Source organism: Astatotilapia calliptera, chromosome 4, assembly GCF_900246225.1.
Source record: "Astatotilapia calliptera chromosome 4, fAstCal1.2, whole genome shotgun sequence".
NCBI lineage: Eukaryota > Metazoa > Chordata > Actinopteri > Cichliformes > Cichlidae > Astatotilapia > Astatotilapia calliptera.
The window spans coordinates 6,815,220-6,871,128 of record NC_039305.1 but is presented as its reverse complement, the minus strand read 5'-3'; the positions used below and the strand labels follow the sequence as shown (position 1 = coordinate 6,871,128).

The 55,909-nt window shown below is 39.9% G+C and overlaps 1 protein-coding gene across 2 annotated transcripts; it reads right to left on the bottom strand.

Annotated features, from left to right (window-relative positions):
• Window positions 1-34,339: 34,339 nt before the first annotated feature.
• kcnj19a (potassium inwardly rectifying channel subfamily J member 19a) lies at window positions 34,340-55,260 on the bottom strand. Of its 2 annotated transcripts, none has more exons than XM_026164257.1 (3): window positions 54,239-55,260; window positions 40,072-40,288; window positions 34,340-35,402 (listed from the first exon to the last, which is right to left on the bottom strand). In XM_026164257.1, exons 1-3 carry the CDS (start codon window positions 54,902-54,904, stop codon window positions 34,738-34,740), a joined length of 1,548 nt encoding a protein of 515 aa, XP_026020042.1. In that variant the 5' UTR covers window positions 54,905-55,260; the 3' UTR covers window positions 34,340-34,737. The 2 variants fall into 2 exon arrangements, with proteins under 2 accessions (XP_026020042.1, XP_026020043.1); XM_026164258.1 differs by lacking the exon at window positions 34,340-35,402 and adding an exon at window positions 37,536-39,498.
• Window positions 55,261-55,909: the final 649 nt, after the last annotated feature.

The window sequence follows — 55,909 nt, the reverse complement described above, 5'->3', positions numbered from 1 at the left end:
ATTTCAGTCTCTAGATGTGCAAAGCTGGTAGAGTAGCTGATAGTTGTGGAGCACTATTTCTTTTTCCCTTCTAATGCTATGCACATATCACCAAGTACAATGGATTTAATTGTTTAGTTTAAAATGTGGAATTAACGCCAGCAACAGCTGGGTCACATCATTACACTCCATATCTTTATTATGACTCCTGAGCTATAACAAAACTCACCTATAAACTCACCTTCATTTGAACTTCCGTCTTTAGTTTCCAAATCATTTGAAAATGGATTGTTGCCATCATTTTGGCAAGTTTTGAATCAATCAACCAGATTGCTGTGGCTGTAAATACGGCAGTGATGCTTGTGGTAATGCTTCATAATGGATGCACTGATGTTGCTGGAGAACTACTACTTCATGAGATTGATTCTTTATGGCTGAATGTGGGCGCATAGAGGGCCTGATATGAGGCTGATCCATGTGCACACATTTCCAGGAAGTAATTAATTGTGATTGGGAGAACTGAAAGATGTTTTAAAGTGTTAATCAGTAAGTTAAATATCAATAATGGGTACTAGGGTACTGTTTTCTTTTTAAGTCAGTAGCACTGACTCAAAGTGTGTCTCGTAAGCTTATTGGTGTCCTAGTTGGTTTCTAGCCAGTTGGCTTACAACTGTTTACAATCTAATTTTCACTGACCATAGTCAACAAGGGAAGCAGCTATTTTGCTGGTAGTGTTACACTACCAGTGATTTATGCAAAGAACACTGCATGCAGGTGTGCGCATGTTTTTTGATTTTTTTCTAATTTAATTATCAGGCTTATCTGTATGTGCACATACACTTTTATTATGTATCCTGTACTCTGTTATTAATTAAGGCCTTGAGTCCTTTCAGTGTACAGCAATATAGATCAGAAGTGCTCTCTTGAGTTTCTCCTTAGAATGAAAAAACACCTTTAAAAAAATCCATTAGCGCTAATATGAATTGATTTTTATTACTTTTTATATTAATGGCATTCAAATCTGATTGAGTAGGGACTTGTTAATGTGAGCTGTAGCACAGCTTTTGAAATATTCTTCTTCAGTTGAAGTTATTTCAACCATCAATCCTACCATAGTCCTAAAGCATAAAATGCCTCCTTGAATAACAACTATTTTCTTTCACATATACAGTTTTTCTTTCATTACCTTTAAGGACAAAATAGAAATCCTAATATATGTTAAAAAAAATGGACCTAAAGATATACATACCAACCTGCAGTTGGTATTAAGCTTTTTTCAAAACATTAAGGGTGTTTTTCAGTAAAAACTATCCTCCAAGCCAGAATGTAAGCAAACCAATTCTACTTTGCAAACTGGCAACTGGTGCAATGACTGCTTGGCTGTGTGTGTGATTAACAGAACAGCTTTATCGTCTCGGTTGCAGGATGTTGCAGAAGAGCTCTGGTCAGTGCTGTCTGATAGGAAAACTATCTCATACTTCTGACAGTGGTTGTTATTTGTTTGACGGGCGTCAGGGGAGAGAGAGAGATTACTTTTAAGAGTCCTCACATCCTGCCAGTAGCAGGAGTGCTGACAGCTGATCCCTCTGTAGGAGTGTGATGCTCCAAAAAGCAGAGGGTGCTAAGATGGCAGTTGTCAGAGAGGTTAGCGGTGGACCGACTTTCCCACCATACGATTATGTTGGTCCCTTTAGCCGTTATCCTTCCACAGCTTCTGTTACCTCAGAGATTAACTCCACCTGTTAATATCCATTCTGGACGATTAGTTCATAATCAAAAAATTGCTGCTGTTATTTCCATTTAAAGTGGACGATATGATAGACTGTTTACTATGGTGTGCACAATGACACAGGTATGTGTTATTACAGAACTAATTAGTGACATGTAAGGGCTGATTTGTTGAGTGGACCTGTGAATAAGACTTTAAAAAAGCCTCATAACCAATATGTAATAAATGAGTGATGTGTAACATCCAATCTATAATATTTAACTCAAAAAAAGTTTTCATTAGATTTAATTAGACATAAAGTCTTGCACTCAGGATAACAAAAATTGTGCCATTATATTTCCATGATAGAGTTAAGTTATATAACATTAATTTCTGATATGATGCCAAAAGTATTAAAGTCAAGATTAGATGAACTGTAGGATTTCACCTGTGATTTTCAGGTAATGTCCCAAACTCTTGGTCCCAGCAGTCATATCTTCAATAAAATTTCCTCAGATTAATGGCATTTTACAGCATTCAGAGCCCCCAATCCTCAAAAAGGAAAAAACAAACAAAAAAACTTCTGCTTTGAGTGTTTTTGTTTGTAGTAAAACTAAAAAAACAGACACTGCATCATTTTTTTATACATTGGACCATATCTTCCATGGATGGATTAGCAAAAATTATTTAAGCAAGTTAAAAAAAAATCAAAATGCAGATAAATGAGAGATCAAACTTATAGGATAAATAATGTGGAATCTGGAATGAAGAGTAGCTAGTAAGCAAAATCAGGAAAAAATTGTGTTTACTGATAAATAATAAGAATTTCCCCACTTGCATTATCAGATTTTATTGGGCGCTTTGGAAGTAGAATCAAGCTGTGAATACAGCATTTGCATATTTGACTTGATAGCAAATGACTGTGTTTAACACATCTAGCTGCTGTCGAACAGTATGGGCTTTTAGAGCTGCGCTGCTGCCCAACTGATGAATTTAAGTCTGTAGGCTTGGATGTCTACCTACACCGGAGGGACATGTCTGTGTACTAAATGGCTCACTCTGTTAAACAGCCAGTCACTAACTGTGCTGTTTGTTGCTGAGCAGGTAGTGTAAACAATGAGCTGAAGCTCTTTGGAAGGATCTGTAAAGCCTATGGGAGCCTAGGGCACACAACGACAGCAGGTGTGCACTGATTTCGGCTATACTATTTCCATATAAAATAATCATTTAGAGAGAAAGTTAGAAGTGTCGGAATTTCTTTCTTGTTTTTTTTTTTTAATCACACAGTAGACAACCTCTGTCTGGGTAACAGACCGTAATCACAACACAACGTATTTGCAGACAGCTCGTTCATGGGTCCAGCTGCTCTCCTCTCTGACACTCACTGAAAAGTGTAGACACACTTCTGCAGTAGGAAACCAATGTTTGCGCTCAAAGGACATTACAGGCAGCTGTGTGTAAAAAAAAAAAAATAAAATAAAATAACATTTAATACAGTTTGCCTGCAAATGTACTGTAGCATCATCACCCTAACCCATCTGTTTTTGTCCAAACTGACATGATATACCTGAATACAAAAATTTAAAGCCAAATATCTTTCCAACAAGAGAATATCTAAATATGAGCGACTGACCAGCTTTAGTGCATGTTTTTGGTTTGGGTTTTTCAGCATTTTAGCATTCTTGCAGCGAATCACAATCAGATTATTTACAAGTTTGAACCAAAAATGCAAGACACTATAATCACCTTTGCACATATACAGATGCGTCATGCAACATTGTGTCAGTCACCTGGGATAATGTCATTTTTTTTGTGTTATTTTCCTGTTCTATTGTTTCGCCAACAACACTGCTCCTTAACCAGCAGTTAGCAGAGTTTAAAAGGGTGATGGCCTTTCTGTTATTATTAGCTCTAAGGTCAGACTATGTCAGTTTGTGGCAGTCAATGGCAGGCTAGGACAGTTTGTGCCAGGATGTCTGGAGGCTAGAGAGTTCGACAGGAAGAGCCTAGAAGACTGTAAGAAGAGGACAGGTCATCACTGACTCCTACGCAAACACATCAAGAATAGCTGGCTACATTAACTCTGTCCATTAGTGGCTGTCTGTTTGCAGACAGGAAATGACTGATTTGGGCAGATGTGTGGGATTTATTTATATCCTGCCATGTTTGGCTGCTTTGGTTGCTGGTTGCTTGTCAAGCATCATGTCCAGGGTATCTGTGATAGACATGGATAAGCTGGGCGAAATTGTGAGTGCTGTGTAAATGCATTTGATTAACATGTAAATGTGGTTAGTTGCTGTTGTATGTGAGGGTGTGTGAACCAGAAAGACAAAGAGGAACAAAGGATCAGGAACTCATTTGGTTCAGGGCTCTGTTTTTACTGTTTTCCAGCATAAATAATCAACGGAGTGCAAAGCCATGATAGCATTAACAAAGGGACAAAGAGGGGAGATTTTTTCAGATCTAGAAAAAAAAAATCAGTTTCTAATACGCCCTCATAAAAACCAATTATTAGCAGGAGAAAATGAACAAAAACCTGCCACGACAGTTAATTACGTAAACTTAAGTCTTTATTGTGCAGTAACCCTACAATATAGCTCCCATTATTAAAGCTTGAAGTTGGTTTTATTAGAGGGCTGTGGCTGTGAAGATAAAGAGAATACAATGCAAACAAAGAGAACCAACTATTCCCTTTACCCAGACAGCAAAAGTCACAAGCCAAATGTATAAGGTGAAGACTAAAATTCTATTATATGCACTAAAATTGAAATATGCATGTATATTCTATTCATAAGATTAAGTGAGTATTCATGGTCTGGTTAATGGATTTTCATCATTATCGAACCTGCACTGCAGTCCTCATTTTCTAGGCATTACCCAACAGAGGCACATGTGAGAACACAAATGTCCCACTCATTCAGATCAGACTATAAATACAAAATCCACATGATGTTCGATTCTGGAGATTTGGACTCACACGTGAGTAGCAAAGGTTTGTTCAAAGAGAGGAGATTGACGCAATACTCAATGCCCAATACTCTATTCACCTGACAGCACCTTTAACATAGTGTTCCCGGTAGTGAGAACACATCTGACGCAGACCATCTCCTGCTGGGAGCTACACATGAGAGAGCAACTTTGCACAATCCCCTGTCTTGATGTTTTTAAGAGTTTTTATAACTGAAAACAAGTTTCAGTGGATCCATGTGCAGGCATGACAGGCATAAATCCTCTAATACATGTGCCTCATCTGCAGCTCACTTGAAGTGTCAGGGAAAGAAAGGGCAAATGTTATCCTTACATAAAGCAGTGGCTGTTTTTTAACCTTCATTCTCATTATAAACTGCAAACTCTTCTCTACAACAGAGTCTCGCATATCATCAGATAAGAAAAGGTAATCAGTGATTTAGTTCTTAGCGGTTTGTTATCATTACAGATTTTTAAAGTTCTTCTGACTAGGAATGGGTATCGTTTAGGTTTTATCCGATACCAGTGCCAAACCGGTACTTTTGAAACGGTCCCGGTGCTTAAACGGTGCTCGAACTGGTGCTTAAAGAATGGAGAACACAAACTTTGTCCAAAAACCTCTCACATTTAGCTTTTTTTTTTTTTTTGGTAAAAAGATAACAATGTTAGGCTTTTCTGCAGCTATAGGGCATTTATGGTATCCCTCTTGGCTGGAAGCAGTGCTTAAACAATGGAAAAAACACAAACTTTGTCCAAAAACCTCTCATGTTTAACTGTTTTACACTTTTTCTTTGGTCATTTTAGCCTTTTTGGCCAGGGTGAAGGGAGTATCTGCCATCAAACAAGAAGACGGCCGCATGTAACTACGACGGTGTTTGCTAGTTTACCTTACATGCACCCTCTACACCACAGACTTCAGCCACTGCACAGAGACCTGCCATCTTCAGAAGTTTTCTGATGACTCTGCGGTGGTTGGATGCATCAGCAGGGATGATGAGACAGAGTACCGGGCTGTGGTCGACTCCTTTGTCACGTGGTGTGAGCAGAATCATCTGCAGCTCAACGTGGCAAAGACCAAGGAACTGATCGTGGACTTCAGGAAGACCAGGAAACACTTGACCCCTGTTTCAATCCAGGGGGTCAGTGTTGACATTGTGGAGGACTATAAATACCTTGGAGTACACATTGACAATAAACTGGACTGGGCTAAAAACACCACAGCACTTTACAGGAAGGGCCAGAGTCGTCTCTATTTTTTGAGGCGACTGAGGTCCTTCAACATCTGCCAGAAAATGCTGAGGATTTTCTATGAGTCTGTGGTGGCCAGTGCGATCCTCTATGCTGTTGCATGCTGGGGGAGCAGGCTGAGGGTCGCAGATGCCAACAGACTTAATAAACTGATCCGTAAGGCCAGCAAAGTTGTGGGGATGGAGCTGGACTCCCTCAAGGTGGTGTCGGAGAGGCGGATGCTGTCCAAGATAAAGACAATGTTGGATAACACCTCCCACCCACTCCATGACATGTTGGTCAGTCACAGGAGCTCGTTCAGTGAGAGACTGAGATTACCGAAAAGCACCACTGAACGACACAGGAAATCATTCCTGCCTGTGGCCATCTCCCTGTACAACGCATCCACTTAACACACTGTTTGCTGCTACAACTACACATGTTTCTTTTCCAAATATTTATTTATAAGTGACTTATGTATGTATGTATGTATATATATGTATATATTGTACTATTCTTAGTTAGCGTATTGTCTGTCTTGTCTTAATGTTGGTTTAAAATGGAGCACTGCAACAAAAAATAATTTCCCCCAGGGATCAATAAAGTATTCTGATTCTGATTCTGATTAATTTAATAACGTGGTTAGCCTACTCAACGTAAATTACACACGAACAACATTAAGCCACTGACCCAGAGAAAAACGGCTGCTGCTGCCGCCATCATCATCCGTCATCATTTCTGCTACACTGGCAGGGCTATGGCTAAGACTCTCCTCTCTGGGTTCTTGGGGGATGTTGATAACTCCAGGTCCGATAACAGGCACCACACCCGCAGTAAATGTGCTCGGTGTGAGGTCTTGCAGCAAGCTATCAAATACGGTGCATTTCTTGGCTTTTAAAAAAACGCAATGCTTCGCCAGGTGTTACATCAGATTCGAGGTGTTACCTTCTTGTTGCAGGCTGCTGAGTTTGCATCTTTTGCTGTGAAGTACAGCCAGACTTTTGACTGCTTCGCCTTGGGCATTTTTAATTTGTAGCTCTGCTCTAAAAGAACGTACGTACCTGGGCCCACCTACTCTCCTTGGAAAGGTAAAATGATTGGCTAGAATCCAAAGTGTATGACATCACAGGAAAAAAGAAGCAACGAAATAAAGCACCGAAATGTGCGCTGCTTTTCGGTCTGGTTACTATCGTTTATGTCTGAACCGGTGCCCATCCCTACTTCTGACTAGTAGCTGAAGTACGCAGGGAAATGATGTTGAATATTCTCTTAAATGCAGCTTTGATCAGCGTAGAATAACATATTTATATTTGGTATTATTTTTATGCATGACACAGCCTCACCTCACCTAATTTATTTACAATCCAAGTGACAAACCCCACTGCAGCTGTCACAGTTATGACCCGTGTTTGTCATCCACATTAGTTCACTTAGGGAGGATGTTAGAGCGGATGATGGGTAAACGTTACATCTGATTTGGCACAGAATGAGACCATGGTGAGTAACTAATATTTATGATTTTAGTATAGACAATTTTACTCAATTTGGGATGTTTTCCTAACCCTTAGTGCGCTATTTTGTACTCATAGCATTTTAAGGATTATTTTGTGCTCAGGTCTTAAGATTGAGGTGGAAACTGCAAATAATGTTCAGTTCAGTGGAAAGATTATTAATCAAATGCATACATGAGTAGATTAAGATATATTTATTCATCCAACTTCAAAGCAGCACCAGATGATATATTGGCTAAGATTTTGTTAAAGAAAAATACATATACAAGATTAACGTTATCTTTAAAAACAAATATGTATTTCATTTATGTTCTGGTTTCAAAATATACTCTAGTGAAAGTTTCATCTGTTCTGCAAAAAAACCCTCAGCAATCATGATTGCATCACGAGTGTTCCTGTGCCTTTCACAGTCTTTCAGGAAAGAAGTGAATATCATGGTTGACAGCAGTCTGAGTCACAGGAATGTTAATGCTACCGATTCCATCACTGACAATGATGATTCAACACACTTAGTTGAGGTTAAGGGCTCGGAGGCAAAGATTTGTTCAGTCTGGCACTGAAGATCTCAGCATGTGGGTCATGGGGTGTTTTTTTTCCGTGACAGCCACCATGCAGTGATTGAAAGCAAAGCATGCCTGAGTCTAGCCACAATGCCCACCGACATGTTGACATTCTAACCCATACAGTAAGTACTGATTAGTCACACTGACTGCATTGTTACATAATTCAAATCACACACACACACACACAGACATATCACAGTATTGTGTTGATAAACTCTGTCCAGAGGTATCCAGACGACAACATTTTCATTTTCTTCGGGGCCACAATTTGCTGTGAACACACACACACACACACACACACACACACAGACTCACAAAAAGCAAATGCTATCAGTCACACTTTGCTGTTAATATGATTTCACAGGAATGTTGCCTGATTGACGGAGTAAGCTACAGAGTAAAAAGTCTTTTTGATATCTAGGACAGTGCCCTGGGGTCTCTCTGAGTGATAGGTGACCTACAGACACTGGCTACTGTTTGTGTGAGCATGATCCTTCCCAGTTGCTCTGCTCTAGTTCAGGAACTGGAGATTTGAGAAGACTTAAGTTCCTCCCGGGTACACACACAACACAAGCAGAGCTGAAAAAAACAAGAACCAGATCATGTCAAGGGAGGCAGGAGCCCTGCCTTTGCACTGACCCAAATACTCCAGAATCAGTCGGTTTTCACTCGTCAGATGTGTAGTTAAATGAGAACGGTGTTTGAACATGCAAGGATGTACCGTGTGAACACATAAGTGAAAAAAACACGTTGGCTCGCTAAGGAAGGATGATTGATAGATGTGGATTTTTCCCCCCTGACATTTGGTTTTCTCCAGTTTCAGTGACATTTTTTTTTCTTTTGAACTTAACCACGGAACATAGGAGCATAGTTAGGTTTGGCTCACGAGGAACTAAATCTAGCTTCTGTCTGCTGCCCTTTAATAAATTCCATATTTTAATTGTATTCTCATCATTTGCACCTAACAGCCCCTGCTTTGATGAATAAAATCTAGCATAGCCTTTCAAAAACACTTTGGCACGAGACATATGCTTATAAATATTTATTTTGTCGATGCAGCTGCCATCATTTGACATCATCTTGTTGACACACATATTGGGTTTTTGACCTGATATAAATTTTTGCAGGAGAAATTCAGCCTAATGCAATCATGAACAGTTTTTTTCCCCTTGCCCCATCTTTCTCGCTCTGTATTGACAAACTATCAAAACGTGATTAAAAAAGAAAAGAAAAGAGATGAGTGCCAGGAGATAGAACCTGTAGAAATATCACAGACTTTTGAAGATATTAGTTATTTCCCTCCCCTGCCTGAGCGTCTCTCTCTCTCTCCCAGTCTTTCTTGCAGTCTTTTGTCTCTCTCCAGAGCCTATATTAACAACCGAGGTGCAATATTCTGACAGCTTTGGTTTAGTTTTGTGCTCAGAGTTGGTGTGAATGGCAGGAGGAGATGTTTACTGAAAAGAATGACAAAGATAATGTCTGTAGCCTGAATTTATAAGCATATTAGTTTTAGATTTTTTTCCCCACCCCTTTGTGCTGCTGCCTTTTTACAGTTATGTCATTTCATCTAGAAGACGCCCTTACCTGTTCTGATTTTTGTAAATAAGGTAAGTGTTGGTCACGGACTAACTGGTCATGCAACACGCAGCACCTGTATAAAAACGGCCAAAGCCGACTGTACTTCCTCAGGAGGCTGAGGTCTTTCAACATCTGCAGGAAGCTCCTGAGGATGTTTTACCAGTCAGTGGTCGCAGGAGTACTTTTCTATGGCGTGGTATGCTGGGGGAGCAGCACAGCAAAGCAGGACTCATGCAGGCTGGAGAAACTAATCAGGAAGGCGGGCTCTGTGGTGGGCATGAAGCTGGACACTCTGGTGACAGTGGCAGAGAAGAGGACCTTAAAGAAACTGATGGACATTATGAACAATGCATCCTCAATCAGGCAGCAATACATCCTCTGCACACGGTCGTAAACAATCAGAGGAGCCTATTCAGCGACAGGCTGCTTCTCCCAAAGTCAAAAACCAACAGACTTAAAAACTCCTTTGTCCCACAAGCCATCAGACTGTTTAACTCCTCACTGGAGGGGAGAGGGAGGGGAGACAGGGGACAACTGAGCTGTAGGTGCTTTCTACACTGTGCAATATTTGTTTTTTGTTGTCTTTTTTCTTATATTTGACTGTGCAATAATCACTGTGCAATATACTCACTCAAATGAGCAATCCTATTTATCCATATTGTATATTCTGTATCTATATATGTGTATATATGGTGTATTTATGCTTATATCCTTACTCTCATTCCCCTTAATGTATCTGTAACATGCAACTTCTTTCGGTGCTTTGCTACTGGAAACTGAATTTCCCGCAGGAACCCACCCGAGGGATTAATAAAGTTTCATCTAATCTAATCTAATCTAATTTAGGGGAAACATTTACTGGACATGTGCTGCTTCTACAGTGTCAGTCGCTGCAGACCTCCAAACTTCATGTGGCTTTAAGATTAGCTCAAGAACAGTGTATAGAGACCTTCAAGAAGTGGGTTTCCATGTCTGAGCTGCTGCATCCAAGCCTTATATCACCAAGCACAATGCAAAGCATCGGATACAGCTGTGTAAAGCACCCCGCTACTGTTCTCTGGAGTGAAGAATCCCACTTCTCCATCTGGCAATCTGAACGGAGTCTGGGTACTTGTCTGAATACAATGTGCCAAGTGTAAAGTTTAGTGGTGGGGGGATTCTGGTGTGGGGTTTGTTTATATGGAGTTACGCTTGACCTTACCTTCTAGTGAAAGGAAAACTTAATGCTTCAGCATACCAAGATAAGTTTGGCAATTTTATGCTCTCAATTCTGTAGGAACAGTTTGGGGATGGCGCCTTCCTGTTCCAGCATGACTGCGCACCAGTGCACAAAACAAGGTCCATAAAGACATGGAAGAGCGAGTTTGGTGTGGAAGAGCTTGACTGGCCTGCACTGAGTCCTGACGTCAACCCAACAGAACACCTTTAGGATGAATTAGAGTGGAGACTGTGAGACAGGTCTTCTCGTCTAACATCAGTGTCGGACCTCGTAAATGTGCTTCTGGAAGAATGGTAAAAATTCCCATAAATGCACTCCTAAACTTGCATAAGGTACAGAGATATGATGAAAGTGATTGTAGCTGTAATGTTTTATACTTTGTGATTTTCTTGTGTGGACAAACAGTCCGAATTATCCAGCACTTTGGGATATGTGCTCTAATAAATCTTGATTACAGACTTTGGTCCAGACCCTTTGATCTCCTAAAAGCTGCAAGTCTACCCTGCCAAAGAGATGTGTGTTTTGGTTTGAATTTGTAACAGCGTCAGCAATGTAACTATCACCTTCCTCTAATACCAAAGGTACATGGCTTGAAGACTAAAAATCGCTGTCTTCTATAAGATTGCAGGTCAGTGAAATTCAGTCCTATTTTTTAAACATTGGTAATATATATGTGCAAAATATGGTTATTTTGATGTGTTAGATGTTGTTTAATGATTTTGGTAATAGAGTCCACTGAAGATTTCCTGTGGGGTTGTGTAACTTTTGAATATATATTTTATTGGTCCATTTTGCAGTTTCTTGTCCCAGCTCTCTTTATAATAATAATAATAATGGATTGCATTTATATAGCGCTTTTCGGGGCTCTCAAAGCGCTTCACAATTCCACTATTCATTCACTCTCACATTCACACACTGGTGGAAGCAGCTCCAGTTGTAGCCACAGCTGCCCTGGGACAGACTGACAGAAGCGAGGCTGCCACTAAACTGTAAAGTCATAAATACAGTCATAAACACACAGATGGGCACTTTTACCAAGAAAGCCTATAACAAAAGAAAGGTAGTATAGCCAAAATATATTACTTTGTAGCCTTACAGTATGTCAGGTACATTAAAAATAATAACCTGTGTGGCATTACGACCTAGAGTATCCTCTATCGTGTGCTTGTTAAACTCAGCTGTGCGCAGAAAACAAGAGGGCATTTTAAGGTCGGTGTAAAGAGGTTAGAAATTCACGTTTTGACTTTGTCACATCACAGAAAAATATGTTATCTACTAGCCAGCCAGATTTGAATGATTAAAAGAATTTTCATGGCTGGAAAATGTGAAAAAAATGATCAGTGTCCATGCTCTCTGTGCGCTGCAGGGAAGACTGCAGGGTTACTTTTATAGGCCAAACCAGAAATTAGCACTGCCCTGATTCACTGGAATAAATTGGATTTTTCCATTAGGTTTTTGAGTATTTCAGAAAGATATCTCTATGGGAAACAGTTTATGATACATGTTTGGACACTTTTGATTTTTGAAGCTTTAAAACCTAATGTTATTCAAGTGCACCCAAACATGAACAAAAAAAGTTTTGCTTACTTCAGCGGTAAGGGTACTTGCAAGGATTGTTTTACTTTAAACACATGTGGTCCACAGCAATACTTGGGTAAGCTGTGGAGTTTAAATAATAATCCTACGGGCCCCAAATGTGCCAAAAAATATATTTCCAACAGCATTACTCCACCAGAAGCCTGATTTGATAAAAGGCAGCATGGATCCCTGCTTTCATGTTGTTTATGACAAGTTCTGAGGCTACCATCTGAGTGCTTTAGCAGAAATCAGCACTCATTAGACCAGCCCATATGAAATGTAGCCTCAGTTTCCTGTCGTTAGATGACAGTAGTGACACCTGGTGTGTGTACTGATATAGATAGAAAGTGTTACTGTGTATTGAGTTGCCATCTGAGTTGTTGCTCCCCATGTTCCACCATTAGCAAACTTTATAACTTAATGGTTTAAATAGTCATTGTAGCGGCAGGAAATTTAGCTAAGAAGACTAAGCTGTTCTGTAAATTCTGCCATTTGAAGTAAAATCATTTGCAGAATATTGCCATAGCTAGCTCCAACTCTAGACTGTGATAATAATAATAAGTGTAGTAACTCAAGAAAACCCCCGATGCTAATGAGCAGTTAGGAGAGATATCCTGCTAAGTAAGTTTGACGTTGCTGGGTTATTACACTTCTTCACAGGTTGTGTCTAATAATTTTGTACTGTGTGCTTGAAAACACATCTGGTATTTATTTATTCATTTTTTGGTAATTTTATTTTCAATTTTCAGAATATGAAATGAAAACAAACCCCAAAACAAACAAAAACAAACAGGCTAAGATGCGTTACAGAAAAAACAATTAATTCAGACAAACATGCTCTTCACAAAACACCACAGGATAGAGTACCAAAAGTTGGACTTGATGAGAGTTTACTAATCTGGGTCCAGTTTAGCCCAATCTGGTCCTTGCAAAGTGTTCCAAAAAGGGGTTCCAGACACTCAGAAGAGAATCTATTGATTCTTTGCTGAACTTTTCCAATTGTATTATGGACATCGCGTCTGTTTCCCACAAATGAAAAGAAGCAGGAGTGGGGGACTTCTATTCCCTCAGGATTAACCTCTTGGCAACAATCAAACCTAGTTCCAGTGGCTGCTGCACTGTAACTGGAAGTAGCTCTGATGCTGGAGAACATCCAAACATTTCAAGTTAAGGTTCAGGCTGTAGAGGTTTCATATATGCCTCAGAATATATGAACAAATATTTAAAACCAAAATCTGTTAATGAGGGACAAGACCAAAAGGCATGGAACAATGCACTTTCTGCCAATCTACACCTGCCACACATTGGGGAAATGGAAGGATAAATCCTGTGCAGTTTGACCTGATCTGTTATTTGATTTCATAAGAACTTGATTTTTCTATAGATTGATAGTAGATAGAGGAGGCTGTGGCTCGGGTAATAGAGCAGGTCGTGTACCAAGAGGAAGGCTGATGGATTGAGTCCTAATTCTTCCAGCCTGCATATGAAGTGTCCTTAGGCAAGGTATTGAGCCCTGCTTTGCCCACCCCCGATGCACTGATTGGGGTGGTGTGTGTATGTGTGTTTTTGTGATTGGTTGCTTCAAGTGCTCAACTGAGTAGAAGGGTCCATTTAGTTTATGTTGATTTTTTTTTTTTTTTGGTTAAAAGTGCTCAAAATGTGTTGATTTGTTGAATCTCTCATGTATACAGAGGAAGTGATGAGGTTTGCTAAACACCAGCAGAATGAAACTCTCTAAAATGCATGCTTTAAAAAAAAAGAAAAAGACACATTACAAGAAAAATTACTCTGTAGTAATATGCGTGGTAGATTCTTCTGGTTCATACTTTGGAGTTTCGTCTTTCTTATCGTTGTCTCTTTATATATTCCCAAATTATGAGAGGTGCCTCAGTGCCTCATACATCCTCATTTGTATCTGTCAAACTTTAATGAATGCTTAGGCCATGAATATTGCATGCCTTAAAGGGTAAGCATATGCAAACTGAATGGTAAGAGACGTGTAATTTGTTATGTTATGTAGGGAACAGTATACATTATGCTTTCTGGTACAGGTACATCAAGGGAATAGAATTATATTGTAATTGTATTATAATATAATGCATTACAAGATTTTGCTTAACAGGAGCTGAATGTTTTGACATTTAAAAAAACATCAGACAAGCCGATGACGGTATATCATATTAATTAGTACTCTAATGGGTGCAAGCGGATTCTGCTTCTGAAGCGATAAACAAATGATGACTGATACAGTCAGTACAAGGGTAAGGTGTCAGCACACAGTGTGCTAACTGTGCTTGACGGGGCTAAATGCAAGAGACCTGTGGTTCTGCCTCTCTCCACACAGACCTGTCAGGATCATTTGGAGCCCAACCCTGTTTTGTAGGCGAGGCGCTTTGTCAGCAACACTGCATTTGGCTTCTGTTCCCAAAGGAAGGATTCTGCCATATTACATTCATTGAAAAGAAGCAATAAATGAATAGTTTGTTTACTTTAATCAAGCTCTGGCTCGAACAGTGAACAGAGCAGCACAAAAGCAGAGAGCTTGTTATCTGAGACAAAGTTTGAATCCTACTTTGCCAATAGATTTGATGTAAACTGTCTTATTCTAATGTTTCAAAGCTAGTGAAAGGAAGTAAATTGTTTTTTGTTCCCTTAAGAGTCGCGTCTATCACTGAAAGAAATGCAAAGAGGCACTTGTTTTACTAATGAGACTTAGATATTCACTGTGGAGCCTTCCTGAAAGGACAGAAAATGCGTAGGGCCAAGACCCTTACACCCCATAGAAACGTGCCCTTCAATCAGCTCAGAGTAATCTCCAGTGTGCTCTTGTCAAAGCCAATGCTGTGCAGATAATGGAGGATATTTTAATAGAGAGTAGACAGTGTGATTTTTAATGCAGTTTTACTTCTTAATTTTTGTTAAAGCTCCAAAACTCCTGAATTTTTCCAAACCTGAATATTCATTCTGTAGAGGGGAACTGATCGGCATGTTTTGCCAGGATATCAGGCTGGATCCTATGGATATTAGCCTAATGTGTTGACAGAGACTAATTTCAGTTGTTAGCAAGGAGACTCGCCTAGCTCTAACGGCCTACGTATGGATTTTGATCCCACTAATCCTCTGATGATGTAACCAGCTACCAACCCTAACAGTTAGGTGCAATCAATGACCACAGCCATTAACAGCCGCTCTCCTCAATAATCCTTGCTCTTGGTGAAAAGGCTAGGTTATTTAGTGGTCAGGAAAATAGACCCCTGGGAACTTTGTATTTTCAGGGCTAGAAAAACCTGTAAGAACCATTAAAAGATGTAATACTTATACACAACCTTTACTGTTTGACAAAGAGTTAAAAGGGAAGTTATTTGAGCGTGAAATACAGATAGGTATTTTTTATTTAATTACTTTAGCGAGGGAAAAGCAAAATCATCAAATCATTTGAATCTTATGATCAAATCACATAAATCCTATCATTTCTTAACTAATCAATTCTATGCCTTAGCTAGTTTTCTTCGACCACTCTTGGGATGACTTGAGAGAGAAGAGTATGATCCGGCTGTAGATGCAATCTTCTCCTGGACACGCCCAGTGAAGTCCAAATGTGGTGCAGTAACTCAGTACAAAGTCCTCCAACTTCCTCAAGGTTGCAATCCAACACAGAAAGTTGCTTGGCTATGCTAAATCCTCATTTTAAATTTAAAAAAACTGCAAACCTTTTTTTTTTTTTTTTCTCTAGATCCATCTGCTCATGATGAGGTCTGGGGAACTAGCAGTCCTTTATTACCAATACATCACTTTTTATACTCTTTCACAAACTCTGCTCCCATCTCTCCACTCCTGATGAGGACACTCTTGGCACACCATTGCACCATGCTTACTTTCTATATTTCACACTTTTTCTGTGGTTGCCATGAGGTTGCCAACCAGTCTCTAGGCCTGTGTGACTGAGATTTACCTTCACCTAAATGGTTTTAATAATCAGTCCCAAATTCTATAAAATCAATAGTGCAAAAAATGATTTTAAAGCTCAAAGCCTTAGGATGATTTCAAGCTTCAAGAATCCTCAAAACATCCTGCCAATTGAAGAACTCTTGAATGGAGAGACTTACACAAGTTTACATTAAAGAGAAAGTACACAGGGTGAAAACTAGGTATCAGACTAAAGAATATAAAAGGTAAAATTGGTGAAGACCTGGCAAAGTGTTTGCACAAAAAACCCAACCTTAATTTTGTGCCTGTTTGTCAGTGATTGCGTTCAGTCATCTTTGTCTGTGCAAATTGCCTCTCCCACCCACCACAAATAAGCAGACAAAACAATACTGACACATTTTACAAGTGCTTAGTATTTTTTATCATAAGAAGAGGTCGTGTTTGTTTCATGGAAAGTCACCCAGCTTGGTAATGCTTTGGGAATCTCAGCTGAATTGTTCTATTTCTATTCTTTTGAATTTCATTAACAATCAGAACTGCAGCATTAAAAAAAAAAATCTAGGTTCTCACTAATAAATTTTTGTAGCCGTGTTGGTGATTTGCCCATTGCTCAGCAAGTTAACATTTCCAAATAATTCTTTTTCAGCTTCAGCTCATATTTGTATTCGTGCTCAGCCTCTGCTCACATAAGCATCTCCAAAGTGCTGACAAATTGTACCAGAAACTATTAACCTCCACAAATTTAAGCTGACAGCAGTCATATTCATTCATTATTAATTACTTATCACAAATTAGACTCTGTCAACTCACCAGAGACAAAGATTAACACTAATATACGTAAATCCGTTCAGACCGCTCTCAAGCTTCATACGGGAGATGCTTATTAACCCTGATGGGGCTTTAAATCTTCACAGTGTTTGTTTACACAGTGAAAGCCGTCACTTGATGATTGTATAACAGTCAGATACGGCTAATGACATAATGATCTAAATTGTTAAAGAAACGGAAAGTCCAACATTTATCAAATCCATTAGGAATCATTGCATATTAACATGAAACTGCAAGCGAAGATGGAGGGGATGAGAGTGGAACGTTTTTTGAAATTTTCCACCAATTTGATTTCCACACATTCTTGAGAGAGCTTTTTGTCTACTCTTTCATGCACTCAGAATCCATAAATGCATGTTTTAAGAGGGGTTTCAGATGAATGCAGTGATCCAGTTAACACCATATCCTCAGGCAGGCCATTACAGAGCTACAAGAGCTCAATCACGCTTTCGCCACATTTTTTTGTCACATCGCTTTCTGAGCTGTTTCCATTATCTTGACAGGAACACTCAACACTCGGGAGGGAGAAATCGGCTTTCTCAGCTCACATACTGTCGCTCAGTGCTCAACATTTGCTTCTGTCTGACCATACTGTCGCAAACTCATCATTTATTTATTTATCTAAATATCAACTATGATGAAGTGGGAGGAAAAACGTTTGTTTCGCTGTTTCTCTCTTGGTTTTACTGCACTATTCTTCAAGGGCCTCATTAGATATCAGGACAGGTGTGTGTGCGGACTTAAAAGCTTGTTTGTGTCCCTGCTGGTGAACATCAGCCAAATCTGGCAGAGAAAAATGACTCATTTGGAGAGCCATCTGTCTGTCAAATGTTTTCTTGCCTGTGTGAAAGACCAATAATAACGGAAAGATCACATTTCTGGGTCGAATGAGGTTTGACGCCACCAACATGTGTCCAAGTTTTTTCAACTTTAGTAAGCAAAGTCATTTTCAGTTTTTCTCTTTATGTGGAACTAGCAGGAACTGATCACTCCTCAATGTTCCTTCTTTCTTAGACTGTTTTTCTTTTGGCAGGCTGAGAATTCATTGAGGAAGTGTTTTGTCTTGTTTTCTTCCTTTGATCTCGGAGGCAGTTAACCATAAATGTCAAAGATAAACTTTGCATTTTTATCAATGAACCTTGTTTGTACTAAGCAAGCTGGCAAGGGAGGAGTGTTGGTTGGATGTAGCGCTGCAAATTATGAATCACTTGGCTGACAAGTTGACGTGTTCTTCAAATTCAATTGTATTTTCATATGGCACCAGCCTACATTGACACCAACCATTGAGGAACTTCATGTTTTAGAGTATAGAACCTATAACAATATAGAGAAAACACCAGTGATCTTATACCAGGAAGCACTGGGAAACAGTGGGAAGAAAAAAAATCAATGGCAGATCCAGGCTCACAGAGGGCAGCCATCTGCCATGACCAGCTGAGGTGGGGGAAATGAGAAGAGAAAGCAAACAAGCAGAGAGAACAGAAACAACAAACCGTATAACAACCCCCCCCCCCCCCCCCCCCAAAAAAAAAAAAACAAAAACTTGGGGTTACAGTTTTAAACCTGCAGATGAGGTACTCCAGAACTGGAGATACATGCAGAAAAGTGCAGAGAAATATGTCAGAGAACATAGCAAAAACCAAACAAGAGACACAAAAGTAAAATCATCAAGTGGTGCCATATAAATTCATATGTAGTGAAGGAGTAGGGTAAAGAAAATGCTTGGTGTACCATATGCAGTATCTGCAGCAGTTTCACCTGATCCACCAGAAGCTATGAGCAAAAAGGGAAAAAAGAAAAGTTAAAGAGTCTAACTGTCTCTTGAAACCAAAATGGGAGATGGTTTGACATGAGAGGAGCCTTTGGATTTTGGAATATCTGGGAACATTTTAGCTATAAGAGTGGCACTCTTATAGCTAAAATGCTTCATTGACAAAAACAGCTTTGAAGTCTTCAGGATATGACGAGGCTTGGTCCCTCCTTTGTATGTAAGGAAAGATTTTGAATTTTTTTTTCTTGATTCAATGGGGAGTCATTGAAGAGAAGTAAGAGCCTGTTTCTGTTCTTTCTTCTTACTTGTTGGAGCTTTTTAGATTAGCTGGAGGCTTTTTATGGAGCTATCAAGACAACATTTTTCAACATCACTCAGAGACAGGATGTTTTTAGAACATTATACGAAGGAAAGAAGGCAGTCATAAAAACTTATGTTCTTTATAGTGAGTGGACACGTTATTTTGATCAGCTTGGACTGAATCTTGGATCTGATAAACCAGTTTGGTTTATCAGATGTCCTGTCATGGTCCGGAGTCTGTGACTCCGTGTTTATGTTTAGTCTATTAGTATTCTGTGGTTTTGGTTACCTTGGGTGTTTGTATTCTTTTGTTCATGTTCCTATGTTCTGTGTCCCCCAGTCTGTGTTAAGTTGGTGTGTTATGTCATTGCGTGTATGTGTTTCCTGTTTTATTGTGAAGGTCTGCGTCTTATGTGAGTGTTTTCAGTTTGCCTCCCTAGTCTCGTCATGATAATCACTCCCAGCTGTGTTCCCCACCTGCGTGTAATCTCCCTGTGTTCTCTGGGTGTATTTAAGTTGTGTCTTCTGTCATGGTAGTTGCTGGTTCGTCTGCATTATTTTCCTCGCCGCCATTCTGTGTTTATTCCTCCAGCTTCTTGGTCATTCTCCCTGCAAGGTACCCTCGTTAGTGTTCTGGTTTCGTGTTTAGTTTAGTTTTCCCAGTTTAGAGTTATTACCGTTCTGTTTCTCGCCACCCCTTTTGTTGTTCTTATCCGGTTGTAAATAAAGCTCATCCTCCACTTAAGCAGTCTGCATTTTGGGTCCTATTTCATATTCCACACGGCTTGCCCCGGCAAACCGTGACATGTCCATCATGTGGCAGATTGTTTAAGATGTAGTCACTGCCAGATTTTAAACATGTAATTCAAATCTCACCCAGAATATTTTTCTTCTGCATTTGCTCTATTTTACAACCTTCTGGGGTTCTATATTGTTTTTATTGTAACTTGGATTTGTTATTGATCTGTTATTCAGTGTATTGCAGGGGTGGGCAACTCCAGGCCTCGAGGGCCAGTGTCCCTGCAGGTTTTAGATGTGTCCTTGAACCAACACAGCTGATTTAAATGGCTAAATTAGCTGAAATTGCCCACCCCTGGTGCATTGTGCCAATTCAATACTAAGTTATGAGATATAAGTTTTCTGACTATTCAGTTCAGTATATTCAGTCTGATGATTCACAGTGTTTCAAGCTGTTTTCTGTTGTGAAATATACGTTTAATCTTAATTTTAATTGCATTTCTCAGTACGTCATCTCAGTCTCTTAGAAAACCCAAAAGTATTTCGTGAGCAATTCACACACACACACACACACACACACACACACACACACACACACAGAACAGTGTATACACAACATTGTCATCAGTATCACCCTGCCGTGACTGACCGAAGTTGACTAAGGTCGGGCTATTGGCACGCTGGATGTTGGCACACCCGTAGCCAGCATCCGAGCTCTTGTTGCGGCTTTGGAAGTCCATGAGAGCACCACCTCTGCATCCTCTGACTCCTTTTGGTTTGTATACACACCGACTTAATTATTTAAAAGTGGAACCATGTTTAATTTGAGAATCCACCATTAGGGATACACAGCTGGATACATATGAAACTAAAAACTGTTGTTGTAGATAAGTCATAGATAATTACATTTCCCAAGAGGGAATGTTTTTAAATGAGTTTCTGACCAAAAAGTAAGTTCTGTGAATCACAGCTGAGTGCACTAAATTTAGTTTGATGAGTTGTTTGTTCATGTGCTGAACTCTAGTTGGTGGATTTTTTTTATTATCTTTGAAGAGAGCCAGAGATGCTGCTTCTCCCTGCCTTCAGTTTGAACAAAACAGAAAATGCAAGATTCCCCCAAAATATCCAAATATTCTTCTGTGGGTTTGACACAAAATTACTACCGGGTCTGTTAAACTGTATACAGAATGCAACCTCTAATAGGAAAATGTTAGAGACAAATTTACCCGCAGCAAAAGCAGAGGCTGTTTACACCAAATATTGTTTCTCGCCCCCAACTATGTCAGACATGAGATGAAAGCAAGGTTCAGATGCAAACAAAAGGCACACATGCAAAGAGAACAATACCAAGTATGATACGCTGTGATGATTTGCTCTGTCATCACTCTCTTGTTTTTACTGTACAGATGTACAGACGATAGTGACAGAAAAGTCACAAGGTAAGTGAAGATGATAATTACAGATTATCTGACATCATGCTGTGTGTCACCAAGCTAGGCGACACATTTTGCTGACATGTTGCTGACATATTTTGTCAGTGGTGTCAAACATGCATTGTATCTGTCTGGGAAAAAAAGAGACTACAGCACAGACAGCTGCAGTTGTCCCCTTTCTGTCATGTCTGTGATTTTAAAAGCCTCTTGGCTCTGATCTAAATGGCTGGCAGGTTTTTGTCTCAGATCTCTTGACTAAAGCCTTAGTCATGGAAATGAAACGGTGGAAATGATCCTGTCCCGCAGAGATGGTTCTTAAAAAGTCTAAAGACCTTATCCACATCATAAGCATGAGATTTGAAACCATTTAGGGAATGTTAAATGTGCCAATAAATTCTTGTTTTTCACTTATGGAGGAAAACAATGACATTAGGTCTAATAGTTAGAAGTAATAACTCTATATCAAATATATTATGATATAAAATGAAAAACAAAGCATTGTATTTTTCTATAAAATGGTCTTATCTTCCTCTTAGCAGCTACAAACACAGGTCTGTGTGAATGTTTGTTTTTCCTGGAGAACAATGGTTGGTGTAATGTGAGCGTTTCTGCTTCATGCATAGATTAGAGCTTGACACACAGTGGAGCTGACTCCGTAACTCCAAACAATTCAGCATATGGCACACACCCTGTGGAAGCCTCGGAGTCCAAAACACGTTTTGTTTGTTGAGTCTCAAATATCTGTGGCTGGCTTTCACTGCAAAAATGCAACAAACACCAGATTCCTTCAGTAGAAAACATTATAAAACAAGCTTAGATTAGATTTTTTTTATGTTTTGTTTTGTTTTGGGGTTTTTTTTAACCATCAAATGAAAATCAATTCCATAGTCTTATGTAGAAATTTTTGCTTTCACTGGAAATTAACATGATCATGCAGATAGGAGCCAGAAGGAAGTATTTCAATGGCTAAATTTCACCTGGCGTGTCACACTTAGGGGTTAAATGGCATTTTATTGAGTCTAATTACATTAGGAATATTTAACCAAATCCCTGCATTATACATGTACATTTAAGTGGAATTGACTATTTTAAATAAAGCTGTTTTTATTATTTTCGTCCAGTGGTACGACTGGGCTGAAATATTGAAGGTTGACGTAGTAGTGCAGAGCATTTTGCAGCATGCTTACACATCCCACTTGATAATGGTTAGAAGGATATTCTCTGGGCCAAAGGGAGTCTGAACAGGATGTCCTGAACTAGGTATTAGAATCAGTAATATTAAAATGATCAAGGCTTGGCAGGAAGGTGTTTTTGTGCCTGTCTTTGTAATTCCAGGAAGGAGCAGATACGAGGTGAGGTCGGACGTGAACGAAGAGGATTTGTAAGGAGACAGCAGGACTGCCATGTTGCCTCTGGAAGAACATAGTCATAATAATCATTTGTTATTATATAGTTTGAAACCCAGAAGTTAGAAAAGTAGACTTGAAGTTGGAAGTTTGAGGGTATGTAATGGTTTCTTTCTGCTCTCTGATAATGTATATTAACAAAAAAAAAACTTAAGCTAAGTTAAACTAATGATTTGTCACTGTGTGTGTGCACTCTAACAGGGGATTTAAATTTCTGTGTTAAATCTATGCAACCATAAACCCTTCTGAAATCCTAAGCTGCAAAATGACATGCACTCCTGTAGAAATGTAGCCACACGTTGGTGCTGATGTAGTCCACATGGGTATAAAAGCTGCGTACTCTTTCTAAGGCAAGTTTATTCCATGCAGGGGAAGAGGTCAGCTGGCTTCAGAGCTCTCCGTGGGGCTGACTCTTGAAGTGAGCTGTGATCTCCACATCCAATCAGAAGGTTAAACGCTGTATTTTCTGTGCTATTATTACATGATGCAACCATGCTGAACATATCCTTAAATTTTGAATTGGATGGCAAGTTTTCTGTTGGGTTATGTACACCGCTGCTTACAGCTCCCATCAGAACTGAGCTGGAAAGGAAACCAGTGTTAGCGCCTCAGTGAGGGACTGTTCCACAACTGAGGAAGAAAGAGAATTTGTCATTAAGCAATCTGCTGCAAATAAAAGATTATTCTACAAGCACAGTGCGCTACACAGTCGTGGGTCACAGAATGTGATGGATGACACAAACAACTCATTAATTTTAAAAAACGCAAGTTTTTTCTCTAATATGGCAGACAAGCACTTAAGTGTGGGACTCGTTTTCTTTTTGTTATTTTGTGGCAGTTGTTCAAAAGGTTGACATAAAACTGCCACTTTTTATCTGTGCAAATTCCTGTAGTGTCAGGAAGAGACAAATGAAAGATGTAGGTGAGACTGAATGAAAGACACTATGGGGGATTTGTTGGCTGCAGAGCTAAACAAATACGGGCATTTCCCCAGCTAGAAGCAGTGAATCATACAAATGGGGAATAATGACACACTTGTGCTGCATAAAGGTCACAAAAACGATTGACCTTTCCTGAATCTACTTTAGAAACGTGGTTTTGGATACTTCAGAATTATCTGTAAAGTGGTTCATTTGAGGCACGCAGCAACCTTTAGTATGTTGTTGGTAGAAAAACAGAATCTCTTTCTGTAATCATCAAAGCACCAAGCAAAAAAACCTTCCAGTTCTAATCCAGCAAATCCCACTTTGAAGGTACTCAAGTGATTTAATTAATCTGAGAGTGTGAAATGTCTAAAAAAGAACAAAAAGTCCAGGGCTCCTCTTAATAGGTGAATTGGCAGGCTGACAGACAGGCAGATGTTCAAACAGAGTGTGCATTCTTCTTTTGTGAGGAAGGGGCTGCTGTGTTTGGCTGCTTTAAAAACACAGACGGTGTGATGGAGATTAGAAGCAAGCTGTGCAATCAGTGTTTAGTGGGTCGAGCAGACAGGCAGACAGGGGGCACATTTTACATATCAAAGACGAGGAGACGGAGGGAAGTGAGGGAAACATCAGGGCTGGCGATCTCAGCTCCAATCCAGATGTCACCAGCCAGCGCAGAGGCTCTGTTGAGATATTTAGACATTCAGGTGTGTGAGAGATTTGTTGACAAAGAGTAGTTTAAGCAAAGTGAGCGTCTTTATCTCCAAATTAAGAGCTAGTCTTTATCAAAGTTTAAGCACTTTGTTGACCATACATCCTGAAAACGAATGACTGCAAAGTGTTTGTGCAAAAACTTGCAGAACTGTGCAAAAGTATTAAGCCACCCTTCATTTCTTTATTTTTTGCTTACGATGAGGCACACTTGCTTGTAACTTTGTTTTTGGCTGAATCTATAAAAAATGCCAAAGATGATGCTGTTTCACCTTTTGGACCAACAAGGTGAAACGATATTAAGTGAATTAGCTGTTAGCTGAAAATGTAGCGTATCTCTGATTAGCATGCAGTCCTAATAGATTTGAGGAAACTGGACAAGCGGCAGAGAACGGAACAAGTATCAGGCCTAGAAATATCTACAGGAGGTAAACAGTATGACAGACATGAAGTCATGTCCTTAAGAAATAAGAAAAATCCAGCAAACACCAGAAACAGGACCTGGGAGATACATCTGACCCTTCAGCTGATCCAAATGAGGAATCCAAATTTGAAATTTTTTGGTTGAGCTTGTCCGTATGTACAGAGGTGGTCAGGAGAGAGGCACAACGGTGATAGCCCTACAGCCATCTGTAAAACTCGGTGGAGGCTTTGTCACAGTTTGGGGATTTCCTTTCCACCAGCGGTGTTGGGCATCTTGTCAAATTTGGTATGAACTTCAGCAGGTCATCTCGGCCATGTCTTCATGCCTAAATGCACTGTTGCTCTCATGTGTTTGGTGTATTATTTGAGTTCCCTCCCCAGACGCCTTAACGCCCACTCACATCCTGGGCCATCTGACCTCAGGAGTCCGCATGATAAGGTGGGGCCAGGTTTAACAAAGATTGGGAGCCACACCCAGTTTCACACCTTGGCTCAGGCGATTAGAGGATCATCAGGGGGTCCTTTTGTCCCTCTGTGGGGGGTCACTCCCACTAGGTTTAAATCTGGGACTCCCCACCATTTGACCTTAGAACTGAAGAAGCTTCTCGGATGAGAGGTGAAATGTCTTCAAGCAACTTAAAGAAGTCCAGACGCTTTTCTTTGCAAGCTCCTTTGACTACGATGACCTGGATGACTGAGAACCTTCACAGACACATTTATAAGCAGTTGAACAGGTGTACCTAATAAAGTGACTGAGTATACATTTTGTAAGGAGTTAACATCTAGTGTCTCCAAAAAGTTGATTCTGTTCATCTGGGCGTAGCGTTTTGTGGGAGAAACGTTTCGTCACTCATCCAAGTGACTTCTTCAGTCTCAGCTGACTGCAGGTTTCAATCTTATAAACAGTACATTTGCATAATGACTGAAACCAGCCCACTGAAGGAACAATGGCTGGGAGGTCAGTTCCTTAATCTTAATTATGCAAATTCTCATGACCATTGATCAACAACCACTGACCAAAACCCACTGATCAATGACCATGAATACCATTCACAGAGAGTTGGGGAATGGCTGCAATCACAGCATTGTAAGATGGCGAAAGATGTACCCTTAGGCCCCCTCCTCGATTCAGAGATGGTCTTTCCCTTTTCATGTAAATGGCCTCTTTTACGTTAACGACTTAACATCTAGTGATTTGTAACGGAGATTAGCTCAAAAAGACAGTCCTATTTGCCATTTATTGTTTACATGAATACATGATTGTATTTTCAATCCACGTTAATATTAAAATGATTAATGCAAGCACTAATATATTAATAGAGTCCATGCCACGTTTTTGTTCAGGGCTTTAAAGCAGTTTAATCCAACCATACTCAGAATTACCTTATGCTTGGTGTTATTAAGTCCTTCCGTTATTTTAATTGTAGTGATTAACCACACCTATGTGTCAAGCATTACCGGGCAGGCAGGCAATCAGACAATCCAAATGTCCTGTGGGCCATTCAGTACTTTCTTAATCATTTCAGAGCCTCATCCTAGTAACGTCCCGAGAAATTGGCCTCATATATAAGTTGACGACACCCATCGGCACAGAATTAATGTTATTATTCTCCATGCTGCGGAGCAGTTACGCAGCATTGGTCGTTAATATACGACAACAGGGATTATTATATTCCACGGAGCCCTCGAGGACTGTGTGCTCCAAGGGTGGGCTGAACAGGGCAGCGGTGGGAGGAAACAGAACAAATGCAATTTAAGTCCAAAGAAATTTTCTCCTGAAAACCCAATTACGTCTCTGTGGGAAAGACAGGGTGATGGGGTCATTTTGTTCTTTCTAATGGAACGACAGAATGGCTGCGTGTAATGATGGGGTCTCTTTTTATTCTCTTGGCTTTCACTCACAGCCCACATCACTGTCACACTTCTTTCGTCACCCCCCCAAAACACACACACACACACACACACACACACACACACGCACACACGCACACACAGCCTGTACAACAGTACATTGCAGGAAGATCGTGATTAAAAGTCCTCCAACATAGTGTGATTAAAAAGTAAGAAACTTTTCAGTGTCTGAAGATGGATTTCGAATAATGTCTCAGAAAAGTTCTCTTGCTTTTGCTGAAGTCTGTGAAGTGAGGAATTGAAAAGTGGGAAACACGGGGAGAAGGAGATGTTCAATCTACTTGCAACTAGCCTCTGATGTCAAGGTGTGTGTGTGCTAGAATTTCTGAGATCATATTTCATCAACGTGCGTGCTTGCATGTGACAAGTACAATTTCACAGAAGAGGTAGCCTCAGACAAATGATTTGTCCGGGGAGGAAAAGTGCTTATCGGGCACAATGTAACGAGCAGAATGCAGCTGTAAAAGAGCAGAAAGAGACCAAAAAGAAGTACATCGAGGAGGGCAGAGAAGGGAGTAAATAGATAAATGGGGCACAGGGGGGAGCCGTTGCTTGTGTTTACAAGTTTAAGTCCCAGAGTTTTCATTTATGAATGCCAGCGAGAGTTTCATGTAATGTAATTACGGTGTAGCGGTGCATGGAATTACTTTGGAAAGGAGATGTGTGTGTGTGCTCCATTTGATGCTTTGACAAATGAACAGAAACTAAATGTCTACCTTTAGGCGCACAGACTCTCTTATACACACCGTTTGTTTTCAAGTATCTCATTATTACTCATTTAGTCTTTGGGGACTGTGCCTAAAAACAACAGTGCGTTTGTGAGTGAATACGCATGTGAAAGGTTAACGGTGTCATTAGGTTTCATTCATTGCAAGCTGCTTAATTGTGGTTTTATAATCACTCTATGATGCTAGAGGCTTGAACTTTAATAAATCAGCCCGCCTCCAACACTTGCTTTGCAATTGAATTCCCAGACGTGCTTAAGCTCTCACACCTACAAAAATGTGATAAATATTCACGAAGCCTTTGATTTTTCTTTAAACTTTGCAAGTTTTCACATATTTGTTGAGCTACAACATGAATGCTGGAAAAACATTCTTATTAATAGCATTTTATTGATTTCAGGTAGCCAGCTTTTATCCAACTGAAGGAACAACACAACAAGCAACACATCCCCTGAAGCTGACAGGGGTACAACAGAAAATAAATTGCACTGAATATTCTACTTTGCAGCCATGATGATTTGCAACAACTAGAAGAGACTAATTCTTGTTTTTGTGATCATTACACACAGGAAGATATTATATAATACAGCTGCATTCGTGTCAGAGGTGACATAGCATCCTGTTTGGGACATCATGTCTTTGAAGAAAGGAGTGCAGTCGTGTCAGAGTGTCTCTTGTGTGCTGCTGTGATGAACAGAGCTCAAAGCTATTGATTTCTTGCGAGGGGACGGGAGGTCATTGTGCTAGGTTTGCACCAAAGTTCTCTTTCAGCTCTAGATGGACGTCCAACCTTCCAGTCACTCCCTCCACCAGCTGTCCCCGCAGAGCAGAGTAATTTTCCAGGCCTCCAAGCATCGGATTGCCTCGTAGGTTGTGGGTAGGGTTGCGACAGGGAGACGAGTATTGATTGGTTCAGCGATCTTTCGCTTGGTTGTGTTAGACAGAGCAATGAGATGGAGGTCCCCAGAGGATGTTTGCACAGTGCGTCTTCTCCAAGAAGAACTATTCATTCCAGCAGTCCAGTCACAAGCGCCAGCTTTAAGACCCAGTATTTACACAATCCCCACAAGCAGCCCATGGGCATGTATTATGGTAATATATGCATGGAAAATCAATACGTCAGCCATTCATTATTTTCAAAGCATGTAAGCAGTGGTTATCTCAATTGTAAACTAGACCAGTTGATATTGAAATGCTTCACAGAAAGATATGTGCTGGTGTTATTTGCCATCTATCTCTTTCTGACTCGCACAGGGTTTCTCTTCATGGATAAGGAGGTACAAATCATATGCTGCAGATGAGGTGCTAAAAATCTGCAGTTTAGATCAGCGGCCTGCCTCATTTGTACATAGCAATGTGCAGACACACAAACAACTCAACCCAACCTCCTTTATTTGTAAAAAGTAAAACAAATGAATAGCAAATTTTATACAGCAAGATTCAAACAACACCTAAAGCAATGCAAGTAACACCAATAATAATGAAATCCTGTTTTGGAAGGAACGGAACCAATATCAATAAATGCATTTAATAAATGAATCTAAAGTATTAGGCTACAAATCAGAAACCAGTTTAAAATAGACGTCTTTAACTTTTAAGTATATGCATGAGTGCACCATTCTGATATCAAGAGGCAGAGGCAATTTATAGATATATAAAAACAGAAGGCAGTCTCACTGGCACTCTTAGAAGATGCATTTAATGGAAAAGCAGTTGAGGATCTTAATGATCTGGCGGGCACGTAAAATTGAGAAAAGTCTCTGAGGTTATTTAAAGGTGTGCAAGCAAGTAAAAGAAAGCTAAAAGTAAGCTGGTGTAATGTCTCAAGCAATGTGGTAATATGATCCATTTTCCTTGTCCAGTTTTATAATAGGTGAATCCAGTGAAATGGAAATTGCAACAACAACTAAACAGCTAGTCGTGGGCAAGAATACGAAGTTTGGCCTCTCACTGAATTAGAAATGATCTCAGTTTGATATATTTAAAATGGAAAACTGATCATCCTGAAATGAGAATCAAAATTTTATTCAGTTTTTGTTTTAAGCTGTTTGCTAAGACTTACTGGTTGTAACTGTTAATCATCTGATGGTAATTAAAATGATGATTGTTGATGGTATTCGTAATATTTTCTAATGCTTCAGTCACACTAAGGGAAATGGCGGCTGTGGCCATGTGCAATGAATATTCAGTCTCACTGCTTTTGAAATAGTTGCTTTGAAGACAAGGGCCAGGTCTGCAACCACTCACAATAAGTTACCATCTTATAAATGTCTTTAGTGCATTAAGACGGCAATAAAGTGGTGATAAGACGGAGCCAGTCTCCTATCAGTTTGCGATTGAATGAGGCTAGGTCAGCAGTTACGTGCAGTCTGTGATAATACACATTAACTATTTAGATTTAGAGTCTGGCCTCAAAACCTTTGTTACTTTGGGACAAATTCAGTTGCCTCAAGGCGCTTTATATTGTAAGATAAAACCCTGCAATACAGAGAAACCTGAGAAACCCCAAAAATCAGATGACCCCCTGTGAGCAAGCGCTTTGGCGACAATGGGAAGGAAACACTTCCTTTTAACAGGAAGAACCAGGCTCAGGGAGGGACGGCCATCTGCCTCGACCAGTTGGGAGTGAACGGAAGAACAAAGGCATTCAGTAATCTTGCGTTTGTATAAAAAATACAACCAGCTGAGTCGTGTCCCTATTGCAAAGAGATGTATCACAGATGCTTTGCACTCATTGCGCAGACTGACTCAGGCTGTTGTTGATCTGTCTGTGTTTATAAATCAGAGAAATTAGATACTTTGCAGTCAGTCTGAGTCAGATTGTTATTGTTGGGAGACAGGTTGTCACCCATCAGTCAACCAGTCATGTGAAAGTGTTCGCCTAGAGTTGGGGTGTGTTGCATGCTCAAGCCCTGGGCAGATTTAGCAGTAGCAAGAAAATTAGTGCCCTTTTTCTACTTTAGTGTGACTGAGACATTAATGAATCAATTATAGAAAAAATTTAATTTAGGCCCAGAATGGTTCCTTGAGAATTACCATATTTAATACCATGTCTTTAATACCAGAGAATCCAGGCTGACAAATAAATAAATAAATAAATAGATAATAAAAATAAAGTGATTAACATCTTAATTTAGCCAAGACGAAACAATGGCACAGTGACCCAACCTGTCTAGTGCATGAATTAAACATTGTGATCACTTGTATCAAAATCTACACTGAGGTCTGAGACAAGAAGGACAGTAACCATGTTTGCATTCACAAAGATTTTAGGCCATTAACAGCTGTCTCAGTGCTCTGTGATGAACGTTAAGCAGATGGAAACTTTTTTAAGTAGCTGTTGTTGGTTGATTGAAACGCCCTTTCTCTAAAAGTGGAGAAAAGAAAGTAGAATGTAAAGTGAAGAGAACAGAAATGATGTAGATAGATTAGATTTCTTTGAGTGTTTTTACCACTGAAAAGTTGTTGGGAGGCACTTGAGTTAAGAGCTGACTTCATTATCTTTGTTGCAGCTTGGTAGATGCTATAACAGCTTTGGAATTGGAATAGTATGTGGAGCTCATCATACTAGTATTTTAATGATTTAGTGATTTTCTTTTTTAAGACGCCTGCTTAGTAATCTATGAAGAGATACAGAGAAACAGAAACAGTAAACACAGAAACAAATGAATTGCAACATTACTCTGTGATGCTGTTAATCTGGTAATCGCTCATTTTAACCTTTTAATTGTATTTTGTAGTTGGTAAACCGGTGCCATCTTTCTCAAAGGACCAGATCGCTGATAAATACTCATGGCAGGGGACATCCCAGAGGTGTTTTTTCTTTGCATATGCAAAACAAATATGCAAATGAGTCATTATTGAGACTAAATAGAGATGGATTTAGAAGACTGTCAAGTGCTGAAAAACCACTCGTCCCTCTCTCCGTTATAGAAAAAATTAAATACTGTGTTTAAATTTCAGAGTGGGCAGTGGAGAGCCCTGAAGAAGAATACAGTGAAAGATACAGAGATCTCCATACTCAAACTCACATATACACCTCCGCTGTGTGCTTAGCCCCCACTGCTGGAGCGCAGAGAAGCTCCCATGTTGCCGTGGTGACTGCGATGGAAACAAGGGGCTTGTTCTTGACTGACGGCCGCTGCATTTGTTTGTTGTGTGTCAGTGTGTCTTCAGATGCACATGCATATGCGTGTGGTTCAGTCAGGCACGTTTCCCTTTTAAACACCACGAGTGGCCTAATTAACCATTCATTCACAGTTGGTGCAACACAACACAAACAACTGGCTCGCTGTGGTTTATAAACGAACCAGTTATACATCAAAAGATCCCCCAAACAAATCCATCTAAAATAGAATAACAAATTAATTTACTTTTTTTTTCATAGAAAAGAAATTGGTGTTCTTTGTCATTTAGGACATTTTCAACCCCCTCATTTTTGTGCTGTGGCATAGAAAGGCTACTAATGAGCCTCTCATTGCCTCGTCTTGTTATTAAGTATTAATGTTCCTGTTATTTTTAACATGTGGAGACATCAATTTTGGGGTCATTATAGCAGAGGCTCAGACCCTCACAAAACACCTCTGACTGTCTAAAACTGTGTGCCCAGATGTTACTTTAAATAAGCAGAGGAGGTGGCAGCGATGGCAGTGCCACTGCTGGAAGGTTTTTACATTTGCCTGTGGCTGTGACAGAAAGTCTGTTGATCTATGCGTGTGTTAAGAAGGTTATATATATTTAACTATATTTTTGTGAGATAAATAATTTCTTGTGAATCTCATTCCCTTCTCTTTTTATCCTGTGGAACATTCTTTTGTTTTATTTGTTGACTTAACTTTGGTTTTATATTTTTCTTTATATTTCTTGCTTTTGTAGGAGCTTTTCATCATCCCCGGTATAAATGTTAATTTCCAGTATACTGACGAATCAGGATTCAAGACGTGAACCAAACTTGTGACTTTAGCAGTGCTAGGGAATTTGGACTGCTTATTTAAAACAGTCATTTTGATTTTTTCACTCCTCCTCCTCCTCGTGTTGTAACACAGAAAACTAAAATAAATCTAATTTTCTGCTTAGTGACATGCTGTAACAGTTGTCAGACCACAATACACAAATCAGCTGTTTAATCGGCATAATTCAGGTAAGCTTCAGTTTGTTGGACTCGGATGTTATTCTCTGCTGTTTGATTTGGGCAAGCAAAATAAATAAACCGCCATCCAAACATGATGTCAGAATTGATAACTTTTTCCACTATTGATGGTAGATCTGTTGCATACCATAAATCTATGGTCGTTAACTGGCAGGTTTGAAACCATAAGCGTCTGATGAAACTTTGGCAAATGAACTTGTTTATTGTCCCAGTTAGCAGCTTATGACACTCTATTTATTAGTAAATAGAGTGTCACTTCTGGTTTTGGCCTTGGCTCGGTGCTGAATTTGTTGGTTTTCAGATTTGTTGCTATATAAATATAATTGAATTCCCCTGAATTAAATTATGGAGCACAAAGAAGTAGTAAACCAGCACATAACCCCGCGTAATAAAAGCAGTCTGTCACTTTTGGACATTTCTGTTCTAGTCGCACTTGGTATGGTTTTCATATCCCTTAAAAGTCAGAAACTGGATTAGTTCATTTGAGTTTGACTATTTTTCTCAAACTAGCACATAAAACTATAAATGGTCTTTCAATTACCCCTTTCCAAATTTCAGTAATAATTGCACTATGGGTGGCTCTCAGCTGTTGGTGGAAAAATGATTGCTAAAGAATGCATGAATACGATATGAGGTTATTAATATTTATTAGCCTATTACATAAAAAACCATAATACTTCAACTTTATTGATCATTCAATCAATAGATTGTGAAATAAAATGTAAAAAATGAACCACAGCTAGCTACATAAAACTGTCTCACTCTCATCAGAACTTTCTTCTTTCTCCTAACTTATCACACTCTTTCTTTCTTTCTTTCAGTAAAGCTATTATTATCCACTTCTGGCAAATCATACACAGCATGAGAAGAGTGGCAAAGCACATGTGTAGTTAGCAAACATACAAGCGCACTCAAAGCTCTCAGTGCAGCTATATTACAGGAATAGAGTGTGTGAAGCATATGTAGGCTCTGTGTAAAGTGAGTGGGTGGCCGAAGCTGCAGATTGATGGGAGACCCCGTGCGTACTGTTAAAGCCAGTCAAAAATCCTTTTCCCTCCCTTCCTTCCTCGCAATAGGAAAATTGAGGCTTTGGTCTTCTCTGGATATGCTGACTCTGTATTTGATGATGATGATTTTGTTTTTGTTCCTTAAATTGCATCCATGCTGTGTTGTGTGTTTATACTTGGATTTCATTAAGCCCTATGTGTTCAGGGTTGTCCTACACTTTCAATCTACTATTTCACCTGCTTTTGGTACAAATGCTGACCACATGCAGAATGACAGTTCAATAAATCTATTGTGTTGGCATAAGTTGATAAAAAACAATAAGCCCCACTAACCAAATTGGTGTGGTCGTGTGTTCTGAAATATACTGGCGTGAAGACGGTACACTGCGTTTGGATATGCTTGTTAAACAGGATGCCTCAGCTGACCACATTCAGTCTGCAATAACAGGTCATCTATAATCAGCTTCCATTCTCCAATAAACACATATTTATATTTTCCATCTTAACAGCAGTGTATCTCATTATCATCTCCCTCTCTCTGATAGCCACTTACTGCACCACGGAGTTATGGGATTGTTCCTGCATAGTGTCGCTTGCCAATGTGGTAAAATTACGGGCATTAACAACAGCCTATTAAAGCTACAATTGCATCGCACTGCTGGATTACTTATTGATATTTGGCAGAATTGCAGCACTAAAAATTTTAATGTAAACATAATAAATTCTGGGGGGGCGGTAATAAAAACACAATAAAGAGAAAGATCAAACAGCATTTATTATCATCTTAATATAATTTATATTTAGATAAAACTAAGATTGACAGTTAAGTGTAGTGGTGCATACATTAAACAATGGATTTAGTGTATACATGCACAACTCTTGCAGAATAATCAAGTTTGCTTTAAGCTCAAAGTTTGTGTTTTCTGGTTTTGTGTACCAAAGCGTAAATTAATAATAGCATAGCCTCTGCTAAGCACAAAATCACAGTAATTCCAGTAAAGATTTAGTCTCAAGAAATAAAAATGAATAAACCTCTTGTTTTTTTGTTTTAATCAAAGCCTCCAAGGGTAAAGTACATCTTTGACTCTTCTTTTCATGTGTTTGTGGTCAGAGGTCACTGTCTGTATGTTGTTATAGTCCAGGACTGTCTGGATTTCAGCGGTCGGCATTCATCTTCCTTAGCTTTGGTGGCAAGTTATCCTCCAACCTCCCACCGGCTGAAAGAAGTGGGCTGTGCATGGGAACCGGAGCAGGGGACAGCGTGGATGGCAGGCTGTGTTGGTACAGGTCTCCAGTTGACTGGGTCATGGGTTCAAAGCCCACCTTGAGAGACTTTAACCCTAGACGATTTGCTGCCTCGGGGCCAGGTGAGGAACTGAGACGTTGCAGCTTTAGGGGGAGGTCTCCGGTGCTGCAGGCCTTCTCTGAGTGCTGGGAGCTAAGCATAAGCACTTTCCTCTGAAGGTCCTCCTTCCCCGATGAACTCATCCTCTGCAATTTGCTTGGAAGTCGAACCCCAGTCCCTACATGATGGCCCCTTTCCTCAGTAGTGTTAATACAATCCACAGAAAACACGCGGTCACGTCGGGCACCGTGGCTCTCAGTCAGTGCGGGGGTAGGAGTAGACAGAGGCGATGGGAGAGAATTTTTCTCTTCATGCTCCTTGACACTGTACGGTGGTGTCGGCACCTCGAACGTGCTGTGGAACTGAGAGTAGTCGACCCTGAAAAAACCCTCTTCCAGGGACATTACTGGTAGGAAACGATGGCCCCATAAAACCTCATCCTCAGTGTATGACGTTCTTGCCTGGCATGTCATACCTAGAAGAGAGTGACGGCAGTAATAATTTTAATAACTGCTATTAAATGGGGTTTCAGCAAAACAATTATAGGCTGATAACGAGGAATCTGTAGGATCGGCATCACTGCATGCTATCTCTTTCCTCTCTCCTTTATTTCTTGTGATGACAGCTTCATGCTTTGCTCTGTGTGATTATCCAGTTCAGTTTAGTCACGTACTAGAAGATTTAAAATAAACCCACATGAAAGGGCTATTGCATTTCCCAGTTCATAAAAGTAACAAGAGGCTTTTACACCCTAATGTTTTTATTTTCAAAGCTTGCCATGTTCCAATACTGATGTACTGTAATGGAATATGTGAGATGAAGATCATTATATATATATATTAGGGGTGCAACGATATTCGTATCGATATTGAACCGTTCGATACAGTGCTTTCGGTTCGGTACGCATATGTATCGAACAATACAAAATTTGTAATTTATTTTATCAACTTTCCTTCTGACGATGCTGTCTGTGTTGAGCGCTCAGTGGATCTGCGTTCAACTACTCCGCCTAGGGTCGACAGTGCAGCCTAGGCGGAGTAGTCGAACGCAGATTCACTGAGCGCTCAACACAGACAGCATCGTCAGAAGGAAGAGCGCAGGGCAAGCTAGCGAGACAGAAGTTAAGCTCTCCTTACATCATGGACCTCCCCCACTCTCATTCAGATCTGGCGTTTGGAATTATTTTGGTTTTCATGTGACGTATGACCCTGAAGGTAAGCGAGTCATGGACTAAAGTAAAACAGTATGTTGGATGTGCCATGCAATGCTCAATTACATGGGTGGGAACTAGTGTGTTAGCGCAGTTAGCTCGTTAACGTGTTGGCCGTCTAGCCCCATGCACGGGTGATCGGCAGTAGCTCGTTAACGGAGATTTGCCGTGTTGTGGCGTTAAGGTCATTTCAACGAGATTAACCTGAAAGCACTAGTGGGAACACAACGAATATGACTGCACATTTACACCGACATCATCCTAGTGCAAAGACAAGTGGAAGCAGAAAAAAAACAAGCAAGCATGCTACTAACTTTAGCCGAGTCATTTAGACAGCTGTTTAATATGCTGCTGAGAATATAGCCCAGAAGAAGCGGATAGTATAGCTTTTATTTTGGAAAGAGACATTTCTCTGTAATAAACTCTCTTTTCCAAAGATGAGTGATTCCTCAATCAGATACAGGGCTCGCAATATCGCTAGCTCAACGTCCCGGGGCTAGCGATTTTTTCAGTCGGGCTACCAAAATCTATCTCTTCCCTGCCCGTCGGGCTATTGTAGGAAGGAAAAATATATGTCAATGCTTTTGCATTCTTTCGGAAATGTAGCTGGGTAATTATGTCATTGGCATCGGTGAGCCACTGTCAATATGTGACATATTGAAATCGCGTTTGAATTTGCGCTTGTTTTTTTGCTTTCACTTTGCAATCGCGCAAACTGTGTATAGAGAGCGACAGCACTGATCTGTGAGTGATGATAATTTGCGCACCAATTCCTCTGACATCGTCTTATTAATCGTTAGCTTACTATGCAAACATGACAAGTGAAATCTCCCGCAGCTTAAACATGTGAGAGGTTGATCGCGCAGAGAATCGCTGAGCTTATGTGAGTGCGTGTGTAAAAGCAGCAAGATTTATATTTGACTACGATGACCTGGATGACTGAGAACCTTCACAGACAGATATATATTTTAGTTCTGCTGAGCCAAATAAGACAGGTCAGGGTGAAGAAGTGACAGCCAAAGAAAAGCTTACCACAAAACGGAAAAGTTATGACAAATCAGACTATAAGGCAAAAAGAAAGTGCAGCTTTATGGTTTCATGGACAAAAGAATTTCTGTGGCTGCAATATGACGAGCTAAATAACCAGGGCTGCACATAAGTGGTCCGCACGTGCGCATTCGCTGTCAAAATAAAAAACACGCACAAGGGTTAGGGTTAAATTTAAAAACTGTACTTTTGAGTTAAAATATATATTTATAATTTTAATAAATGACAAATTAAAACGGCATGAACATTTTTTTTGTATCGAAAAAATATCGAACCGTGACACCAAAGTATCGAACCGAACCGAACCGTGAATTTTGTGTATCGTTGCACCCCTAATATATATATATATATATATATATATATATATATATGCATATATTTCTTTCCTGGATTTCATAAGCTTTGTAAGTTTATCTTTCCTTGATCTGGTAAATTATTTTCACATTTTCTTCCATTAATGGTGGCTAAAGTTGGCAGATGGTTTAGGCAAAGCTGGTTGTGATAATTGCTCATTTAAATCTGATCATCGTGATGCTCTTACATCAAAACAACATGGCATGTGTTCTGTCTTTACTTGTCTTTATTTAACTCTCTGTGTTGATTGCAGCTTCAGTCTTCGGCCAGCTAGAAGAAAATCATCTGTTGGCAAACTGGGATCAGTTTTCATCATGCTCTGGTGGAGGGCCTAAATTATAGATGATGTATTAAGCAAAGATTTCTAGTAATGGGGGTGCCTGTGCGTCTGCTTTGTGTACACGTTTTCCATTTGACCTGAGGCTTGTAAAGTAATTTTCTTGACTTTTGGATGTTTGTTGGAGGTCATTCGTGATCAATAATCACTTAGTTTGAGTTTCTTTTCTGATCCAATGGCTTTGCTACAACCTGAGCTCTTCTGTGAAACACTACAGTTGGCTAAAGAGTAGGAGTCTGATCCAGTCCCTCTGAGGGATGATATGTTCTGTGTTATGTCATAACCTGATGCTATTCCAGGCACACGACTCATCTTCATCCACAGAAACTCTTCACCATTTCTGTATTTTTTTTCTAATTGCCTTAAGGCTCAGCTTTAATTGCAGTTGCAAGTTTAGGATAATTTTCCAGCATTTTCTCCACTCTTACCAGTAAAAAACTGAACTTCAGTTGATTATAGTTGCACAAGACAACAGTAATATCAATGCAATGGAAGCTTTTGGGTCGAGTCTGACAGGCATGCTAGTTAAGGTTCATCATTTAAGCATACTTTAGGTATTCTGGTTAATGTCTACTGCTTTTTGCATAAAAATAAAAGCCCTCGGCACATCAAGACTTTATGTAAAATTCCTGACACTGGCAGAGGTTAGAGAGTACATCAACTTCATTTGCTGAGTGTTATGTTAGGGTCAGCGAATTTACATAGTTGCACGTCATCTGCATATTGTCAAGGGGCAGCCTAAAGATGAAGTCAATATACCATTAAAAGGACAAAAAAAAAATCTTATGCCATGTTGACTGCCCTTTAGTTTTATAGTTTCTTATATAGAGCTAACAAATTCTGCCATTCTCAGTTTTCATCTCATTAGGTTGCCAGAAGTCAGCACCAGCATGGATCTTGTGTGATGCTGGGTTCAAGCGACAACCCATGTGATCCTGTTCTATTGCCACACAGAAGAAACTAACTATAACTCGTTGTTTAAAATCAGACATAAACGAGAGCTTGGAATTGATTTTAGCTGTCAGAATTTTTTTTTATCAGCAATGAAATTAAGTAGTTTTGTCACATTGTTGAAAACAGAAAAAAAAATGCCTTGAAGACATAAACTAAAACTGACAAGAATTAGAGCCACTGCATGGTAATCTGTCAAGTCTGGTTGAAACAAAGTGAATGAGTAGGAGAGACGATCAACAAGCTGAACAGCTGTGTCAGCAGCAGCTGGATATACCGGGAAGCTGTTAATGTGTTTGGGGTAATGGGATGTGGGTTAGTGTGAAGATGCACATACGGAAATGACATTTTAAAAATATGCTTATTTTTATTATTGTTATTATTTTTAAGCATTCCTTTTCCATACAGTTGACAGCATATTGTGGACAATTGTAGGTGACACTTCCAGGGCTTTCCTCTTCTACTCCTCAGCTCCGAGTGCTGTGCACTGCGACACTAGACTTCTAGCTGCACCCTGATTTAATGGTGTTATCAACAGAGCACAGCCGTGTTGCCTGCCTGGCTTCTCACTTCCCGCTGATCCTTCCCTTCTGCTCTAAGCCTATTCAGCTCCATGGTTTCTCCTACAACAGTGACACAGGCAGGGTTATGGGGGGATGCCTAGAAGCACGGCTGAAAAGAAAAGAGGAGGATGGATTTATTTGTATTGGACTTTTGGGATGAATCATTGTGTTAAATATGCAACAGAGAGATCTGTGTTGTTGCTGAGGGTACTCCAGCATGGCTGCCTGTAGCGTACAGCAGCGGCTTTATACCAGTGTCTCACACCCTCTGAATTACTTCTGCGCTCAGCTGTCATGTGAAAAATTGAGTGGAACTTCAACTAAAACCTCATTCATCAAAGTGACACACGCATCTATGACCACAGGGTTTTATTATGCATAGAGTAGACATAAACTAATTCTGCAGAAATAAAATATCCCTTGAAATTCAATCAGTGCGTCATTCTCATGTGTTGATGTCATCCTTGGTTTCTCCAGTTCTTGTGCTGTTCAAATATGCCAAACTGGGAAGGTGGGGAAATTAGATTCCAGATTATGAGTATCTATTTGATAGGAGCGTTATGTGGCTTGTTATTAATGTTGGACTTTACATTTAGATTGGGAGTGAGTAAAGCGGGGAGAGAAAACAAACAATGGGAATGGGGAAGGACACAGTTTAAAGAAATGACGTAAGATTGCTCACCGGTAGTTTCAACGATGCCCTCGAGGATAACGACAATTTCAAACTGTTCACTCATGAGAGAGCGCTGGGATAGGTCAAAAAAGGGGCTCTTGGGATTAATTTCATGACAAATGGTGAGAGGGGATACCAGAAAGAGCTGGTCTGCACCCGTTCCAAAGCCTACATCCAATTCGCACTGGTCCAGAGGCAGGAACTCGCCCTCAGGTGTCTGACGAGACTGAAAGATAAAAGTCACACATAAGTAGACGGAGACAGAGGAAAGTGTAAAGAAAGCAAAACAAAAAGATACAAAAATAAAAGAAAGAGACAGGGAAGTGATAATTACATTCATGTAGTCTTTAAAAAGTCAATTGAGTTCTTCTGTCCACCTATAAATGAAATATTTTTGTATTCTACTTGGTACTTTATGACAATGTTAAAATGCCCAGTATTACAAGTCCAATGGAAAAGTGTGGCAAGTTAAGTACCTCATTTGTAATTGAGCTGTATATGAAAAACTATTTAAGCTGCTTTAGCATGCTTGTACTTTCTGCCCATCTGCAAACTGCTTTGCAACCCACTTCTGCTCCAACTACTCCTTTCATGCTGTTCTCAATGCTGCCTGCTTTCTCCTGTGCTGGGTTTTGTAGTTGATGTCTACCTTCAAATCTAAAGGACAGCAGATTGAAATAACATCAATTAATTCGAGTATAGTGGTCCAGACTCAACTGATATTTTAAAAGCAGACCGATAGACTATAGAAATATTATTACTTTCATCTAATTAATAAGTGTTCCAAAATTTCATGAGTCAAAAGGTGAGAAAATGCATTTCTCTTAAAATATATAACTCTCTCACTCTCTATATATAATCCCTCACTCTCTCTCTGTGCTATCTTGTTTGCCATGTCCACAGACTTTGCGCTTCACATTGATTTCTAGGAGAACTTGCAGGCAGACGTATGAGACAGCTGTGTTTGGACAGGACTTTCCCACAGAGCGTTAACTGGTGCGGAAGCATTTAATTGCCCAGATGATGTTAGAGCTCAGCACCGGGGTCCTGGATGTATTTTCTTCTTTCCTGTCTTATTCTGTCTAATCAATCTGTTCACCTTTTCTCTTCACATTTTCTCAATTAGCAGTCTGTTTCACCTGTTATTACAAAGTCTTTTAAATTTCAAGACATTTTCTGACATCCTGCTGCAAAAAGCCTTTCCGATTTTCAAAAGCTTCAGGGTGGGCCATTTATATGGATACACCGCAATAACATGGGAATGGTTGGTGATATTAAAGTCCTGTTTGTGGCACATTAGTATATGTGAGGGGGCAAACTCCTCAAGATGGGTGGTGACCATGGTGGCCATTTAGAAGTCGGCCATCTTGGATACAACTTTTGTTTTTTCAATAGGAAGAGGGCCATGTGACACATCAAACTTATTGGTAATGTCACAAGAAAAACAATGGTGTGCTTGGTTTCAACGTAACTTTATTCTTTCATGAGTTACTGTATTTACAAGTTTCTGGCCACTTATAAAACATGTTCAATGTGCTGACCATTGTCTTGGATTGTCAATGCAACCCTCTTCTCCCACTCTTCACACACTGATAGCAACACCGCAGGAGAAATGCCAGCACAGGCATCCAGTATTCGTAGTTTCAGGTGCTGCACATCTCGTATCTTCACACCATAGACAATTGCCTTCAGATGACCCCAAAGACAAAAGTCTAAGGGGGTCAGATCGGGAGACCTTGGGGGCCATTCAACTGGCCCACGACGACCAATCCACTTTCCAGGAAACTGTTCATCTAGGAATGCTCGGACCTGGCACCCATAATGTGGTGGTGCACCATCTTGCTGGAAAAACTCAGGGAACGTGCCAGCTTCAGTGCATAAAGAGGGAAACACATCATCATGTAGCAACTTCAAATATCCAGTGGCCTTGAGGTTTCCATTGATGACGAATGGACCCACTATCGTTGTACCCCATATACCACACCAAACCATCACTGATGTTCGACTAATGCCACTCTCCAGTGACATGCAGCAAGTCCTACGCTGTGGGCTCTTGCTGAATGAAGCTAGGATAGCCACTGATGTTTCTTCATTAGTGACAGTTTTCTTGTCCACATTTTGGCAAATCCAACACTGAACCAGTTTCATGAAACTTAGCAAGCAGTTTGCTAACTGTAGCATGGGAGATGGGTGGTCTCGCAGGGTGTCTTGCATTGAAATCTGCTGCAATGACCCGGTTACTGCGTTCACCAGATATCAACACAATTTCGATCCGCTCCTCACGTGTTAACCTCTTCGACATGTCAAAGGCTGTGAACAAAGAGAAACTTGTAACTAACTCATGAAAGAATAAAGTTACGTTGAAACCAAGAACACCGTTGTTTTTCTTGTGACATTACCAATAAGTTTGATGTGTCACATGGCCCTCTTCCTATTGAAAAAACAAAAGTTGTATCCAAGATGGCCGACTTCTAAATGGCCACCATGGTCACCACCCATCTTGTGGAGTTTGCCCCCTCACATATACTAATGTGCCACAAACAGGACTTTAATATCACCAACCATTCCCATTTTATTACGGTGTATCCATATAAATGGCCCACCCTGTATAATTAATGTGAAATATTTTCATAGCTATAAAAAATGTAGGAAGGGAAGATAAAAACAGGTGTGGGTGGGGAAAAAAAAGTCTTGAGAATCAAAGATTATTTTGGCAAAAATCCACATTTAAGATAATTAGGAACAATATCTTCTTTGGCATCGTGGAGCTCAGTTAAAGTCAGTTATCAAAAAAAGATGCTTAAACTCCTTTTAAAGTAAATTAATGTCATTAACTCCAAAGAAAATAATCTGCAAAAAGATGATTTTACTCTTTTCACAGATTAATTTTTAGATTCTTTTACATGACACCCTGCCTTCTCTACTCTTCTCTCTTTTTTTGGGTCATTGTTTTACCTCAAACCAATTATTTGGATGCGTCACTCACCAGCCACCCACCTAACAGCACACACTACTCCTCCACCTCAGCTCCACGCAGCTTCATAATGAACTCCCACACAGACTACCACACAGCCTCACCAGCTTCTCTGTAATGCTTTCTGCCATTTCTGGATCTTTTGTTCTTGTTGTGAATCTTAATAATAATCAATACACTATTCACTAAAACACAGTCCCCTCTTTCACCCCTGCCCGAAACACCAATGAAACTGGAAATTGGCCATTTGTAGGCTACTTAACACACCCCTAACCTAGCTGGGTCATCTGTTTACTGATCTAAGCCATTCTGTTTTACTCTGACCCAAATGAGTAACCACTAATTTTGCTCTGGCTAGAATAGAAATTATCCACTGGAGTTAGCTAGTTAAGCAGATGCTTGCTCCATGATTTGGTTAAAAAGCCAGTCTGCAGACTCATTGTTGATGTTTTCAGCCCACTGGTCACCAGCTGATTGAAGAGCGCACATTAAATTAAAGACACGGCTGTTGAAATATATTTGCATGCTTAGCCTAAACACTTATCTTATCACTTATCAGTTCCCAGAGTCAGAACCAGACACGGAGAAGCTGCATTCAGCTTTTATGCTCCTTATATCTGGAACAAACTCCCAGAAAGCCTCAGATTAGCTGAAACACTCAGTTTATTTAAATCCAGGTTGAAGACTCACCTGTTCTCAGCTGCATTTGAATAAAGCACCAAATCCACACTTTTAAGCTTAAATTTCAAAACTTACATTTAACTACTAATTTTATCTACTGTTCTGATTTTATCTGTTTTGATTTTATATACTGTTTTGTTTGTTTGTTTGTTTGTTTGTTTGTTTGTTTGTTTGTTAATTAGTTAGTTAGTTTATTTGCGTGTTTTAATCAATTTTAAATCATGCTTTTTATTTGTTCTTGTTTCTAATGTCTCTGTAAAGCACTTTGAATCACCTTGTTGTTGAATTGTGCTATACAAATAAACTTGCCTTGCCTTATCTAAGAGAAAGCTTTCTGCTTTCAACTTGCAATAGAAAAGGAGTGAGAGATGAAGAGGGGCTGTAGTGTTTGGAATGTAGCTAAAAGTAGCTGAAGTTGCAGATATGTAAACCTAAACCCTAAATCTGAGAGCAGACAGCTGCTGAAAGTTTCAGCATTCAGGGAATACTTCTGGTAAATGGTAAATGGACTGGTTCAAATATAGCGCTTTTCTACTCTATCTGATCACTCAAAGCGCTTTATACAACTAATTCATTCACCCAATCACACCCATTCACACGAGCATTTTTTCTAAGCTGTTAAGTGCTCCCTATCTAACATTCATGCACATTCACACTCCGATGGATCGAAGAGCAACATGGGGTTAGTATCTTGCCCAAGGATATTTTTGATTGAACCACCAACCTTCCGGTTAGTTGCTGACCTGCTCTACCATCTGAGCTACAGCCACCCCACTTCTTAACAACAGGGAAATAAATAATGATGTGCTATTTGGCCTTGAAATAAACCAGACCAGGTGATGTGCTGATGCCGGTCTTGCTACAGGTGCTCGACAGAAAACAGCAGTTGGAGACCACAGCACAAACAACCTTTATTGTGACTCTGTGCAATGAACTTGCAGTCATGTTTCCTTTGAAATGGTTGCTTCAAAAATGGGGTCTGTGACCACTTAGAGTCAGTTGCCATCATTAAAGCAACTGTGGTGCATTAAAATGGCAATAAAGTGGTAATAAGAGATTCCTGGTTGAAGGAGTCAAGTTTGCAATTCCATTAAATTTTTTGTGATAACAGTGATAAATAGGTGGAAATTTACAAATTTCTTGCTGTCTGTTGCAATTTTGTTGCCATTTGTATACACATAGACTGCTTACATTCAGAGTCCAGCCAGAATCTCAAAGATTTGAAACAGAAATTAGTGATGTCATTGCTCCAGGACATCATCTTAACAGCAGAATCAGACAGGAACTCAAGCAGCTTTGCTTTCATGTAAGAATATAACTAGAATACGACCAGTTGAGTGGAGTCCCCATATTACATATATTGCTTGCAGAGTGTTTGCAGTCTGTTATAAATCAGCAATTACTAGCAGACCTTCATTAGTCTAAAGGGGACTACAATCAGGCCCAATCCAACCACGACTGTTTGGACACAGTCTACCTTTTACCAGGGGACCTATGCAACCACACTGCGATTGAAAGTGGCTGCTGTAGTACTTTTAGATTGCTAAATGTGTAGAAATTAATTGGAATCATCTAAAAACTACAAAGGAAATTTCTGTCCTCTTCTTTATTCTCCTGTGTCTGGGCCATTAGATGAACATGTCTTCAAGAGAGCTTAAACACATAAGCCCACTTTTTTCATGTATAGTATAAAGTTTATGGAATAAAATACACTTTGCTTGAGCGTTTCTCTTGGTTTTTGGTGCCTTCTTTAAATGTGATGAAGTTTAAAGTTAGCTAGCCTAAAAATAGCCTAGTTAAGCTATAACTGAGCATGACGTGAATGTAGGTAATCAAGGCATTATACCGAATGGGAAAACTAAAGTAAAAGCAGAAACTGTTTATAAAATAATCCAAAGACGATACATCACATTTATCTGAAACACTGATGCTGACTAGTTTAACAAAATGTCATCAGGTAATTTTTCTGATGCATGCACATAGACTGCATATTAGTCTTAGCTAATGTGACGGTGCACAGAGATGGTTCTGCATTTTTTTTCCTCGTGTAAATTATCTCAAAATGTTGCAGCAGGTAATCATTAATCCAAACTCCAAACAACCGTGCATATTAAACAGCATGTCTATAAACATGATTTATTGTTAGAATCTGTATTCGTTTTACTAGATAATAAAGTAGCTACTGCTGAGTTTGAAGTGCTGCAAAAATAAGTTTAATTAATGAAAATTTTCTTTTAGTGTGCTTCTTTGTACTTCCCGCCCCCCGCGCTACAGTTACTAGTCCTAGTCCGATTTCATCCTGACCTGCCGGTGATATTGTCCTATCTCCCAGATGCAAACTGTGAATAAGGTGCGAGTAAACAGGTTTTGCATTGCCAGAAAACACTGCATTCTATTTCTATCTCCTGTGAATATCAATGAGATGCTCGTCTGGATTTATGTTGGGGAATGACTTTCGTGTCGAGCGGGCATTGTTCACTTGTCAGGTGCTTACAGGCCACTGAATACTATTTGGCATTGTTCCTCCTTTGAGGGTTATCTCATGTTAGCTTAGGGAAATTCTTCTTTTCACTTTCTGTCTTAGTCGCTTAAGATTAAAAAGATGGATGACTGTATGCAAACATTGACAGGCAAAGCTTCTTACAAAGGCCCCCTGGCACTCTCCTAGACTCCTTCTTGCACAAAGATCCCGAGATAGCTGAGCTTGTCTGCTTTTTTTTCCTCCTGTAAATCTGACATGCTGTTTCAACCAATCAACAGATTTTTCTCTCCAAGCTCTCACATAGTCAGACAGGAACTGTTTTTATTTCTTCTCCACAATATTTTTGGGGAGAAGAAGCACTGGATGAGCACACAAACATCTCTCTTTGAATTTTTACCTGTCACGTCTGATTGCTCACCATGCCCATCAACGACTCAGCTACTCATTATCATTAGAAAAGCGAGGCGTTTTTTTTTTCCCCCTCTGTGCTTGCAGTGGAAGTGTCTCAGTGGTGTGAATGATGCTCATGGATAAAGACAGGTGATAAATAAAACTGATTAGACCTAAAGGGTCCTGGTCTTCCTACTCAACTCCACTCCTGCTCGGCCAGACCCTCATCAATCAGCAGCCTCAGTGGAGATGGAGGTGGAGGTGCTTATAGGCAATCAGATCGACCGGCCGACAATCCGTCCAAATCACGTGCGCTTTCAGGCTGCAAGTTATGCACAGCCTAATCATTAGATTTAGAAAAGCCTTGGTTAACATTTCATTCAAGCCAATCCAGCCAAGACTGAGTGAGATTAATTAGAAAAGTTAAATCACAAGTTAAATTAATTGGGAGAAACAACCTGAGGTAGACTGCATGGTGTTCTTCTGCTCTTACAAACGAGACTGCAACTGCAAACAACTGCTTGTGTTTAAGACTGCTTACGAACGGGTTTAAAATAAATGTCTGCATCTTCCTACACTTTCAGCTGTTGAAAGGCAGAATCGCTTAATGTCGCCAGCCTCTGGTAAAAGCATAAAAGACGGCTCAGTTTCTCTGCAGAACCTTTGTTGCACCATCGTCACCAAGATGTGTTCCTACCACAGCAACTCAAGATTTCATTTTTTCTATTTAAATGTGTTACTTTTCTCCTTTTATATAACTGAACAACACTTACATAGAGCTTTCATTGCTTCGCCTAAAAGCTCCCTTTATCCAGTCAAGCAGCCATTTCTGCTTTACTGTAAATCGCTTTTTACATCATAATCAAATACAGTTTAATACACCTCTGCATGATCTGTTAATGAAAGAGCTCAGAGGGGAAACCTCACTGAGCTGAGCAGGCACACAATTACACAATTGAATTGTGAGACCAGCTTTTGGTGGATTTATCCACTTTAGAGAACGTTTGTCTAAAGGTGCTCTTTTATGAGTGTGGAAATGTCAACTGAGAAGAGGAGAGTTTTCCTATTTAACATGTTTTACCGAGGGTAAGGTCCAGGTTACTTTTCTTTGAGACTGCATATTTTTGTTGTGTGTACTTTTTACATAATAGAACTGAAAGAAAGCTATTCAAACACACATGGGCGCATTAATCGGACACACATAATTGAGTCTTGAGGCACAAGAAAAATGCGGCTCATCCTGATAATGTGAGACCAGCTATTGTGCACAGATCAACTGAAAAGCTTCCAAAGATGACACCTACTCAGGGCTGTACAACAAAGTTAATAGAGGCTCTCTTCTACACAACAGGGGGAGATGAATGATGGCAGAAAGATGTTAATCTTGAAATTTCGTAAATTAATGGTCTTATTTTTACTCTAAACGCAATCTTAATGCTGCCGTTCATTTCTAACGTGCACATTAGCGCCCATAAACTTTAAGCTCGGGCCAGTTAAACATGAAACTTAAAGAAGCATATTTAGGTCTAACACTATCCTTTAATGAAGGAGACGTGAGAATCCGTTTAGTTTTGGACGAGATCAAAGTAAAATGAATTTTATTAATTGGAAATTCTCTGCAGTACATACTAATAGACTAATCAATCTTCTAATCTGTGTTCTATTAGTTGCAGCAGTGCAAGATGGGCTTCGCTAATTGTGAATCCGTGTAAATTGCCATGACAACATAAGCAGTGCGTTTGCGCTGCTCTAACTTTACTGCACAGCTTCATTTGTGGCATTATTAACATACAGCTTAACGGGCTCTGCATACAAGCATGAGAAATTATATTGTTAGGAAATTAATTCCTTTTAGTTATTGAAAATGTGGCGCTTACACCTGATTTTAATCTGGTTAGAGGTGCACGTTGGTTAAGCCAAATTAAGAAAGAGCCACTTTTGTGACTCATGTAACCCATTAATGTTGAATTGTAGTACACCCATGCAGTCCCTCAAAAACCAAAAATCTTCTGAGTTGAGATTAATTTTGGGCGATTGTTGAAACATGTTCACGTTTTTGAACCTTCCCTGCAAAAAAGTGGTATTTATATTTTTATGCTGCAACTGCATGTGGCTGCTCCACTGTACACTGTGCACCGTTTAACAAATAGCTCACTTTAATTAGTTTTGGGATCCAATCTCAAGCCTCTGGCAGTGAAGTCAGACACAGCGAGACAACATGACCTCCACTGCTCCAACACCTCGCCTCTTCTCCAACTTCCCACACTAGACTCAGCACACGGCTTCATAATTAGTTTATTGCTAAATCTTAACGTGGAGATAATACCAAAGGATGCTTTGCTGCTTTCTCGGTGCGTGAAAATATGCAGTAGTAGTAGAGAGCGTACTGGAAAGTAACAACCTGCCACATTTGCCTGAGTACAGAGGCATGTAAAGTCATACTGATGAGGTCGCTGTAGAGGCTTAAGCTCCGCTAAAATTAAAATGAGACAAGATTAGGTGTAGCTTGAAACGCTGAGACCAGGTTGGAAAGCCATTCAATTCTCCATGTGGCAACTTTGTGACTTTGGCAGATATGGTGTCACAATGTTCTTGGCCAAAATGTGTGTTTGTTGTCAGCGTGCACCCTGTGAGTTCTTCTTGTGTGGAAAATTCTTTAACGAGGCTCATGCTTTTAGTATTGTTAGGAGCCTAAAGATGCTGTATTTATGCAAAAATAATGGTCCAGTGCTTTACCCCTGATAGAAGAAAGAAAAACTTCACATTACAGATCCGGAGCAATAGCAAATGCCTCAGAAAGAAACCTTGGGAATCCAAGCTGTACATCTGTTCTTATGTATATTTGAGAATGCACACTCCGACATCAGAATGTTCTGTCCTGTGTGGACTGAATTATTTAAGTATAGAATACAAACACACGAGAAACATGAACAGAGCAGACTTTCCAGCTCTTGGACTCGCTCATCAATACATGCAGGGATTCGAGGTCTGTTTTTTCCAGCCCTCTGCAGCCTGATAGTATAATTGAGTCTTTTCTTATTAGAAAAAAAAAATGGAAATCAATTCCAGTTCTAGTGCCTGTGTAACCTGCTGTGCAATCCTCTGAGGAGATATGCAGCCACGACTATTTTACTCCCTTGTATATCTCTGAAATAGAAGGCACCATTCATACAGTGAAAATATTAAGAAAAAAAATCTGCCAGGCTCTACCCAGCTGTTTCACTGCTCACCATCTCTTTCAATCAATGTCCTGCACACTCACACCCACCTCCCGCCCTCACAGCTACACCAGAGTCATATTTTCAGCTTGGATGTTCCACCAGGATGCCCTCTGAGGCTGCTGTGGATGCCTTCCAAAGCTGCATTTCAGCTGCTTATGGTGGGACTTTAAATGTTGGCTGTCATTGGTCAGTCTTTTCCTTATTTCGTTTATAATGCAGGGATTCAAGGCCTTTTTCCATGTCCAGTGATCATCCACAGCAGTACTACAGGGCTCTTTCCAAACACAGCAGCAACAGCAATAACTTTTTGCAAGTTGAGCTGAATCCCTTAAATTCTAATTTTTAAGAGATGAGAAACAGCATATATGGCAGAGGATAATCACAAGGCTGCTTCCTGTCTGAACATCGCAAACACACTGTGTTAAATGTTGATTTTTGACTTTATCTAACAAAGATTGTGCTAAATTGTCCCTCAGTGCGGTGCCGATTTCTTCTTGGCTTAAGAAAGCAGTGAGCAGTGTTCCCCTCTGCTAATACGAGCCACAAACCTCTCTTTGGCTTCTTGGGCATGACCAAAATGAGAGGGAAAACCAAAAATTTTGCTCGTAGGCGTGAGCTGATGGCCCAAGGCGCTTTTCAAATGAAGGCTCGGTGTGTCCATGAATTCCAGTAGGAGGTGAGACAGACTGATATGTGATTTTTCTGTGTGGTTTTTAGTGTATTTTAGTTGGCAGAGAACAAAAGGACAAAGAAATAAAGCAGAAATAAGGTTACTTATTACTTTACGTTTGTTCTTTCACAACTGGGGAGTCTGACAACAGGCTACTCTACCTTTCTTTTTACATATGCATGAGGGGTACAGCCCAATTCCCTTGATTGTATCCGCGTTTCGGTCAATTGCGTCATTCTCTTGCATCTTATTTCCTCTCATGAAAACACAAGGCAGGAAAAAAAGGAACTGTCTTTTTGTCTGAGCCTTCATCTGAAGCAACGTCCATTTTTTATTTAATTTTTTTACATTTTTGTCTAGTGACAGGGACACAGCTGGTCTGTCCGTCACTCTGATTTCAAAGTACGATGGCAGCTTTTGTTCGTTTAGAGTTTGCACAAGTAATGTTACTACCATCAGCGCAGCGGCCACAGCACACGATATTTGAATGTGTTACCTGCACTGCATTTATATTGTGTTTATTTCTGTCAGACTTCACTGGTAGCATAAATAATGGCAACAAATAACTAATTTGAATCAACATTTAAAAAAAAAAAATATTCTCTTTATTATTTCATATTAATCCCAGTTGTAACCTTCATATTTTTTCATTTTTGGGCTAATAAATCAAACTGTCTGTGTAATATTTATGGTAAGTGATTAAAGGCATTGCATAAGAACACTAGGGTAAAAAAAATCTTTATTAAAATGTATGGTTCTTTTGACAGTCAGACCTACAGTTGCATGGTTCTAAATTTAAATGATGAAGTAAATAAAAAAATGCTATTGATGCTGACTTTTCTCTTATTCTTCTATTTTCTCATTTTAATGAGCTGACAAAAGCACTTTCAATGTGGAATGATTTAAGAGTAAAGTGAAGACTGAGTCTGTGGATTTACCTAAATTCTCTTATTTAATTGTTCTCCAAACACTACAAAGACGAGAAGATGCTATTTAATATAATAGAAACCTTGAGAAATGTGCTGGTACAACCCACCACTGTTTAAAGACATTAAAAAAATGCCTTGCAGCGCTGGATGAAGGAGTTGGTTCAGCTTTGTGCAAATCTCGTTTGATGCTTGTTTTGATTCCCACAGGAAACGGAGCTACGCAGGTGTTTTCAAATTCAATTCGGCTAAAGTGCTTCATGCAGAGTGGAGGGAAAGCTGATCGTTGTCATCTGTGGTGTCCCACTTCTTTTTTTGTTTTAATGAGTTTGGTAAGAAATACTGCGCAATGAAAAGATTTAGTAAGGAAACGAACTACTTTAACCACACTGGTGGCAGCAGGAGAAAATACCCGCTCATTTACATCTCTGCATGTAAATGAGGCGTTGAATGCTTTATAAGTTTGCAAGTTACAGTTTATGAGAAGCAAGAGGAAACGCCTCAGTTCAAAAGACTAACGAGTAACGAACATCGTATTGCAGGCACAAACTTTCTGGGTTGATTTGTGTAGATGTCCAAAGCTTTTCCAGATAAATCTGCAATAGTTTTTAGTATTTGAACCCCACTGATACAACTATGTTTCTGCTTGCAGTTCAAATGATAGAGATTTACAGTTGAAGTTGAATTTTGATGCAGTGTAAAAACATTTGTTTTGATTTCTGAAGTTTGAGGGCTGTTCGCGTATTCCACTTTAGTTTCTTAAACTCTGCCTCTCTTTTAAACTCTTTCTAAACAAGTTAAATGATTCCACTGCCACTAATGTCTTTGGGTATCTTATGATGAGGCAAGACTTAAAAAAGGCTGTAGTTCAACAGCACCACCAACATTTCTACACAGGGACTGCACTAAAAGGCATCCAACTTAAAACAATACAACTATGGCAGTAGTTTAATTCAGCATCGTATTTGATGATAAATATTTACACGTATGTAAATCCTAAACAAGGCTTGTGGTCTGTGCACTGACTCACCAGACTGTTAGTTTTTTTTCTTTGTGTGTGTGTACTCTGGCAGTGCTGCTACAAATATTCTGTCTTGGTAAGAGAGTCTTTGAAGCGAAAGAATAAGGTTAGACCAGAAAGCCCTTGAGCAAAAAATGATAAAAAAAAAAAATCTAAGAAGCACACAGTGGATGCTGTATTTATTGTATTTCACAGAGAGGGGGAGTGTAAAGAGGATGTGGGGTTGGCATAGGTCTTGGAATATATACTGATTGTATTTCTGGCAGTCTGGAAAGGAAGCAAATGGGTTTTACCTCAGCTCCATTTAAAAAAAAATAAAATTAAAAAAGGAGTTTCCATTCTTTTTAGTGATTTCATGTCTGTTCCAATCTCATTGACACTCCTGTTTGTTAAGTTTTGGATACCCATGTTATTAAAAAAAATTGCCTTCAGTTTCAACTTACTTAATTTAACACTGAGCTCCAGTGTACTGATGTACTGCAGTTCACACTATCACTGGTGTATTACGCAGGTGGAGAGAAGCCTATGGTTCAGTCTTACAAGGTAGGCGAGTGAAATCATCGCAAACATGTGCAATTTTACTTTCTGCCTATGGGGTTGTTCACTTTCTCCATGCTTGTAACTGTGGAATAGCACAGTCCTCCCTGCCTCCCTCTTTGCCTGAATGCATCATTAAGCTGACCAATGCTGTGCTTGATGTAGCTGTGCGGAGGAGAACACACATATAAACAAGCTCCAAGCACCTCTCTAATGCTGTTTGTCTTCTTTATGGCCCATTTTGCACATTGAACATGGATGTGGCTGAATGGAGCTCTATTACGATAATTAACACAGGGGGGCCTGTCAACCTTGGTGCTGTTTGTGGCAATTTTCTGCATTGCTGCCTGTTTTTAGAGTTTGAGGTTTATTAGCTGTATTCTCCCAAAATCTGCTAAGTTGAAGCCAAAATGGCACAAACCCACTTCAACAATGCATAAGCTTCTTCTTCTTTTTTTGCAGCTAAATTCAAACACTGCAGTGCTTTCTAACTCTTTTTAAATTTCAGAAAGGAAATTTTAAAAAAAATGCATCACCTTAAATACTTTTTATGTCTTAACACTCTCTCTCCAGAGCATTGTTTTACTGAGTCCAGTGATCTGCTGTGGTGTGTCAATCTCAGCTCCCTACTGATTCACTGAGTCTAACTTTCTATCAAACACAAGGGGGAGGGGCATCTGTCTGTCACATCTGCTTACTGATACACTTCTATCTGCCCATGTGTCACCAGTTGAAGCGGAGCTGATGCTGGACACAGTAGGGACCATGCACACTGCAGCCCCCCCCCCCCCAATGACAACACAGTATTTTCTCTCTTATTTCAGTGGTTTGTGAGGCACCCATCTGGCTGCTGCTCAGCTTCACCATATATACTTGTTATATACTTGAGCAATTTGCAGCTTGTCTTTGGCCTCGTGGGCTTAGGTTAGAGATTCAGCGATGCAAGCTGTCATTCAAGTGTGCAGTCACGCTTAAAATAAATGACCGTGGAAGCTTAAGGAAAGTAAAAAACAAACAAAACACGGGATGCCAGCCTTCAAAGAAAGTGCTCCACGCTGATGAGATAACGCAGTGCTGCTGAAGCTCCAGTGTATCAGCAGGGAGTCTAACAAGTTAGTGTAAGTTAACTACATTGCATCTATTTCAAAGTCATGATTTGCTTTACTGATGAAAGGAGATGTGGTCTAAAACGAACTGCTCTTACTCTTGCAGATTTAGCTTCTTTTTAAATTTATTATTATGTTATTAGCCGAGTGTGTCGATATTAAGCTTACCTTTATAAGCTTGCACCTGATCTGTGCGGACACCATGTGGCTGTTCCGTAGGTTGCCCACACGGAACATGAGGCACAGTTTGCCGTCTCGCAGAGAAATCACCGCGTCCTGACTGAACATGAGCGTTTCTGCGCGTTTCTTGGGTTGGGACATTTTTATGAACATACAACCGATGAGAAAAGCGTCCACTATGGAGCCCAGCAGCGATTGGAACAAGAAAAGGATTATGCCTTCCGGGCACTTCTCCGTAATGTACCGGTAGCCGTAACCAATTGTGGCCTCAGTCTCGATGAAGAACAGAAAAGCTGAGGGGAAGTTGTAAACATTGGCCACACAGGGGGTGTAGGATGAGTCGTGGCCATGATTTAAATCTCCTCTGATGTACGCAATGACCCACCACATCGATGCCATGACCAGCCATGCGATGGTGTAAGTTAGGATGAAGATCAGTAGGTTCCATCGCCACTTTAAGTCTACCAAAGTGGTGAACAGGTCAGAGAGGTATCTGCTGGTCTCTCCACCGAGGTTTCCGTGCTGCACATTGCAGCGACCGTTCTTCTCCACGAAACGCTGGCGTTTTTTCTTGACCGGAGCAGAAAAAGATGAAGCCCGATTTGTGTTAACCACCTGATAGTCTTCGCCAAATTTTCTACGAAGTGCCGCCATTTCAGCTCTGCTGAAGAAAGTGGGGGAAAATACTTGCAGTTTAATCCATGCTTTGGTTGTTTTAGCCTCCAAAACACTGGTTACCTGTAGTGCGTAAAATGCGCCATGGCCACTTTAGCGCGCACATGAAATCCTATGAATAAAAAAAAAAAGAATCGTGCGTATTTCAGTGCTTTTAAAGCACAGTCATCATCCTCTCAGATAAAAATTTCCACTGTTCTGCCAGTTACTTTACATGACATCTGAGGATCGCTGACTGTAGCTGTGCGCTCTGCTCAGCCTCCCCACACTCTAACTGGTGTGATACTCGCCAGTGGAACGAAATACGATGAGTTGTCTACCATTCACAGCCTCTGGTGGGCTGTAAAGAATTGGAAAAAAAACGGAAGAGGGAGAGATGTGAAGAGAGGGAGGGAAGGGGCAGGGAGAGAGGAGGATAGAGTTACACAAGAAGGCGTTTGTGTGTAAGAGAGAGATGGAGGGAGGCGTTCAGTTTGACTCTTTTCTGTCCAGTTCATTCATACAGGTAGTCAGTGTGAGGCTTAATTGATATATTCATCAAAGCTTTGGTTAATTTATTCATTGATTCCCTTTGAGTAGTCATATTGCCTTTATATTACAGCTGCTTATCCTGCGTCTGCACTGAGACACACAGCCACACAAAGTAAAGAGACTGGAGACATTTTGTGCTTTAAAGTTAGATTGTGCCATCTACTGGATAGATAACATACATACATATTTATTTTAGTGGACTGGGCAACATGGGGGCTAGGGTATCACTAACATAACTGCTGATAATATTTGGTCTTCTGCTAGCCTGTGCCAAATTGCTAAAAACCTAATAATCTGAGATATAATTAGTAAATTAAGAGCAACTTAAAAGACAAATGGAGTAGCGGTTTATGTGTTAAATATTCTTCTTGAATGTCAGTTTTTATGCTGAAGACATTGGGTTTAGGACATTTTGAGAGATGACCATTCTTGGTTCCCTTTTGGCCTCATTTT

What these genes read in the sequence shown, in the direction of transcription:
- kcnj19a (XM_026164257.1), bottom strand. Translation starts at nt 54,904, where the DNA reads ATGGCGGCACTTCGTAGAAAATTTGGCGAAGACTATCAGGTGGTTAAC. An exon ending in TCAGGTGCAAGCTTATAAAG is followed by an intron (nt 40,289 to 54,238) that starts GTAAGCTTAATA and finishes TTTATCTTTCAG; the next exon opens with TCTCGTCAGACACCTGAGGG. An exon ending in GGGCATCGTTGAAACTACCG is followed by an intron (nt 35,403 to 40,071) that starts GTGAGCAATCTT and finishes ACTCTCTTCTAG; the next exon opens with GTATGACATGCCAGGCAAGA.